The 65,207-nt window shown below is 35.8% G+C and overlaps 2 protein-coding genes across 6 annotated transcripts; one reads left to right on the top strand and one right to left on the bottom strand.

Annotated features, from left to right (window-relative positions):
- Window positions 1-5,232: 5,232 nt before the first annotated feature.
- LOC126696710 (ribose-phosphate pyrophosphokinase 4) lies at window positions 5,233-13,441 on the top strand. The gene is made up of 7 exons (XM_050393401.1): window positions 5,233-5,477; window positions 9,572-9,887; window positions 11,820-11,915; window positions 12,028-12,096; window positions 12,191-12,319; window positions 12,956-13,052; window positions 13,135-13,441. The coding sequence occupies exons 1-7, from the start codon at window positions 5,347-5,349 to the stop codon at window positions 13,266-13,268; spliced, it is 972 nt and encodes a 323-aa protein (XP_050249358.1). The 5' UTR covers window positions 5,233-5,346; the 3' UTR covers window positions 13,269-13,441.
- A 1,403-nt stretch (window positions 13,442-14,844) lies between these two features.
- On the bottom strand, window positions 14,845-24,589 carry LOC126696708 (protein MEI2-like 2). 5 transcript variants are annotated; one of them, XM_050393397.1, is made up of 14 exons: window positions 24,255-24,588; window positions 23,940-23,977; window positions 23,118-23,174; window positions 22,856-22,999; window positions 22,310-22,773; window positions 20,089-20,247; window positions 19,875-19,991; window positions 19,595-19,746; window positions 18,016-18,107; window positions 16,965-17,907; window positions 16,773-16,857; window positions 16,619-16,687; window positions 16,192-16,371; window positions 14,845-15,511 (listed from the first exon to the last, which is right to left on the bottom strand). In XM_050393397.1, the coding sequence occupies exons 3-14, from the start codon at window positions 23,158-23,160 to the stop codon at window positions 15,395-15,397; spliced, it is 2,565 nt and encodes an 854-aa protein (XP_050249354.1). In that variant the 5' UTR covers window positions 23,161-23,174; window positions 23,940-23,977; window positions 24,255-24,588; the 3' UTR covers window positions 14,845-15,394. The 5 variants fall into 5 exon arrangements, with proteins under 5 accessions (XP_050249354.1, XP_050249353.1, XP_050249355.1 ...); XM_050393396.1 differs by having other exon boundaries at window positions 23,118-23,171; XM_050393398.1 differs by lacking the exon at window positions 23,940-23,977.
- Between the last annotated feature and the right edge of the window lie 40,618 nt (window positions 24,590-65,207).

Below are 65,207 nucleotides of genomic sequence, written 5' to 3'. Positions count from 1 at the left end.
GGACACTCCAGGGTGGTTCGAACCGGGCTTGAGCAACGCATGGAAAAATCTATTCCCTATTACTCCTATCAGCATTAAAACAGGGAACCTTGCATTGGATCATCTGGCTTGGGCTCAAATGCCCAACCCATGGTGGAGGTTCATCATAGACACACCCCTTCTGTCTTAGGAGGAAGCAAAGACTTTGAGCAAGCAAAGGAAGTCGTTAGTCATGCCTTACTTCAACGAATCAGGGTGGCTCGTTCGGGAAATGAGGATTGTGGATTTTAGAGGGTTGGCCTTAGCACACATGGGGAACCATCCTATGTTGAAGCTGATCCAAATCCTAGTTCTGATCAAGAGATGTGATCTATTGCTTTGTTGTAGAGAGGACACAATGGGGATTCTCAAGTATATGATGATATGGAAACTGGACTAGACAACATCCAAGGATCTTCTGAGGAGGCTAGGTTGGAGTATGGTGGATGCGGCATTGATGAATCCTAATCAGATCGAATATTCTTTGGGTTAGTTTGCTCAAATGAATGTCTTAATGTGGAATTGCATGGGTGCGTTAAACCCTGATTTTAAGAGAAGGATTTTTGAGATGGTTGTGAATCATAATCCGGTGATCATGATGATTATGGAGACTAGAGTGGGTGAAGATAGGGCTGAGAGGATCATTGCTGACTTGCCTTTTAATGGTTTTATCACAACTAAGAAAATTGGTTATGCAGGGGGACTTTGGGTGCTTTGGAAGAAGGATGAAGCTGAAATTGATTTACTTGCTGCCACGGAAAAAGAAATTCATGCCATTGTTAAGGTACGCTCTTCTGGCCTTTCCTGGTTCATTTCAACTATTTATGCTAGTCCACGATTGGCTGAGAGAAGAATTGTCTAGGCCAATTTGTCGGAAATTACTAAACTCCATAACCACCCCTGGTTGATACTTGGTGATTTTAATGAGGTTTTGAGCAGTGAGGATAAATTTGGAGGGAATCAGATAAATTTAAATAGGGCTTTGGAATTTAAGGCTTGTTTAGATAACTGTAGTTTTTTGGATTTGGGTTTTGCTGGCCCAAAGTTTACTTGGACTAATAAAAGGCTAATCACGAGTCTTATTCTTGAAAGACTAGATAGATGCTTTGCTAACCCGAATTGGAGGCTTTTATACCCTGAAGCATTGGTAACCCATCTTTTCTAATCATTGCCCTGTTTTAATTGAGCTTATGGGAAAAAGGCCCAATTGCACTAATAAACTAACATATTTTGATCACTTTAATGAAAATATTGAACATCATGACCTGAGAACCACAAGAATTTAGGTTCAACAAAAGTAAGAGTAATACTACATTCATAACATTAATTTCACAATAATTTCACAACAAATCTTATATGATAAGCTATTATTGCTTCTAATTTTAGCACCAATAATAGCTTATCACATAAGATTTGTTATGAAAATTTTGTGAATGTAGCATTATTCCAAAAATAATTATAGCTCCCGAAACATAATTCTTAACCCCTTAAACCAGAGAAAAAAAAATTTAATAAAAATTAGCAATAACAACAAAAATAACCTAAACAAAAAGAAAGCTAGATCAAACAACAACAAGTGAACAAATTATTCAACAAAAAGCCTATTCAAAAACAAAAATATATATCCCTAATAATTAAAATTTGTAATTCATTCAACCCATTACATAAAAATAATTATAAATATGATTTCTAATTCATTTTTCCATTAAAAAAAATGATATCAAGAAAAATACCGTGGTCTTGAGTTCTCCTTAGCAGTGCTAGTAGTTATGCTCTTTTTAGATTTGCAGTCGCAACAATTTTGCTTTCCTTAGCAGTTCGGCTTACAACTGTAGCAAACATCTCTCTCTCTCTCTCTCTCTCTCTCTCTCTCATTTCAGACTTTTTCTCACATTATTATTATCATCTTAGCATTTTCAATTTTCACTTTATAATATTTTATATATTTACGTATTTTTTTTAGCACTAAAATTTATTCAAGTTATATTTTTATTAAATTTCGTATAATTTAAATTTCTCAGTGATCATCCTAAAAATATTCTTAAAGACGTCATTGCAGTATTACTAGTTTTGTTGGGCATGGGGTGCCACACTGATAGTTGGTCGTTGGGGTTGTTTGGTATATATCATATATAATTAAAAATAGAAATATAGATAAATCAAAAAAATTACATCGCTTTGTTTTTGTACCGTGTGTGTATATATTTATATATATATTACGACTCTTTGTGCTTGGCCAAGGAAATAGGTCTTTCACGCAAGGCAGAGGCAAATTTTGGGTCTTGAACCGAAGATCTATACTCCTGAGTCCTAATCAGCACTTTCAACTTTGTTATAACTTCGACAAAGGGATAAAAACACTTGACTTTTACAAATTACAAGTTTTCAATTTGAAATGAAGGAAACAATAACCAAAATATAAAAAATAAGAAGAAAAATTCTTTTTTCCAGTTTGGAAGAACCTTCCAACAGTTGGACCAACCCTGGATGCATAATTTTTCAAAGGTCATGGTCCTTAGCTCACTAAACAAGCAAAAGACGGAGAAAAAAAGACAAAATTTGGATGGACATAGTCACATAGTTTATACCTTCATGATCACGATTATCTATACATAAATAATTTTTTTTTTTTTTTTTTAAAAAAACAGACATTTCACGCAGATCAATTGTCTTATAGTCTAGTTTATTTCTCCTTTATCAATTATCTTTAATTATTTGGTTCATGGAAAGAAAGGAAGAGAAAAGACAATTTTAGTTAGATATACCTTTAATGTGTGTGGTTGTAAATAAAGACTTACGATGATATTTAAGAAATTCCAAATTCAAACCCAACCATTCTCTCCCATCTCCGTCCAATTTGGCAAAGTAGGGTTTGTTTGGTTTTGTTCATTATAAAAAGTTAAAACCAAAATGTGGTGGGGTCTATTAAAAAAAATCTTCTTTTTTTTTGAGAATCAATAAAAATAAAATCTTGTGACGGTGAAGTGTTTTCAAAAAGTTGAAATAGAGACACATTTGCCAAACAGATTAATCTGTTTCTTTATTGTTTTTGAAAAGTACAAAAAGGAAATGACATCTTTCTAAAATTCTATTCCTCTCTATTAGGGCCTGTTTGGATTGAGAGTGGAGGCATGAGGAGTGGAGAGAAGTAAAATAGAGTTTGTCAAAAATTAGCTTATTTTCAACCAATTCTACTTTACTCCCCTCTAACTAACATGATACAAGGGATAAACAATGAGAGTTTTGACATGGAGTTGGACTGCATTCTACTTAAACGAAACCTCTATTTATACTTGCATTCTAATGGTCATTGTCCTACTAGACACCTATCTTCTCAATCTTGATCCCTAGTAAAACTTTCATGATCCAATATTGAGCTCTCCTTGATTTTTGGGATGATTGCTTAATTGGATTCAGATTTTAAAATATTATAACTAATTTCTCAATTAATGTTTGATTGTCGCATAATAAGTACATGTAATATAAATTTTGCTACAAAAAAATTCTAGGACCACAACTAAGTTCAAAACTTTTGACATAACTCACCACATGGCGAGTTGTAGCAAAAGTTGTATAAATAGTTATGGTCCTAGCATTGCTCTTTTTACTACTTAACTACTGAACATGTGTCTCCTTTATAGTGCTCTTCCTTTTTCTTTTATTTTTTGCTACTTGTCATGTATTGGTTGATGTTAAGAGTGTACATTCAACCAACCAATCCAATAAACACGATCTAATCAAACCCAACCTCACGCTATAGATTAGTTTTTCATGAGTTGATTGGTTGGGTTTGGCTTCTTTTTCTTTTCTTTTTTTTTTGTTTAAATTGAGTTGGGTCAAATTCAGGTTGGAAAAATGGTCAACATAAATAACCTTACCTAACTCATGTTGGTAATACTTTAAAAAAAAAAATACGTAATTAAAATGTATTGGTTCAATTTAATCTGAATTTTGGGAATTAGTTTAAATTTATTAATTTGCTCCTCTATTTTTTTAAATGAAATTGAAAATATTATATGCAAGTTTGTAAATTGTAAATATTTTTTGAATAATGAATGCAAATATAGTTGAATGGAAAGCCAAAATTTTTTGTTAAAGTTGATAAATTTCATTAAAAAAAAAAAAAAAAAAAAAAAAAAAAAAAGCTCCAACCCAACCCAATATGATTCTTATGAGTTGGGTTGGGTTCAATTCAAGAACATCGAAGTGGGTTTAAAAAAATATTAGGAAAAAAAAAAAAAAAAAAACCTCAAATTCAATCTAATACAAACCATACACATCCCTAATTACTAGTAATTTAATATTAATATGAACACGATGTAAATGGAAACTTTAAATTTATGAGATAGGAATTGTTCTAAGGTTCTAGCTTCTACCCACTACCTCATTTAAAAAAATAAAAATAAAATCTACCCACTTAATTTTTTTTTTTTAAATCATATTATGTAATAAGACCCACCACGAATATCTCAAAATAATAATAATAATAATAAATAAGACCTTCCAAGAAAAAGACTAGTACTTTATTCCAAAAGATTGAAAGGCATTAAAACTAAGAAGAGGCATGTCCCATGAGGCCATGACCCACTAGCTTTAAAAAAAAAGTCGGGTCCAACGGCAAAAATAATGCCACAAGATTTTATCAGAGATTCCGTCCTCGAGTGCCTCTCCATTGTATTTATGGAATTTCATTTTTTTTTCAAAGCTATGTTTCGTAAGTAAAAAGTACATAATAGATCGCACACCCAACTCACCTCACTTTTTATATTCCATCCCTGTGGTACGTGATATATTATGTGTTCGAATTTTTTTTTTTTTTATCATTAAATTAAGATATTATTTAATTTTTTTTAGAATATTTTAATCTATGACGTCCGCTTCTAATGATAACTCTTTATTATTTAACTATAATACCAATTGAACTCAAATCTCTTATTCAACTATCAAAAATTTTACCAATTAAACCAACTGAAACTCATTCCCAAATCTTTTGTATAAAAGATAAGCAAAGTAAAAAATATACATGGTATGGTACGAAAAAGAGGATTTGTAAGTTGAAAAACGTTCAAACACTTGAACCAACACGTACATATCATGCGGAGTTTGGACTTTGGACTCTGGACTTTGGACTTTGAATGTTGCCGTTTGGCTTTGGCAACGGGCAAGTAGAAGCAGAACAATCACTTTTCGTTGCCCTATAAATATGTTATTCAAGTAACCAAACACCACTCGCGAATCTCTCTGTTTCTCTCTAAACGCTAAAACCCTGTCTCTCTTTCTCTGTCTCTCTTTCACTCTCTAATAGCAAAGGGGTTTGGGGGGACTGCAATGGCTTTGTCTGAGTCTCAGTCTAATAAGCAAAAGCACGTGCACCTCTTCTACTACCCTGAATGCGAGGACCTTGCTCGCAACGTTGCTGCTCAGTCCAGCAATATCACTCTCCAAACCATCAAATGGAGGTCTTTTTTTCCTTCTTTTCTACTATGTACACTGAATAATCTTCATGTTTTCCATTTTCTTTTACTTGTTTCTGTGCTTTATCTTGCTCTTCTGCTATAAAAATGAAATGGGTAGTTTTTATTTTTTGATTTTTTCGCTTGTTGGTTATCTACTTTTCTGAATTTAGCAATACAATGAATTAGATAAACGAATAAGGTAAAGAAAAGAACGGTTTTTAATTTTAATGTCATTCTAGTTAAAAGAAATTGAAACCCAGTTTGAATTAAGAAAAATTGAAAGCCGAATTATTGTGGGTATGAATGTTGACATAGTTATGCAAATTTAATAAATTGTAGCTAAAGACTTAAGTAAAACAAAGGTAAGAAGGAGGGCTAACTGAGAAAGATTTTTTTTTTTTTTTTTTTTTTTTTACATTTGTAATGTTAAGTTTGAATCCGTTTTCCTAGTTTGCTTTTCCATATGTATGCCTTGTTATTAACATGATCTTTGTGCTTGGCACAACAGTTTAAGTCACCAGTCTAAGAAATTACAGAAGTCTTGGCATGATGTTAGGATTTTTGTGGTGTTATGCATGCCTTGTTATTAACATGATCTTTGTATTTGGCACAACAATATTAGTTACCAGTATAAAGTAATTTCACCAGTCTTGGCATGATGACATGGCCATATGCATGTCAAATGCACTAAATGGAGCATGTGTTTGTGTTTGTGTGTGCGTGTGTCTGCATAAGAGACAAGCACAGGTGTCATTTAAAATATCACATTGTAATTAATCTTGTCCGTAGGTTTTGACTCTAGTTGCAAAATTGGAGAATAATGCACCATCCTATACTCAAATCACATAATGCAGACTAATAATAAGGAAAGGATAATACATATGGGAAAAATATAGAATATTTTTACTCCTGGATTTTATGTGTAACAGAAATGTGCAATTTATCTTTCTGACTTTTCAATTTTTTTATAAGTAAATATTATTTTATTCAACAGAGGGACTAATAAAATGAATACAATAGATGCTGAAAGTTGCATTTACAAGTTTTTTTATTGGTAAGTTACACACACCCAGTGGGTATTGTACCCATGACCTCACCCTCCACTTAACACTTATAAGGGGAGGATATGCTAGTTGAGCTAGAGCTCGTTGGCCTGAGATAGAACATGAGGGAGCATTTCCTAACACCATCATCCAATTATACAACCATTATATCATTAATTGTTAGATCATGTGGATTGGCCATTCAGTCGCACCAAATATTTACTATTTTGGTTATGCCAAAACATCCACAAGAGGCACAAAAAACTGCATTCCAAGCTTTAAAATCGTTGTAGTGCTGAAAGCTCCCTCTCCATACATTTGGAGCCATCATCTTCGGCATAACCCAGGATACCCATACAAAGTTCACACAAATGACCAAATACAATGAAGTAGAAGGTGCTCCACTGATTTCCCATACTCTTACACACACAATAAAAATTGATAATCATATTACACCTCCGAAGAATATCAACTGTTAAAGTTCTATGTAAAGTTTCTGTCCAAGAAAAAAGGCAATCTTTCTTGGCACTTAACACCCCAGATACTTTTCCATAGGAAATTAGCCCCTATAGCACACTGCACACTTCAAAACTTCATAATAAGAGCAAACTTCAAACTTTCCTGCTTTTACAGGTTTTCATACTATTTAATGATTTGATCCTCCTCTAGTCTAGAAAGAATGTTTGATCTAATATTGCATTTGAACTTAATGGTGAGCAATTTAAGCTACCAAAGGTTTAAAGAAACTCAATTAATCAGCAAGCAGATTTTGGTGCTAGGCCTAGCTCCCTAGAGGTGAACTGAACCAGTTCATTACTAGATTTCACATTTTACCTAGTCTTGAAATCTAAAGAAAAGAAAAAGAATCTCAGTAAAGTTTCCTTAAGTACCTCAGAATTGTTCTTGTTAGAAACTTCTCCTAGCTAAGCTTCTTTCATTCTTTGTTTGTTCTTGTCAATACCAAATAATGGTTTGCACTTTACAAGAGCTTATGAAAGTTGAAACACACATCCTCAACCTTTTTCAGTTTCTTTTATTCCATTAAGTGCCTTGAATTGTGTGTAACTGGGATTGGTTAAAGATAAAATTTATAGGTTCAGTTTGATTATACATATGAATAGGAGTGCCAGGATGAGCATTTCAGGAATCCCTTCTATTGAAAGTTCAACATTTCTCTACTATTCATGCCCTTTGTTTGTTATTACCCACTAAATTATCACAACACTACTCACTTATCAAAAAAAAAAATATCACTACACTACTCAAATACTATTCTTACTCTACTTACCAAAGCATGCAATTTTTTTTTTTCTCCTTTTAATAAGGATCATAAATTTTTTGTTTCATAAACATCTATGTGCTTTTCTCCATGCAGCACTTGTATCTGTATTTCTAACTGTGTAGAATTTTTTAATTGTTATTTAGCTTTCTGTATTCTGATTTTTGAAATTCACATATTTTTGTTTTCTGCGTGAGTTGGGTGGTTTAGGAATTCGGAAGTTGATGCCTTTTAATCAGGCCCTATTAGGGAAATGGCTTTGGAGGTATGGCCATGAAACCTCGCATCTATGGCAAAGGGTCATTGCCATGAAATATGGGGAAAGAAAAGGAGGTTGGTGCACTAGAGCTTGTAGTAGGGCTCATGGTTGTGGGTTATGGCAGAGTATTAGTGAAGGGTGGGAAACTTTCGCTAAGCATTTCTCTTTTGTGGTGGGAGATGGTTCTCGTATTCTTTTTTGGCATGATAAGTGGACTGGTGATGTTCCCCTCAAAATTCTTTATCCTCAGTTATTTTTGTGTTCAGCTAATAAGGAGGCTTGTATTTCTGAGGTGTTAAGCCCTCCTGTGGGTGATAATGATAGAGTGTGGAGTTTTAGTTTTCACAGGGACTTCAATGATTGGGAGTTGGCGGCTTCCTACTCCTTTCTTCATTTCATCCATACCCGAATTCTTAGGGGAGGAGGGTGTGATAGGCTTTGTTGGGATCTTAATGGCAGTGGGAAGTTTGATACTCGGTCCTTTTATCATAAGATTCGAAACGTAGCTCCTTCCACTTTCCCTTGGAAAGGAATTTGGAAAGTTAAGGTTCCTAAAAGGAAGGCTTTTTTTATGTGGACAGCAGCCTGTGGTCAGATTCTAACTTTGGATAACCTTATGCTTCGTGGTCACCCTTTGGCGAATCGTTGTTGTTTGTGTTGTTGTAATGCGGAATCTATGAATCACCTGTTACTTTTTTGTCCGATAGCTCATTCTTTGTGGATGTATATGCTTCCGTTGTTTGGGTTGGAATGGGTCATGCCAGGTTCAGTTGTGGACTTATTATTTTGCTGGTATCATTGGCTTGGGAAGCATAGCTCAGATATTTCGGATTTGGTTCCAGGATGTTTAATGTGGACTATTTGGACTGAACAGAATTGTCGGTCTTTTGAGGATGAGGAGAAAACGGTGGTTCAGTTATTAGAGCATTGCTAGCGGACCCTCTTCGATTGGTCTCGTTGTTGGGGCTATTCAGATTGTTCTAACCTTTTGGATTTTCTTTCCTCTATTAGTATAGATTAATGGCTGCTTCTGTCTTTTTGTTTCTTTCTTCCTTTGTTCACTACCGTGAACTTTGTGTGCTTTTCTTGCTATTCTTTTATTAATAATATTCTCTTTTTACTTATCAAAAAAAAAAAGAAAGAAATTCACATAAACTGAGATTGATCTCTTAATTTGAGATTGAACCTATGCGTAATGTAGAATTGGGTGTACAAAAGTGGGCCTGCAAGAATAGTTATAAAGAATAATTGCAACTTAAGTTTTGTTTTCCCTTGACCAAGAGATGAACAAACAGTCAGTGGTTCTCCTAAATTAGAAATTATCACACAGCCATTAAATGCAAAGCCTTTCTCACATATATGTGGTACCGACACCTGTTAAAACTCTTTGCAGTAAGAGGGGCATTGCATCTAACAGTTACATTAGTCTAGTATAATGAGATATCACCTCATAGGAATAAATCTTGTTTCCCAAAAGGATGAATTGGAGAACTGATTATTTTCTATGCATGTACAGAAATTTCGATGATGGATTTCCAAACATTTATATTAACAATGCCCAAGATCTGCGAGGCCAACATGTTGCCTTTCTTGCATCCTTTAGCTCCACAGGAGTTATCTTTGAGCAGCTCTCAGTCATATATTTACTCCCACGTCTGTTTGTTGCTTCCTTCACATTGGTCTTGCCTTTCTTTCCAACGGGCTCCTTTGAGCGAATGGAAGATGAAGGGGATGTAGCAACTGCATTTACCTTATCAAGGATGTTGACTAATATACCTATATCAAGAGGTGGTCCTACTAGTTTAGTCATCTATGATATTCATGCTTTGCAGGTTTGTTCTATTTATTCTGGAAGTGACTATATTTACTTCTTTTGTACTGATACTTCAATTTTTTCAACATTAAATTGGTCCTTAAAAAAATTCTAGTTAGTCAGTATATTTGTCAAACTTTATAAATCAGTGTGAATATGATGTTGATGAGAAGATTCTGGTTGTTTGTCTTACTTCAATTAATGATGTTTAGATGTTTATGATTATATCTACTCTTTATCTATTGGGGTGTGCAGAGCTGTGTGGTTAAAAGATTTTCCACTATTTCATCTAATAGGTGAAAGTGAAACATCTAACAGAGATATTAGTTGTTTTTCCTTTTTCTAGGTTAAGAATTAGATACTTAACTGCATTTCTATATGGTTTAGGATTGTATTGAAACGAACTTTTAGTACGAGTCTTTGCTGAATTTCCTTTTGTTTAAAGCTTGTACTGTTGGAGATCAATAATTTCCTTCTTCTTGCCAAGAGCCTTGTAGTTCAACAGGTACTTCTTGGTGTTTCCAATGGAGACATCCAAAGTTCAAATCCCCCCTCCCCCTTGTTGTAACTATGAAAAATAATTTCCTTCTTCTTCTTCTTCTTCTATTAATTTCACCTTTGTTCACTGTGGTCTGAATATTCGAGCTGTCTTCTGGCACATATGAATTTGGTTTCCTGTGTTTTGGGCATAACTTAGAAGCACTCTTTTCTTTGGGCTTGAGGGTTAAGGAGGTTGGAAGTGGATCATAGGCCTCTAGCTTGACAGTTGAAACCTAGAGAAAAAGAGCAAGCATTGGAGTGGTGTGGTGATATCTATTTTAGTATTACTTAGACGTGCATGTTTGATACTTTGCATATGTTTCTTACACGAGTACAATTATATGTTTTTGTGTGCATCATATGTGTGTGTTCTTTGACATTTAGCTCAAGTTTAGCAAACTATATTTTTCACATACAGTAGCCCAGTGTAAAATCAATTTAGCTCAAGTTGTAGGCAAACTTTATAGAAGTAATTGCTCAATGAAAAGAAACTTCAAAGCTTCTGAAGAATGTGTAAATGTCAAATACACAAGGGAATCTTGTGGAGATAATTGTTTTTCACTCAAAAGCTTCTTCCATTCTCCATCAAGTAACAATATTTACATTGTTTACATCTTACCTTTGAACAAGGTGTTGCCAGAGCAATTTCAAGTTCTTGCTAATCCTCAACTCATTGTCCTTTTCATTATTAGTATAAATTTGAACCTCAAATTATGGAGATATATTAATTGATTGAAGACTTGAAGCAAAATAGATTTTGATTAGTATGCATTTAATCTTCTTCCCTGCATAAAATAAGCTATATTAAATAAAAGACAAGCTGCAAATATAAGAATTTTCTTCCTGGGAAAAATCATTAAAAAGCCATTAGCGTTTTACCTAGATGGTCACTTTTAGCCAGGTCTGTTCTACAATTGTGGGGATGACATTATGGGGGACCAACTAATGAGAATCCACTGGGATTGGTGGGCTGGCACTATGGAATGCATTCCATCAACCAATTAATCTGCATGCATATTTTCTGGAAAATAGTATACTGAAATCCATTGTAGGCCATCCTATGCTTTTGTCCATTTGTTTATTTTCTATCCTGATATTGTGATTCTTTTCCTATTAGCTCACAAGCTATTGGAATATAAGCTCAGATTTCTTTTCATATAAAGAAATGCTCTCCATATAGGCCTGATTATTTAACCTAAGAGGTCTGAGTCAATTAACAAAGACTGTTAGCTGATAATGTCCATAATCCGGCAGTAACTAATGGTTCTAAAACCGGTGGTAGCTAGGGTTCTGCTATTTATGTAACTTTTATTTTTTAATTTTCTTTTCTTATCTTTTTAAATAAAGAATGTACTCTGGCTAACATTGCATTGCATGCATTCTCATTCTTTTACTTTTCAATTTTATGCAGGAAAGATTTTATTTTGGGGACCATGTTTTGCCTTTGTTTGAGACTGGTATTCCTCTCCTAAAACAGCGTCTGCACCAGCTTCCTGACGCTGACAATGTGAGTGATGATTAATATTTCTTGATTTGTTATCAACTCTAGGAATATATTCTAGCCCATTGAATTTTCTCTATCCTTGATCTCTCCATTCTAATCGTTGTTTCTCTTCTAGATTGTTATTGCATTCCCAGATGATGGAGCTTGGAAGCGATTCCACAAGCTGTTGGATCATTTTCCCACGGTTTTTTTTTTCCCTCAAATAGATTTGAGTTTTAAGTTTAAAATCTGTTGTTTGTGTTATATGATATCTACCGTTTTATTTTATTGAATGGCAGGTGGTGTGTAATAAAGTTCGTGAAGGTGATAAGAGGATAGTCCGGCTCAAGGAAGGAAATCCTGCTGGTTGTCATGTAGTCATTGTTGATGATTTAGTCCAATCTGGAGGCACCCTGATTGAGTGCCAGGTATCTTCAAATATATTGACTTTTTTCTTATTTGAATTATTTTGTCTTCTGAAGTCATGTGCTTCAGAGGTCATGTTCATTAAGATTCTCTCTCTCTCTCCACTATTCTTCTAATACAATGTCATTTACATTAAACATCAAAATCTTTTGTGATGTCCCCAACCTGAATTTTTTATTTACCATGTGTAGCCCATGTAATTCCAAGTTTGTAGGGGGATAGGGAAATGACACAATATGGATACATAAATATGGTGAATCAGTGAAATATTGGATAATGAGTGGAGTTGGATTATGTGTTTATCTATGTAAATATGGAATCTCTGTTTTTTCCTTTAAAAGAAATAGATGATTCAATTATATTGTACTTAATGTTGTATCATGACATTCAAGATGCATTTGGTATGTCTTTCCTTACGACAATACTACATTTCCTACAGAAGTATCAAAGTCTTTTCCTCTAAAAAAAGTAATAAATCTTTAGTTTTTAATCTTTTAGTCTTTAAAATTTATATATGTTCAATGTGGATGTGTATCATGTAGTATGATGGAAACGGGCATTTGATATGTGTAAGACATACACATATTAACATAACATCTGCCTTTCTCTCTTACTCTTTTCCTCTTTGATTCTGCCAGAAAGTTTTGGGAGCTCATGGTGCAGCGAAGGTGAGTGCTTATGTCACCCATGGGGTGTTTCCTAAGCGCTCATGGGAACGGTTCACTCACAAGGATGGTAAGTACTTGCATATTGCTATCCCTGCCCCTATCTTTTGAACTTATATTGATTTTTATTGCCTTCTTAATTTCAATTTCAGAAAGCTCGGAAAAGGCATTCTCCTACTTTTGGATAACAGATTCTTGCCCACTGACTGTCAAAGCCATAGCAAATAAAGCCCCTTTTGAAGTGTTGAGTCTTGCAGGATCAATCGCTGATGGTCTACAAATTTGAAAAGATGGTGTGGGAAGAAATGCATGTAGTGTTATGTTTTAGGCAAGGCTGTATTCAAGAAGCATATTTCCTGATTTTTATTGTTTCAATCGGTAAGTTACGCACACTGAGCGGGTTTTGAACTCGCAACCTCACCAATAAATCATTTTGATGGAAGTAACATTTAAGTCAAATTTCATTGGTTTATTTCATGATTTTAATGTTACCAACTCAACCAAAAAAAAAAAAAAAACCTTAAAAGAGTACTGGTTTGAACCTAGATCATGGTTTGACTTTTTTAGACTAAAAAATTAAACACCTTGCGGACATGCTTAAGTACTGTTTTGCAACTAGATCATGGTGTTCAATCTATTTTGGACTAAAAATGTTAAACGCTGCTGACATGCTTGCAAATTTCATTGATTGTTTTGTCATTTGGGCTCACCATGCCTGAGCATGGAGTAAATACGACAAAAAAATCATGTTTTTTTTTTTTTTTTGGCTTGGAAATCCCTATGAAAATGATAAACAAAGAAGATAGGCTTCACATTCCTATATAGGTGATACATTGTTTTCTACGTTGCTCTTCAAAAGCTAGTTCATCTTACAAATATTCGGGTGAGTTAACTAGATGTTTGACAGCAAGAAACATTTGCTTGGATAAAGAGTTCGTGATGTTGCCTGAGAGTTGAATAATAAAAGTTTTATGCACATTGTGAGAGAGATTGTGAAAGAAGCTTAGTTACAAACACTGTATGTCTGTATTCAAGGAAAGACGAAAATTGCACAAAAACTAAGAGCAAGGTCCTACCAAAAATATTCATATCCAGAACCATTTGGTTCTTGTAGAAAATTGCACAAAAACTAAGAGCAAGGTCCTACCAAAAATATTCATATCCAGAACCATTTGGTTCTTGTAGTATTAAGCCCATAAGAGTTATCTCAAAGATAGCAATGCTTAATCATTTGACTAGTGATTAGTCTGAAGAACAGCTGCAGTATTGAAACTTGTTTTAGACACCAAATTAAAACACTTCTTGAGAGATGGTAAACATCTGCAGGATTCTACGTCAAGGAAAAAGACGGGTTACCTACACTATGGTGTCTTTGCAAGGCAGTGAAGTCATTACTATCATGATATATTTCATAATAAACAAAGTGACTTTTTTGTGTGTTGGGGGTTTACTCAAACCAAATATCATTATGGAAAGGCAGATGCCCACTAATTCATGGCTACAGGTCTCAAAACTTATAGCCTAATTTAATTGTTAAAAAAGAAATTAGAGGAAGTGCCCATAACTCAGTTTTCTAGTGGGATTTTTTTTCCCGTCAAATCTATTGTACTTTTATAACAGATCAATGTATCATGGAAAAGTCAACAATTATTGCCGAAAATACCCTTCTTTCATTTATGCCAATTTCTCAATAATTACATGCAAACAATGTATTAAGCCTAAGAGATGAAATGAATACATTGATCCACACTCAATTCAAATTAAGTTTTACAGATATCAAACTGAAAACATTTCATTTACGATTTTGAAGAAAAAAATCTGTTAAGAGAGAGAGAGAGAGAGAGAGAGAGTAACAAGACATCTATACAACCATATATTTCCTCAGATACACATTTTCTAAGTCACACAATAACACTGTAAGTCTGTAACACATGAACATGATGGTTCTGTTTGTCCCCTTTCTGTACACAATCTTTTTACAACCCCCAAACCTGATAAACATCTAACCATACACATGTAATGATATTAGCAAATTGACTTGAAAGACCCAGAAAAAAAAACTGAGATGATAAAAAGCAAACCCGAAAGGAGAGATCATGCACAAGCCGGTGAGCAATGCATATGGCTGGAGAGAGACTTCACAGTTCAGCAATATGCTTCCCTTATTCCCCTGGTTAAATAACAATTTGTACCTCTACATATAAACAAAATGCTCTCTGCCACTTTTCCATGGATACTTCCTCATGAAATATTTTCAAGTATCCATCACTCAAAGGTGGAGGTAGCCAATAAGACAGCAATTATACGCCCGTTACTTGGTTCTCTTTCAACTTTATACACTTGAACATCTATGCAACAGTTAGCAGCTCCTAGTTGCCAATCCTTAAGGCTAAGAGTAGTTTTCATACGTTATTAAATTTTCTCTGGCCTCTCATCCAGAATTTCCTTTGGGCTCTCCAATGAATCCCCTGAGTAAGACCCATCTGGTTGTCGAATACATATGTTCAAATTGCTGGAAAGGAAAGGTTCCTGGAGGACACACACAAAAATAGTCAGAAAATAAACATGGTTTCTCCAAGACAACTTCAAGAAACCATGACTTCTAATAAATTATGGATACATTAATCTTTGTTTTGTAAATTCTAAAACAGGATTAAACTCTCTCTTCTATTTCTTTATCAAGATCAATTTGATAACCTGATCAAAGATGTCAAGGGAACCACAGAAACTAGAAATGGACCCTTGGTCTAGCTATTTCAACCATAAGCATCAGCCCCCTCTTTCACTCTTCGCACTCCACTCAAAACAAAGGAAAATTCTTGTATACAAATTGTATGAGAATTTTTTCTGTTTCACAATATCCTCTCCAACAGTTAAATTCTCCTTTGTGTTCCTCTAAATGCCTCATTATGTAAGGTGTGAGCTACTAACAAAAAATTAAGGATGAATATAATGTACTCCAACAAAGAAGCTGCTTCCAGACAGACCCTAATTAAAGCTCAAAAATAGCATGAAATATATAACAAACATAAATGAATACTAAGCAGTTATCAACATATTATTTATATGGAATCAGCAATAAATATCTTCAGGCAGTTAAAGTTAGAGGACGCTGGCATGGTGACATTATTTAGAGTTAGAAGAACTAGCAAGAACGCTCCAAGTAGTTGAGGATATTTCTAGTTTGTTATGATCAATAAACATGTAACCTGATCAACAATCTCTTGACCCTCTGAGTGAAAGAGAATTGGCCGGCATCGCTTATCTTCATTCATTAGGCTTGAATTCTGAAAGTGTGTCACAAGGGCAGCCTTGCCCTGAATTCGCGCATATGCCAGTGAAGCAACTTTTTCACTATTGAACTTCTCCCACTTCTTTCCATTAAATGCCTGCATAAATTTCCATGGTATAAGTTCTGGAAAATTTGAAGGATTTCCATGACTCCAATTCAGCAGATAAATCTTCTTGAATTGTCAGCCAGATATAAATGCAAAGAATTTCCTATTTAAACAAAAAATTAGTTTTTATGAAAACATGAGCATATAAGTTTACTTTTACAACATTGACAAAGAAGAATGTCTAAAGTTTATAATGTATTGCTACTCCTGGAGCCTCAAGCAAAGGAAAAAGCTGAACCTGATAGAAGGGGATAATGTGTGAAGGAGACACCATATTAATGAAAGCATAACCCACATTGCATTTATTCTGCAACAGACAACTTTAACATCAGTCGCAATTCAACTATAGGAGATTGAAGAATATGGTATCTTATAGTCCCACAATGGCATACCTTAAAATCAATTGGCAAGTAGAGAAAATCATAAGTACCCCGGTGATTTTCATCAATGGCAGCCAGCAGCATCTTTGAAGTGTACCTGGTAGGAAGATAATAGAAGCAGAAATCATCAACAAATTGACCACCTCATTCAAAAACTAGGAAATTTGTAATGATTTCAAAACGTTGACCATATATTGTTCTTACTTATTAGGAATGTTTTTAATCATTAAAGTAGTCCTAGTATCTTCCCCACTGATAATTTTATCCAGATCAAGCTGGTACTGCTTCTTGCTATCTGTCTGGGTTACACTATTCTCAACTCGCCTACTTCGGCCACGGTCACCTAATCCCTCATTGCCAGTTGCTCCAGGTCCCAAATAAGAACCATTGCCAAGGAACAAGGGAGCATGCCTTGGCAGTGACATCATTCTGAAACTAGGAGAACCATTTTCTGTTACATTTCCTGAAAGACCGACACCAGCACTCATAGCTGTACGGGCACCAATGTTCATCACATTGCTGCGACTTAAACCCATGCCTGGAAATGCAACTGGATTCATGAACGATGTGTCCGGTGACTCTGGGAAGAAGCCAAACTGCCTTTCAAGAGGAACACCAGAAGGAGCAGATCCAACATGATGTTGGTGATGTGAGCCTACAAAAGAACCTTGACGGCCAGCATATGGAAAACCTTGACCCTGTCCACTGGATGCAAATGGGTACCCAACAGATGATGTCTGCCACGCAGAAGAATTGGCATGCTCAGAGTAAGGACCTGGACTTCCCCAGAGAAACTGAGGACCAGATAATGTTCCGATGCTAGATGAATTCAGATTTGATTCACCAAAAGGAGACAGGGGTCCTGGACTTGTGCTGAATTTCTGCTCAGAAAGGGAATGGGAATGCTGATAGGCAGCACCTTGCGTCAATCCCGTGTTGGGGAATATCTGATTAACATGGTTAACCCTTCCAGTGTCCTTACCAATTGGTGCAATTTTTGGGGAGGTAGATACATGATGTGGCAGAATTGAAGCTAACCCAGTCAAATGGTTGCTGCTTATAGGGCTGAGATTTCCTGGACCTGGGGACTTGCTAAAAGAATGCAAAGGATTATGATCACCTGGGCTGCCAAATTGGGGCCAGCTACCTGTCATAGAAGTGCCAGTAATCTTATAACTGAATGACTTTCCAATAAGAATAAGCATACAGATACTTAGTTGTAAGATATATGTGAGTTATTTAGAGATAAAAGTACCAGGGGGAGAATTGGTCACTGGTGAACCAACATGCGGTCGGAAGCTTCGGATTTCATCCTGTTCCAACTCTTGACTTAATTGTTGCATCAAGCTATAGATCAAAGGTACAAACAGGTTAATTTCTTCACAGCTTAATGGATTAATAACAATATGTAGCAAGATATCAGTCAAAATGGGAACCAAGGAAGGGGGCTGTTAGTTAGCTTTGTTTTAAGATATTCTTTATAACCAAAAAAAAGAAGAGGGGTGGCAAGAAAGTAAAACATTGCATATGATGAGCCTAATTCAAACAACACGCAAATAAATATAGAGAGATCCTTTAAAAGATCCATATGAAGAAGTATTAAGGGCTAAAAAAATGTAGAGTTAAAAGATAGAAGAAAATAGACAGTTTACTATGAAGACATGTTGCAGATGCTCACAGGCTCCATGAAATAGGAGCCAGAAATTACATATAGCTTTACAAGTTTTTGATAAACAAGCTGTTCATGAAACAAAAACAATTTTTTACATCCTGCAGGAACCAGAAGCTTACGTTTTTCTATCATCATCACTAGAAGTCCACCGATTCAAGTGTATCAACTTTACTTCCTATTTTCCTTTATTCATGGGTCCCAAATGTCTATTTGTTTTCATGAATTTTTTTAATTTTTTAGGGCTTTCCTTTGTATACTTCCATTTCCCTTTGTAAAGTAAACAATCATCAATGAATTTTAGCAGAGTTCCTACAACATGCCCATGAATATTATTTTGGACAGGTTGGTTTTAGTTATATAAAAAGCTTTTTTTTTTCGCACCTAGAGTTGTACAAAGCATACATACAATACCTACAGGAACAACAACTTTGACGTGCAGTAGCTTTGTTGGTTGTAGTATGATATTCAAGGTTTTGGAACTTGGGCTCAAGGGTCCACCATAACAAGCTTTGAGTTGTTTTTCTTTAGTACACAATATTACTACCAACAAAAGTATCAAGAAGGAGCCATGGATCAATTGGTCATACCACACCATGATATTATGAGCTGCTGAACATTGATTTGAAACCCCACCCCAGCAGCTCTTTGTTGATAATTTTTCCATACAGCCCAACCCATCACACTTTTTTGACCCACGTCCTGGTCAACAGTCTTAGTTATTGATCCAGTGGGTCAACAGGTTTGAATATTTATTTGTTGAAAATGGATCTTACAGGGTGACCAGCCCGTTTATAGACACAATTCCTGGGACAATTCGTCTGACTGTGCAGTCCAGTCCAGGTCTTAAAACATTGAGGAGAATCATATGTTAAACCATAATGCTTATTGTTTGATGTCACTTTCATACAGCCATTTCTCTGAGTAAAATAAAATGAAAAAGAGTTGCAGCAGATGAAGGCTTTGGGATGAAAAGTTGATATTAACAATAAAAAGTTCTTTTTTCTTACTGCTTGTACAAGAATTTAGATGTTGGCTGGGGTGGCAAAAGGGATGATAGGCCTTAGATTCAAGTCTTCCTCTAAGAAAGAGAGAATTAAAAGGAGCAAGAATTCATGCCAACGACAATGCGTTAGCTCTGTTATGACAGAAACTAAATACTTACTTTCGACGTGCTCCACCAGGGCGGCTAGGTTCAAGCTTTATGCGTTTCCCAGCTATGTCACTCCTATTTAATGCTCTAAGAGCTGCCTCTGCAGCTCTAACATCATAAAATTCTATGAATTTATGGTGTCTCTTGTGTGGTGTTTCCCTGATCTGCATTTCATTCACAAGGTTATATAAAGATTAAAGAGCTAAGCATAATAGTGCATAAAGTATACATACAAGGATGAGTGAATGAATACAAAACAACATGTAAAAGAAACACATCCAAAAGGTAGCACCTCTTTGACTTCCCCATAAGCCCCAAATATTTGACGAAGGTCATCATTTGATACCGATGGATCCAAATTGAACACCACAAGAGTTCCTTGGTTAATATCCTTTTCTGATGGGTTATCCTGGAATAAAGTAGAGAAGGAATGATGCATGACATAGAAATGGATTGAAATCAACAGTACCAAACAAAATCATAAAAACAAGCATCCTGTTTCAAACCTTGGGAATTGAAAAATGAATGTCAAGTTTTCTTCGTCTCAAAGGCTTATTTTGTAATGCACGCATTGCAGTACGAGCAGCTCGGATATCATAATAAGATATCATCACAAAGCCCCTATGCTTGCATGCGGTGTATAAAGTTCTGATATCCCCATATTGCTACCAAAATAAATAAATAAATAAAAAGAAGTTTCATAATCAATAAGTGTTAAGAGTAACAAAATATAGATGAAACACTGTTTTACCATATATGTAATATAGAAAAGGAAAAAAAAATCACAGAACTCAAACCACCCCGCGCCCCCCAACACAAACACAAATTACATAACGTTATTTATTTATTTTGGGTAAGTATAAAATCTGAAATAACTGTGTGACACTAATCATATGAACCTTTTGTTATGTTTCTCATTTACAAGTTACAACTATTATGTTCTGCAATACTAAATACATTAGTTTCCACTGTAAAACCCACATCAACTATGTTTCCAAGATTAAAATAAGGTCATTTTGCAGACAATGATATGTAGAATGCATTTTCCAAGATTAAAATAAGATGAGGGAAACGGAGGGAAGTGCAAAAGATCACCTCTCCCTCAGAGTCCCTATTTTGCTTCACCACAATTGGGAGGAAAGGAAGGAATGAAAGAGTTGCATGGGTGTAGTATACATTTTAAATATTTTTTATCCATGAAGGATCCACTATGTGTTTTACTTTCCTTCTGTTCTTCTTGACAACCAAACTGCCTAAGAGACTTGAAGATTCACCTTTTTTTCATTTTCTTCACTACACTCTGATTGTAGGGAAGATAATGAAGCAAGGTGGAGCCAAGGATCCCATTCCCTATCCTATCCTTGAATGTTAAATTATCCCTTGCTCCATCCCCGCTTTGGGGATAACTGGGAATCCCCCACCACACAATGTCCTACATTACTTATTTTCATGGCGAACAATTAAAAAAAAAAACATATATGTATGCATATAGTAAAAGTTATTTACACAAATATAGCAAATAAAAGGAAATTACAAATTCTTTCTAAAGATAATGTAATACATATTAATGTAAGAGGAGTTATATAATTGAAAATATATAAGGGTACTTATATGACAATTATAAGTGGATACTGGAAAAGGGTGGCTCAAGTCTCACCCCTTAGTGGGAACAAAATTGATCCTCATCCCTGTCCCTGTGGTTTCTTGTGGAATCCCCACCCCATACAGGGCACAGTACAGCAGATCCCAACTTAATAGGGCTAAACTGCCATCCCTATTATATTATTTCCTTTTCCTTCCTTCTCTAATGGAAACAAAAAGAGCATAAATGCCCATTACACATCAAATTAAGCTGAATACTTACAAGCAACCATCCCAAGACTTAACTCAATTTTTTTGTCTTCTTTCCTTCTGTCACAATGCTTGGGAGTTCACAAAGATATGGAATAAAAAGGAATGAGATTTTTTTCTTGTGTGGTTGGGAATTTAAAAAGAATAAATGTATTTTTGCCTCAATTAATGAGGGAGAATGGAACATTCAGCCCATGGATTGTTCATTAAAATGGAATGGAAACCATCTCTATCCCTCTTTTTAAAATTCCAACCAAGAAACTGTTCCCTTCCATTCCTTTCCTTTCTACAGTGCATCCAAAGTCTAAACAGTTAACACACTGGGAAGCTCTACCTCAAGTGACCCCCTTGCCCTTGTTTCCTTCAGAAGAATGTTGGAACAGGCTGAATACTATCTCAAATGAGCATCCAGGAGTACAATACTACAAATTGTATTAGAAGAGCTGGGCAACACCATGTACTCTTTTGAGCATCTTAATTTTGTTGGCAACTTAAAGACCAGAAATGGACTTTTTCTAGGAACAAAAACACATAAAAATGCAAAACCAAGGGGGGGAATTTCAACACAAGCAGAAAGGTTATACAAGAGAGTCACTCCAAGAGGAGAAGAAAAAAGGAAACTAGTGAAAAGGTTCTATCAGACAGCAGTCAACAAGACCTAGGCTTCCCCTGCATCTAACATGGAATTGGTAATTTGCGAACAAAATTTATTTGATAAGATTTATCCGTACATTTTTCCAGATTACCAAGGAGATGATAGTTGCAGGATTTAAATTTGCCAAGTGATAGCATAATATAAGCCAAAATTTCAACTTTCATAAGCAAGACAAAGCAGATATAGGCAGTCAGAATTTTGATGAAACTAGTGAAAAGTACCTCAAAGAGAGATCTCAATTCAGAGTCCTCAACATTACTATTGATATTTCTGACAAACAGTGTCCTTGATGGATGCTCCCCATAGGGATGTTCCCCAGCAACTGTCCCCACACCATTTGGAAGCGCATAGTGAGCAATGCCATTCGAAGTAACACCATCAGATATGCTTACCTTTGACAAACCAATACCAAGGCTCTCTGAGGACTCATAATCCAATTCCATACCCCCTCCACTACCAAATAAATCATCTTCTAAATCCTCCAGCTGATTAGGCAAATCACTTAGGTCAAAATCCTCCATTATGCCAGCCAAAAGCTCATCATCATCAGGAAGCATGTTTCCTATTGTATTTTCTTCAATGTCTTCAAGCAGATCCTTCCCCTCAGTATCTTGGTCAAGTTTATCTAAATTAGGCGAGTTATCCTCAACAGATTGACCACCATGATCCAATGCAGTAAAGTTCACTGCAAATTGTCAAAAATAAGTCTTGCTAATCAGTGTAAGCAGTAGGTATATACAATATCTTGTGACAAGCTCAAAACATACACTTTTCATGTGAAAGGACAGGCAATGAGCTAGAAAACAAGCTTGCATCACTTGATGAATGATATGCATCAATTCCACGTGGGATCCCCCACACACTACTTCCCACTTTTCCAGGAACGTTAACTGATGGAATCTTGAATTGACCTACAAAAACATTTATGAATGCTAATCAATAAGTATGACACATACATACACAGGCAAATACAAATAACATGAGAACATATATGTTATCAGCTTTGATCAGCGGATGAAAGAGGGTGACCTTCAGAATGACCCGAGGTAGAACCCTTTAGATATTGCTCCATCTAGTCAATTTCTGCTAACAGCAAGAAAAATTGAGGTTAAGCTATTATAATTATCAACTATAAGGAACTTTTTAGAGGCTATCAAAAAGATACAAAGATACAGATACATGCAACAATGAATATGCACTTATTATGCAGCAATCACTATGGAGAAAAGGAATTAATAAAAAAGCAATCATTATTGTTCAACTTTTTTGAACTCGAGTGCAAGCACTAATTCTTCAAAACGGTTTGTGTAATTGCACCTAGGTAAAATCAGTCCAAAAGCACAACTGTGTGGCCCACTAATTCTTCAACTATAAATGTGACATTTCACATATCCATACGCCTCTATACCAATTAGTTACCCAAAAAAAATGTATAGTAACCAATGATTAATCATCAATTATCTTCCGGATATGCGACATTGATCATGAAGAATCATAAGTTTCAACCAGTTTGGTCCATTGGAGTTGAGAACAAGCAACATTTTCTCCTTCTTACATATCCAAGGTCCACTATTAAATGTCAGATAGAATTGATCAATTCAACACCTAAACTCCTGAAAATTGATTAATGCACAATTATAACTGCAAAATGGGACCAATAGCACCGGCACATCAAAACCCCCGACTAGTTTAAGATTCAATTAAAGTTAAGAAATTTTTTGACGAAATAGTTCATAAGCTAAGTGTTGAAGCTAAATCATGCAAAGCTCCATATGACATGTAAAGTGAAATTAAATAAAAACCACCCAAAAAAAAAAAAGCAAGACCAACTTAGCAGCTCTTAAAATTCACCTGAGGCAGACCCTACACAGTTCCAAGCTCAAATTTTACTACATAAACCAGAACCAAGATAGTAATTTTAGCAGAGCAAGAAATACCCACCAAGCCCAAACCCATATACAGTTTCATCATCATTCACTGTTTTCCATCAACAAGAAATTAAATTTCACCAAAACATGAAATACCCACATGCTATTTCACCCAATCACATCCAAAAACATAAAAATCAAACACAAACAAAAAATTCTCCAAAAAAAATCAGAATTACCACTAGGAATTCAGAAGCACACACAGAGAAAGAGAGAGTAGAGAAAGAGACAAAAGTACCTTATAGAGAGAGAACAAGAACACACACACAGAGACAGAGACAGCGACAGAGAGAGAAGTTAAAGAGAACCCATTTCTTGAAGATGGGTACAAACTATTTGGCAGATAGAAAAACAAAGCTTTGTCCTTGATCAAAGAAAATTAAACACCAAGAGAGAAAGAGAAAGAGAGAGCGAGAGTTCCGTAGAAGCAGAGAAATTTCTTTCTTATACTCCTCTACTTCCTTCTCTCTCGCCGGGAAACCAGAGAGAAAAACTGTAAGAAAATCAGAGAGAGAGAGAGTAAGAGTGAGAAAGTAAAACAGAGGAAAATGATTGGAGGGAAGGAGTGCAAGTACAGGGAAATTTATTATTTCACACACTATTAAATATTAATAACACACCAACCCAAACACCCCCCCCCCCCCCCCCCAAAAAAAAAAAAAGGAAAAAAACTTCAGCTATTGCTTTGCTTTGCTAGATTTTTTTTTTTTTTTTTTTTTAGTAATAATATTTTTGATAGATACATAGTATTTTAAATCAATTCATGATTATTGATAAGTGAAGATACCAATTGATTTTTTTTGACCTAGCGGGAATTGTACTCTAGGTCCTTTATTCAATGACAAGTCGGAGACTTTATCAATTTGAGCTAATTGGAACTCAAACAAAAAATACTAGTAACCCTCTATATGCGTGTGACTAAAAAATTAGGCCATATTTGAATCCTATTTGGCGTCCGTTGACACATATGCACATTAGCAATTTAGCACAGACATGCTTGTCCGTTTCTCCAACCATTGGCATGGCAACCCAAAAATATTTAAAAAATTAAAAAACAATACTAGGTTGCAATAGTGGCACTCTCTTCACACCCTGCTTTTATGCTTTTATGCTATTCTAAAATCCGATGGAATTTTGACCCAATCCTTAAAAATAATAATAACGATGGGATTCATTATAGGTTGCATCATGGAAGGGAAAATAAGGAACCAAAAGTTGTTGTTATGAAAATAACAGGACCATTTGGTTTGAATTTTTTTTTAGAAATTAAAAAAAAAAAAAAAGTCTATTACGGTGATATTCTATAAAATCATGTGATGCAATTTTCATTCATGATAGAGTTTTTCTCTAATTTGGTTTGGAAAAATTTCTTCCAACCCATTACATTTATTATTTAAAGAAATTTTAAATATAAGTCACATAACTCATTAAATATGTTATGTAATCAATTATCACATAGTGTCCTTCTCAAAAAAAAAAATTATCACACAGTGGATTAAAAAATATTTTCTTTAAACCGGTTTGGAGGTAATTTTTTTCTTTCATTAATGAATATATATATATATATATATATACTTTTTTTATATTCTCATGAAGTAAACAAGAAAGTGTGCGTTGATTCAATGGTAAATACCCTTTGCTTAAGTGAAAATGATATGTTGTAAGTTCAAGTAAGGAAATTTATCTTTATGAAAATTTGAGATAAAATTATCTACCAACCATTATTTCAAATTATATATAATAAAATTGAGTGTGTTGTAAGCGGAGCAGGACAATTAAGTAAAAATTAATTCTTGAAAAAAAAATCATAATCTTTTAGATAATTTTAAAGGAAATTCTAGGTTTTCTTTAATATAGTATGTTAAAAGAGTGCCCTTTTAATACAATTTGTTAAGGAGAATAAAATAGGCCCACGCCCGCCTCTATTGGAAAACAGCAAAAGTAACAAAAGTGTTTTTTTTTTTTTCAAAAATAAATAGTAAAAAGTTGAATTTTTTTTTTATTGAAAATCCTTTGATTAGCTAGATAATCTTAATGGACTATATTGGAGATTCCAGCTTAACAATTATCGCTATAAACAAAACCTTTCATTTAATTATTACTAAATATTAGTAATGATTCATAGGATCATTAGTCTTTTGTGGGGCCTATGAGGTTGTCTTGTTCTGAGTGTGTTGTTGAGCAATTGGTTGAAAATTTGGGAAGGCACGAAGCTTAGGTGAGATTGACTGTAGATTGTTAATTCCACTACCTTTATTCTAGTGGGTCTACTGACGTGGTCTTGCGTCAGCTTAGAGGTTCGGCTTTTGCTGTTTTTATGAGTAATGGTAGGGCCACCAAATTGGCACAATTTTGTGTTAAGAATTCGTTATATGGTGAGTTATGATACGAAATTGTGCCGATTTTAGCGGTCCTAGCATTACTAGCTTTTCTATGAAAAATATTTAAGAGGAATAATCCTTTCGAATTGCATGTTGCTATTTGCAATAAATTTCTAGAAAATCAGTTATTTTCTAAAAAATGTTTTTCATAAATTTTTTTTTTTTTAGGTTTGGTAACTACTTTAAATGAGTTAAAAAATAATGTTTTAACTTTTTTTTTTATTTAGCTTGTTGTGAAATAGAGTTTTTTTTTTCTTTTTTTAAATTAATGGAAAACAATTTCTAAAAATAGGTCATATTTTTTTCTTTTGATCAAAGATAATTTTCTTTTAACTCATTTTTTCTAATATTATCAAATCTTAAAAAATACAGAAAACTATCTTTTATACAAGATTATAATATGTGATTTTTTATTTTTTATTTTTTTGGTTATCGGCTATTAGAGGATTTATGTATTTCCACAAACCAAATTTATTTATTTATTTGAACCCGTTCAGATTGTAATCATGAAAATAAAAGTCTGATAAATTTAGAAAAGATAGAAAGAGATGGTTTTATGATACAACTCTAAAGCTCTTCCTATTTTTAGGTTTATCTAGTACTACAAATATTGCACACGCAATCATTGTAGAACTAATTGCGGAATGATTTTATAATCAAAATTAAATTAAATGAAAATTTTTTTGTTGCACTATAATGATCATAAGTTGACTACTTTTTGGCTTTGTTGTGTGTGATAATTGGAAAGCTCCAGCTGCTCTACCAATTTTAATCAAGGTGAGGCTTTGCAACAGGAAAGTTGACTCTTTTTTCATATATGAAAAGGTTTTATTTTTTGGTCAGATTTTCTAATAGTTAGTATGTATCCTCAAAACTTTTCTATATTGTTTTTTATCAATAAAACTTTTTTTATAATTAAGAGGAGAAAGTTGTGATAAAATTATGGATACGTTCTTGAGATAGTTTTGTTTTCTTTTTTGAGAAAATCTCTTTAAACTTTAAATATTTATTTAAAAGCTTTAAACCTTTTATTGCATTATCATTATAAAACTTCGTAATTAGTATCCTAATGACACTTCATTAAGTCAACTAGCAATTGGCATCTCTTGTTTCTGTTAAGAGAAGCAAGCTTAAGCTTTAAAAATATCATTAAATACCCAGCTAACTTACAGGCCTGGTTAGGGATAAGGAAGGAAATGCACTTAAAATAAGTTTTTGGGTTTGATTTTTAAATGCACTAAAATAATTGGGTACTAAACACTGAAATAGGCCTGGTTACTACTCGAAGGTCCCTCTCCCTATAAAAATATAAACCAGAGCATTTAAGATAACAATATATGTTTACCTTTGGTGGAGAAGCGAATATGTTTACCTTTTTTTTCTTTTTTCTTTTTTCCTTTTTTTTTAATAAAGGGAATGGTTCATAGCTAATCTCAGCATGACCTTTTTTTATTCTAAGGGATCAAATATATCACTTATAAATAAATGAGTTCTTAATAATTTCATATCCATGAATGAGTTATGGCCAAATTGACATTCCATCTTTAATGATGACGTGTGATCAAGGGTTCAATCCCATACTTTATTAAAGAAAAGAAAACAAAAATCATGTGCAACGTCTATTTTTTTCATTGTTCAAGGTATATTTTTTATTTTTCTCACATTGATGAATATGCATTTTATCTATATTTTTTATTAGAGCATCATCTTTGATGATGCCAAAAATCGTTAGTGAGTTGTGTAGTACTCACATGCTCTATACAAAACTTGCGAAACAAAAATAAAGAAGATCTTGCAGAGAGTACTGGTGTGGTACCGGCCAAATACCCTCTGAAGGTTAAGTTAGAGAGAATTTCTACAACTCTAGAGTGTCAAAACTAAGAGAATTACGCATACCTTGGTTTGTGAGGGATTGGGGGTTTTTATAGTGGTATAGAGCTGACATCCATTTCTTGATAGATAAGGTATTTCCTTGTAGAGAAGATCCTCTTTAATGCCCATATATCGTGGGATTATTTCCTTGTAAGGATTCTGGGCGTGAGATGCAAGACATTTCCATATTAGGTTTCTTGGAGACCACTTAGGCCACGTGGGTGCCACGTGGCTTCATTAACCGTCTCCCTTGCGTCCATCTGTCTCATTGGAATCCGTTCTCTACAAAGAATCCGCTTGTCTTACTTAAGTCCATCTACTTTGAAGGGTCCATCCATTTTTCTTCCTTTCTATCTAACATATGATCCCCTCTACCAATTCTTTGATTGTTAGGCCATGTAAACCGTCTCCTTTGTCAACATCGTCGCTTATGACTAACTCTGTTAATTGGATCCGTTTGCCTTGGGATTTATCCCTATCAGCTGCCCCCTCACTCTATAGGTCTGTCACCTAGTATCCTAGACGGACACGTGGAGTGATGGTCTCACCTAGTTTCTAGGGAGTCGTGTTTTGAATGACAAGCCAATTAAGAGTCATAAATGCTAGGGGGACATGTGGCATGATTTTAGTGGTTGGTTATTCGGACCAAAGCGTCTCTTCGTCTTCCGCACCATTTCCTCTATATATATATATATATATATATATTGCTTCTCCCTTTCATTTGTATTTTTCACAACCATTTTCCAGTGTCAGAAAGCCACCGTCACCTACAAGAATATGTTACTCCGTCACTTCGGCACGTCCGTTCACCATGCTGTTTCTATCCCCTTTCTGCATCGTACACCTGTAAGTGCTCTTCGTCTTATACACATATTTTTCTTTTCTTTGTTTTTTTAAGTACTATATGTCCGTCGCATATGCAAACCTATAAAGTCTTAGGAGTTTATCCGTCACGTGTAGGTGTAATAAATGTCTAGTGAAGCGTCAAGTAAGCAATCGTGTGTCCACGAAGGAGAGAGCTACAATGAGGTGTACCCGTCAGGTCAAGACAACCCCAACGCCTGTTATACTAAAAAGGTTTCATTTGCCAACTCACCTTCCGAGGAAGAGGATGAGAATTTGGATGTGGACGGGTCAGAGAGTGATATAAGTGGAGACTCAAACAGCGAGGAGAACATTGAGAACGTTGAATCTCCTATTAGATCTGTTGTTAGCCCTGACGGCCTTAGGAAGTCCATTCTTCCCCTTATGTGGACAGTCAACGATTTTAATTTGACCATTAGAAGAAAACACTTCGACACCTTAGTGGAGAGATATCAAATTCCCATCGACATCCCCATCCGTCTACCTTTTAAGTTTGAGAATTGTTATTACCGAGGTGTTGATTACGTCAGGGTGTATAAGCAAATGTTCAAGGCGGGATTCAAACTGCCTTTGAATGCTCTCCACCGTCGCTTACTCCAGTACTTAGGACTAGCCGTCACCTAGATTGCTCTGAATGCTTGGAGAATCTTCTTTGGTGCAAAGGTGTTGTACGAGGTTCTAAGCAAAGGGAGACGTCAGCTAACTGTGGAGGAGTTCTTCCATTGTTACTGTCCCTCTAAGATCGTCAAGTCTAGGGGGATCTATAGCTTCCTGCCAAGGAAACCAGCGCTCAGGCTAGTGTATGAGACCCCTAATTCTAACTGGAACTGGAAGAACCAATATTTCTTTACCTAGGGAGACAACTGGGTGTGCCACCCTGATGAACGGGAGAACATGTCCCTTGTTGATAGAACTTGGGGCATAATGCCTCCATCTGGTAGGCGTCCATTTGCTTAAATTTGCTCGTTTATTTATTTTGTCTGTTTTCCTTGTTAGTCTAACCATCTCTTATTGCAACTTAGGACCGTCTAGAGGTTAACCTTGAGCAATGGAGCTTTTTGGAGAAGATCTTCAAAATTTTGTTAAAAAAGAGGACATCGTAACTCTGACGGTTTCCTTACTGAGCTTGGCAGTTGCTATGCTGACGGCTTTAATGAGTGCATTCGTCAAGTCAAGGCCCTTTTTCTCGACTTAGACATGTCTCAAGTCTCCTTGGATGACATGGCTCAGACCCCAGCCAAATCCGTCGAGCCTAAAGGCACCGTCGAGCTATTCTAGGATGATCCTACTCCCGACGCTCAAGGTGACGAAGGAGCTGCTCCCCAGGATGGACAAGCCAAATTTGTCGACGACGAGAACTATCTAGTTGAGGAGGCTAAGCTAGCTAAGAAAGTAGTGGATGAGGAGGCCCCTGTTGACCAGCCCTAGTTTTTGCAGACTTTACATATTTTATTCTATTGTGGAAATTATTTTGAGAACAACGGTTGTGTAATCTTAACATTGCCCACAAATTTTTGGGTTTTTAATTATAAGTTTATTTGCTTCCGCTCTAATTTAAAAGATTGTAATCTGTTGGCTTTGTAGATTTTAGATCACTCGCTTTAGATTCAAACCTTGGGAATGATCCGTCTCTTTTATAAGTGAGATGTACCTGTCCATATGAGGACTTATATAAAATTTCAAGGTACCCTTTGGGATTCCTTGCATCCGTCCACTCCTAGACTCATAAATTTCAAGGTATCCCTTGAGATGGACATTAATAAACTTCAATGTATCCCTTGGGACATATCCGTCCACTAATGGACTAATAAATTTTAAGGCATCCCTTGGAATGCATCCGTCCACTTAAGGACTTAAATAAATTTCAAGGTATTCCCTGGAATGCATCCGTCCACTTAAGGACTACAAATTTAAGGCATCCCTTGGGATGCGTCCGTCCACTTAAGGACTTAAATAAAGTTCAAGGTATCCCTAGGATGCATCTGTCCATTTAAGGACTAATAAATTTCACAGCATCCCCTGGGATGGATCCGTCCCCTTTAATAGCTTTCAAGTCATCGTTGGGACATATCCGTCCACTTAAGGACTAACAAATTTAAGGCATCCCTTGGGATGCGTCCGTCCACTTAAGGACTTAAATAATTTTCAAGGCATCCCTTAAGATGCCTCCGTCTGCTTAAGGACTTAAATAAATTTCACAGCATCCCTTAGGATGCCTCCGTTTGCTTAAGGACTTAAATAAATTTCACAGCATCCCTTAGGATGCATTCGTTCAATTAAGGACTTAGTCGTAGACGCAGTTTTGTAGACATATATATACGCGTATGGTATATTTGAATAACTCCTCTTATTATGATAAATACGTGCATAAGTCAAAAAACTGTTCTTGAAAAAATGAAAAGTTGCACTTTGGGCTTAAAAGGTACTGTAGATAATAAAAATTAACTAAAGAGAAATAAACTGGAAATGAGGAGTGGTGCTCTGCATGTCATCGTCTACTGGTAGTATTTCTTCAAGTGCTTGGTGTTTCATGAATTGTGCAACTTCTGTCCTTTTAGCGTCTCTATGTGGTAAGTGTCTTTCCTCTACCACGAAGTGATTCTGTAAGATCCTTCCCAATTAGGTCCCAGCTTTCCCTTGGAAGAATCTCTTGTGGGGCCCGTCACCTTTCTTAGGACAAGGTCTCCAACTTAGAAATCTCTGTGTCTGATTCTGGAGTTGTAGTGCTTGGCCATGAGGTCCTGGTATTATGCTAACCTTTGTTCAGCTATTGCTTTGACCTCATCCACTAGGTCATGATGTGGGCGCATGGATTCATCATTCCTACACTTATCATGGTTCTTCACTCTGTAGCTTGTGAATCAGACCTTAGCTAGGATAATGGCTTCACTCCTATATGCTAGTCAAAACGGTCTCTCTCCTGTAGATGTTCTAGCCATTGTCTTGTACACTCATAGTACACTTGGCAGCTCGTCTGACCATATACCCTTTACCCCCTTGGGTCGAGTCTTGATGATTTTGAGCAAAGATCGGTTCGTGTCCTCAACTTGTTCGTTAGCCTGAGGGTGAGTGAGCGAGGAGTAGTGGTTCTTGATCCCCAACTGTGAGCAAAAATCTCTAAATGACACGTTGTCGAATTGTTTTCCGTTGTCCGAGACCAAGACTTTAGGGATCCTGTATTTGTAGACAATGTTTCTCTAGACGAAGTTTCGTATATTTTTCTCCGTGATAGTGACCAGCGCTTCAGCTTCTACCCATTTAGTAAAGTAATCTACTAGGAACTTCAGTTGTCTTGCCGCAATTGGGGATGGGCCCATGATGTCTAACCCTTATTGGGTGAAAGGCCATAGAGCCGTCATCGGGGTGAGCTCTTTTGCGGGCTGTCTGATAGATGAACCTCTGACATTTGTCGCAAGTTTTGACATAGGCTTGGCCATCCTTTGGCATGGGAAGCCAATGGTATCCTACCCGAATCAACTTGTGCGCTAGTGATCGTGACCCCGAATAGTTCCCGCAGATCCCTTCGTGAACTTCCCTTATGACATAATCTGCTTCCTCAGGATTTAGGCATCTTAGGTACGGTCGGGAGAAACCTCTTTTGTACAAGACATCCTTTATCAGGACAAATTGTGTCTCCTGAACCTTCAGCTTCCTTGTGGCCTTCTTATTGTCAGGTAATGTGCTATCTTTCAAGTAGAAGGCTATCAGTGTGGTCCAGTTGCTTTCGAAGCCTATTTCCTACACACCGACACCATCTATCACAGGTGAAAGCTGAACAAAAGAAAGTACCTTACTGGAGATGAGCATGTGTTTTGTTGATGAGGCCTTGGCAAGACAGTCAGCTTGCTCGTTCTCGTCCCTTGGGATTTGAACAAACTTGGCTTGAAAGTCGCCCACCTGTTTCCTTACTTGCACCAGGTACTTCTTCATCCGTTCAAATTTGCATTCATAATCACTGTTCACCTAACTTGTGACCACTTGAGAATTGCAATAAACAACCACACTTATGGCCCCTACTATTTTGGCGAAATCCAGTCCTACCACTAGAGCTTCGTATTCCGCCTCATTGTTGGTCGTAGGGAAGTCGAGACGAACCATGCACTCGATCTCATCCCCTACTAGGGAGTGGAGTACTATACCTGCTCTACCAGCCTACCTGTTAAATGATCTGTCCAAATGGATACTCCGTTAAAGGTGCTCTTCTACCCTCTGGCCTTCCATATTGGTGAACTCAGCAATAAAGTCAGTAACCACCTATCCCTTTATGGCAATGCATAGGCGGTATTGTACGTCAAATTTTCTCAACTCAATTGCCCATAGCACCATCCGTCCAGCGGCTTCAGGATTACTCATTGCTCTTCATAAAGGCTTGTATGTCATAACAACCACCATGTGGGCTTCGAAATATGGTTTGAGCTTGCGAGCTACGGTCACTAAGGCGAAGGCTAGCTTCTCCATCGAGGGGTACCTCTCCTCTGCACCTTAAAGCGCTCGGCTAATGTAGTATACGGGCTTCTACACCCTGTCTTCTTCTCTGACTAAGGCTGCGCTGACAATAGCTAAGGAGACGACTAGGTAGAGAAATAGCACTTCCCTAGTTTTGGAAGGACTTAGCAATGGTGGAAAGGAGAGGTATGCCTTTAGGTCCTCGAATGCTTCTTGACACTCGACCATCCACTCAAAGGACTTCTTTAATGTATGAAAGAAAGGCAGGCATTTGTTTGCTGCTTTTGACACAAATCTATTCAGCGCCGCTACCTTACCGTTGAGGCTTTGCACTTCTTTTATGTTCCTAGGTGGTGCCATCTCCATTATGGACTGGATCTTGTCTAGGTTAACTTCAACACCCCTCTAAGACACCATGAACCCTAGGAATTTTCTAGTCATTACCCCAAATGCACATCTACTTAAATTGAGCTTCATGTTATAAGAGCGGAGGGTATCAACGGTCGTCCAAATGGTCGTCTTCCCATCGACTTTTCACTAGCATGTCGTCTACATAGACTTGGACATTTCTCCCAATCTGATGTGCAAACATTTTGTTCATTAGCCTCTAATACGTTACGTCCGCGTTCTTGAGACTGAATGGCATCACTTTGTAGCAGAAGAGGCCTTGGCTGGTGACGAATGAAATCTTCTCCTGATCAGTCTCATCCAGCTTAATCTAGTTGTAACCAGAAAACACATCCACGAAGCTCAATAACTGGTGTCTCGCTGTCGAATCTATCAGGACGTCGATATGCGGGAGTGGGTAGCTATCTTTGGAGCATACCTTATTTAAGTCCCTAAAGTCTACACACATCCTCCACTTTTTGTTGGCTTTTTGGACCATCACTACATTGGTCAACCAATCGGGATAGTATACTTCTCTTATGAATTCTGCCTCTTATTACTTGCGAACTTCTTCCGCTATAGCCCTGTCTCGCTCTTGGGCAAACACTCTCTTCTTCTACCGCATGGGAGGAATGAGGGTGAGACGTTCAATCTATGAACCATGATTGAAGGGTCGATCTCGAGCATGTCTTCGTGGCTCCAGGCAAAAACATCCTGGTTCTCTCTCAGGAATATCGTGAGCGCTTGACGAACTGGTGGGCTAGCAAGGGTGCCGATCCTACTCGTTCGCTCAATTCTGGAGTTATCGAGGAGTATCTCTTCCAACCCTTTAACAGTCTCTACAACTGTCCATTGTTCTTATATGCTCATGGTCTGTAAGTGGTCGTCTATCTCCAACATTGTTATGTAGCACTCGCGTGCTGTCACTTGGTCTCCACGTACCTCTCCTACTCTGTACTCAATGAGAAACTTGATTATTAGCTGATAGGTCGAAGTTACGGCCTTCTATGAATTGAGGGTAGGCCAGCCCAGTATGGCATTGTACGTAGACGAATAGTCGATGACAAGGAATGTAACATTCTTAGTAATTTGTTGAGGGTAATCACCAATCGACACAGGCAATGTGACCGCACTAAAGGGGTATACTCCCGTTCCTCTGAACCCAACAAACGATGCATTGGTCGGTACGAGCTGTTCTCTCTCGATCTTTATCTACTAGAACGCTGAGTAATAGAGGATATCAACAGAGCTTTCATTATCAACTAAAACTCGGTAAGTGTTATAGTCCCCTACCCGTCTGTTAACAATGAGCGCATCGTCGTGGGAGTGGTGAAGACGTCGAGCATCTTCCTCCGAGAACGTAATTATGGGGTTGTTGACCCGTGCCATCTTTGGAATGAAACCTGTCAACTGGCTAAAAGTCTTACGTGCTTTCCTAGACGAACCAGATGCTGTAATGCCCCCTACAATCTCCTTATGTCCCTTAAAGGTAGCCTGAGGCACTCACCATCCCCCCTGGCAGCCTGTTCCTACGGTGGGTATGCCCTTTCTTTGCTGACAAATCATTGTAGTTTCCCTTGTCTAATAAGGGCTTCGATCTATTACTTCAAGTCATGGCATTCAGATGTGTCGTGACCGTGATCCCGATGAAAATGACAATACTTGTCTCTGGACCTCTTGTTGGGATCTCCCTTCAACTTGTCAGGCCACGTCAAGGTTGTATCATCCTTGATATGCATCAACACCTGATCACTCAGGACAGTTAACGGGGTGAAGTTGGTGAACCTTCTAGTGGGGGGTTTAGAGCGCTTATCCTCCCGCCGGTCTCCGATTCTATTCATCTTCCATCCCTTGTCCTGCCGTGCATCTTCTTGCCTTTCCTTCTTCTTGGGTTTCTCTTTTCAAGCCAGTAGCACGTTCTCTACGTTCATGTACTTAGTGGCTTGATAAATCACATCTGACATGGTCTTTGGGTCGTTCTTGTATAAGGAGAACAAAAACTTCCCCTTCCGTAGACCATTGGTGAATGTAGTAACAAGTATCTTGTCATCAAATTCATCTATCGAAAGAGTTTCTTTGTTGAAACGTGCTATGTAGGACCTCAGCATCTCGTCTTCTCGTTGCTTGATGCTCACCAGGCACACAGTGGATTTCTTGTACCTATGCCCCACTATGAAGTGTGATGCAAACTGCGTATTTAGCTCTTTGAATATACTGATGGAGTTAGGTGTCAATCTACTAAACCATATCTTGGCGAGACCTTTCAATGTAGTTGGGAAAGCTCGACATATGATTTCGTCCGGAACACCTTGTAAGTGCATAAGGGTTTTCAACAACTCTAAGTGATCCAAGGGATTCTTTGACCGGTCATAGGCTTCTACTTGTGGCATACAAAACTTTATTAGAAGGGGGAATGAAGTGACGGGTGCTGTAAATAGCGAGTCCGTCCAGTGGACTAGCTTGACAAGGTCATTTAACACCCGCCCCTCGAAAGCGTTCATCATAAAGTCCATCCTCTCCTTCATCATCTGCATTTGCAACCATATGCGGTGGTGCCGTATCTATGAAGAATGAATGGCTGGTGTCTTGTCGCTTTTGTTTGCTCGGGGCATTACTACCTTCTGGTCCTTATCCTTCCTTTCGACGTTGGTGCTCTCTTGCTCCTCTCCATGACTGTTAGGCCCAGTATCCCTTTGGCGCAACTATTCCTCCAACTCGTGGTTTTGCATAGTAAGGCATTCCACAACCGCAGCTAGAGTCTGTACCTGTCTTTCGAGGGCAGTAGTGCGTGGTTCTATAGACACTCAATTTTGCACCCATTACATGCATTAATTCATTAATTGCATATCATAAAAATGATCTTGAGATTCTAATAATCGCGACAGTATGTTCGGTTTCCAAATTGGACGGTCAAATCGAAATATATCACATGATCAAGTTTGTATGGTCAACATGCATGGTGTCTAGGTAGAATTGACCACGCATGATTAATTTGAATTAATTCTGATTGGTTAAACAATTAAAATTAGTTAAATAATTTTGTGGTTGGTTGATAATTAGTGTTTAAAATAAGATTGCTTGCATAGGAATAAAGGGGATAATTGGATAACAATAAAATTGTGGATTATCTGGACTTTATCAAGATTTATTTTAGAGTATTTATTTACAAGATAATTGTTCCCGAAAAGACCTGAATTATCTAGAAAATAGATAATAATCTTAGAATACAAATTGAAAACACGTCAAAGTATAAGGACCGGCTCAAGGAAACCTAAAAAAGGAGTTCAAAACGCACCCGTTTCTTGCGATCAGCATCCAAGAGTACCATTCGGCACTTTAAAAGTGCCGAATGGTACTCTTTTGGGCTTTGGCCCAGTTCTCTTCAGGTGTCGATAAGGTACATCCTTTTCGATTTTTTTGCAAAAAGACGCATCCCGATTCGCATTCTACTCGTGGGTGCTTATTTTTTAAGCATTCCAATCTCTATAAATAGGGACTGAATCCCAAAATTCAGCACATTCTTTTACGCTCTAGGAGAGACACCTTTTCACACTCTCAAATTTCTCATCCCTCTTTTTTGGTATTCTCTCTTAAACCAGGGTTTTTAGGTTTCGAAGATAATTGAATAAATTTCTTTGAACCCTAAAACATCCTCTTAAGAAGAAGTGTTCCATGCAAGAGGTTGTTTCTGATCACCCTTTTCTTTTCTTAATGCTTCACTTATTGTGATGATGTATGTTTGTTTTTTTTTAGTTTAGTTGTTTAAAGTATTCATATCATGAATTATTGATTTATTTTGTCAAAACATGTTCTTAATTCTTTTATTATTGTTGTGATCTCTTTTTTATTTTTATTTTTCTTGACTCAAAAACGAATCTACATCTTCATTGGAGGTAGATCTGAATTTTTCTTAAGAACAAAAACGGATCTACATCTTCATTAGAGGTAGATCTGAATTTTTCTTAAGATAAAAAATGGGTCTACATCTTCATTAGATGTAGATCTAAATTTTTCTTAAAATAAAAATAGATCAACATCTTCATTAGAAGTAAATTTGAATTTTTCTTAAATCAAAAACTGATTTGCATCTTCTTTTGATACAGATCTAATTTTTTTAACACAGCAGATTTTGAAATAAATAAAAAGATCATGAATGGTTGCATTTGTTGTGTTTGTTTTATTCAATATATGTAGCATAAATTTATTTAATGAATGAAATACTCTTCTCAAGCAATCTTTTTCATATTTTCTTTGAACATATGAAAACAGATTTGATCTTTTGTAAACCAAAATCATTTTTTTTTTAAGTTCTTAAAAACAGATCTGAATTTTCTCCCTAAAAGCCACCTTTTTCTTACACAACAAAAACAAATCTGATTTTTTTTATAAACCAAAATTTAATTTTTTACTCACAATAAAAGATCTGAATTTTTTTAAAACAAAGAAGATGATGCATTCATAAATAAATTTGTGTGATTTAGTTTTATTCACATGGACAACATATCAATCATAGCATGCATAAAAGGGGTACATTGGTCACAATAGTCTAGAAGACCAGACTCTATTTGGGCGGAATGGGTGCCTAACACCTTCCCATTCCGTAACCTAACCTCCGAATTTAGGTCTTTTGGATAGGTAGATCTAGCCTTATCTTTGTTTTATTTTGGGTAGATTGTAACTAGAACAAAAAACCATGTAATTATTTGATAGTTTGTAACTAGGACCCAAAGCCATGTAATTTTCAATTTCTCAAACATGTATTTTTTTTATTCAATCAATGAGAATGGTACAATTTAGTTATGTATTTTTTGTATTTAGTTTTTCTTTTCTTTTTTTGTATAAAAAATAAGTGGCGACTCCACACTATTTACCCAAAATTAGAGGTGCCCTAAAAAGTATCCAAAATTTTTTTTTAAGAGCACCCAGGTTAATTTAGACAAAATCAAGGTCATTTTAGAGATGAAACCTCTAAGAACTGAAAAGGAGATCCAAGGATTTCTGAGAAGGATACAATACATCAGTAGATTCATAGCCTAGCTCATAATGACATGTGAACTAATTTTCCGATTGCTCAAGAAAGAAGCTCCTACAATGTGGAATGAACAATGCCAAGAAACCTTTGAAAAGATCAAGAATTATCTAATGAAATCACCAATACTTGTTCCATCGGTACCTAAAAAATCATTATTGTTGTGTCTCACCACTACAGATACCGTAATGGGGGCTCTACTTGCTCAATACTCAAAGGAGACTTGAAAGGAGAATGCAATATACTACATCAGCAAGAAGATGTTGCCTTATAAAGAAAAGTATTCACCATTAGAGAAGACATGCGTAGCACTTGTTTGGGCAACCCGCAAACTTAGACATTATATGATTGTCTACAAGGTTTTGTTGATTGCAAGAATGAATCCTTTGAAGTACTTAATGGAAAAACCTGTGCAAGATGGGAAGATAGCTAAATGGGTGTTGCTTCTGTCAGAATTTAACATTAAATATGTGACTCGGAAATCTGTGAAGGGTAGAGCAATTACTGACCATTTAGCCCACTGTTCACCAAAAGAAGCTGAAGAAATCCAATGAGACTTTCCAGATGAAGTTATCATGAGGATTGAAGTAGAATCATGGAAGATGTACTTTGATGGAGCAATAAATCAAAACGGAAGTGGAATCAGAGTTCTCTTAATCTCTCCAAAAGGGACACACGCCCCATTTTCTGGCAAACTTAACTTTCCTGCCACGAACAATGCCACTGAATATGAAGCTTGCATCATAGGTTTACAAGCAGTCCTAGGCCTAGGGGTGAAAGAGTTGAAGGTGTATGGAGACTCAGCCTTGATAATCTCCCAGATTCAGAATAAATGGAAATTCAAAGAAGAAAGGTTGATACCTTATCATGAATGTCTTTAGACATGGGCATCAAAATTCAATAAGATCCAATATCAATATGTGCCAAGGATGCAAAATCAAATTGCCGATACTTTAGCAACCATGGCATCCATGATGGATGGGCCAAAAGAAGATGAAGCCAGACTAATAGTGTTGGAACAAAAAGAAGAACTAGCCTACTGCATGACAATAGAAAAGGATAAGGGAAAGAATGGGGAAGTGAATGGTATTTAGACATCCTACAATACCTCAAGGACAGAACATACCCGAAGTCTACAAACAAGAATGATCAATTTACCATCTGGAGGTTGTCTACTAATTACATTATTTATGGTGAAAAGCTTTACAAAAGATCATATGATGGAATTCATCTCCTTTGTGTAACCGCCAAGGAAGCACAACAAATAATTGAAGTGGTTCATGAGTCAAGTTATGGCCACATATGAATGCACACATGTTGTTAAGGAAGATAGTGAGACAAGGCTATTACTGGACTACTATGGAAGCCGACTGTGCGGCTCATGTTCGAAAATACCATCAATGCCAAGTCCAAGGAGATTTGAAGCACATGCCACCCATGCCATTACATACCATGACATCGCCTTGGCCATTCTCTATATGGGGGATAGACATTATTAGGAAAATTCACCCAATAGCATCCAATGGCCATGAATTTGTACTTTTAGCCATTGATTACTTCACTAAATGGATAGAAGCCGCCTCATACAAGGTTCTGAATTCAAAGAAAGTTGCTCAATTCATTCAGACCAATATCATCTGCAGATATGGGGTACCACATGAAATTGTCTTAGACAATGGGCAGCATTTCAAGGGAGAAACAGAGAAGCTGCTACAACAGTTCAATATTCAACATCACAAGTCTTCACCTTATTGTCCTCAAACCAATGAGCAATTGAGGCTACTAATAAAAATATAGGACGAATCTTGAAGAAGAGCACAAAGAACTACAAGGGCTAGCACCTACAGTTGCCCTATGCACTCTGGGGGTACAGAACATCAATTCGATCTTCCACAGGAGTCACTCCTTATTCATTGGTGCATGGGACGGAAGCAATTCTTCCCATTGAAATGGGTGTCCGTTCACAAAGGATAGTATTGGAAAGTGATTTCCTTAAAGCAGATTGGTTGCAAAGTAGGTATGACCAATTATACATGCTGGATGAAAAGAGACTCAAAGTCTTGTATCATATTCAAGGTTACCAAAGGAGGCTTAGGAAAGCTTTTGACAAGAAAGTAAGAACCAGAGATTTGAAGTTAGGGGATTTAGTGTTGAAAGAAATCCGAGCCCTGGTTCAAGATGCAAATGGGAAGTTCAAGTAAAATTGGGCAGGCCCATACATTATCAAGCAAATATTCTCTAGGGGAGCAGTAAAGTTGATGGACTTAGATGCAAACCCTTTCATTGAACCAACCAACATGGATCAATTGCAGAAATACCACGTCTGAGGTGGTAGTCAGAAAGCACCATGTCTGAAGTGATTGTAAATTATGTTATTTCCCTTCCTAGGCTTGACGCACAAAAAAAAAAAAAATGAGGTTGGTTGAAAACCCGAAAGGACGATCTATGCAAAAGGAGAGTAAAAAAAAAGTGAGAGGGTCTGCTAGGTTGAAAACCCAAAGCCTAGGCAAAAATTAAGGCAAACAAAAAAAATCAGTGAACTACATGATGACTTGATCCTTCTACAAAGGGGGTACGTAGGCAACCATGTATTGGTCTTGTCACAATTTCCCAAAACCACCATTTGCCCATTAAACAAAATTTTCCAAAACTCAACCATTCCATTAAACCATGTCATTACACAAAATCAAAAAAACTAAACCTTAAAAAGCCAAACCTGAAACCGAACCAAACCTCAAGAACCCAAACCCTAAACCAAACCATAAAATAAAATAAATAAATAAATAAACCAAACCCCAAAAGCCTACGGTTTAAACAGAATCCCTAACATGCAAATCCTAAATAATTCCTAAATATAAGAGTTTTTACATCAACTTTTAAATAAACATGTTCAAAGCCAAAGAATAAGAAGGTCACTTTGTCTTTAGTCTTTTCTCTTTTTGTTAATCATTGATTTCTTCTATATTAGGTACTTCATCATTCTTATCCCTTCTTTGAATTCATAGTTGTCTTGATCGTGTCTATCCCGGTTATCTCTGAGAAACTACTTTCTCATAGCAACCATCTCAGCTTTCTTGTTAACAATCTTGTTCACGAACCAGTTAAAGTATTCTGTAGTCATCCAATGAAAGTGAACATTGACAAAAGACTAGTCCACTCGGTCAGCCATCTCCAAGCCCCACAACATGTTCCTTATAGAAGTAGGATTTGTGTCCACAGGAGTGAAAGATCTTCTTTTTCCATCGTGCATTCCTTGCTCATATTGGAATTGCCTCAAGAGTTTGTCAGCTTTGTAGAAAGTCGTTTTCCTTAACCCAACTAGGAAAATATGATCTGATCCTGGATACCGCACAAGAGGGGGTGGGCACTTCCACCAATAACAATTCCATTGAATTGAGGTACTGAATTTCTTGTTCAAGAATTTCACCTAGTCACTCTCAGTTTGGCACTCAGTTTTAATTACAGTCATGCTAAGAAAACTGCTAGGCCCATAGTTGCCAATTGTAGGCTTGGCTATCATATTCAGTTGCTCCATTAGCCATATCTGCAAAGTCAAGGGGCTCCCTAGGAAGTTTTGAGATTCTCCACCATTAAATACAACATCCAATCCTAGAAGAGTTTCTACCAAGATCAAAGAAACAAGATTGTCACCATCCTTAATTTGACTCACAACACTTATGGCTCGAGTATCCACAAAAACGTGCCTTCCAGAGCACAGCAAAAAATCTCCCATGAAGCATAGGGCCAAGCCAAAGTTTTCATGCATATTGTTGGTCACTCCATAAGTGCATTTATTAATCAGCCTGGAAACAATTGCAAGAAGATTCACCATATGTCCTTCAATCATACTACCAGTATTTTCTACTTGGATCATAGCCCAAGATAGCAGAAAATTCTTCTATTGTAGGATAAAGTTCAACAGTTTTAAAACGGAACACATGATCTTCGGGATCTCAGAATTTCACAGTAGCACGAAGGAAGTTCCACTTGATTTTGACATTCCTCAGAGCTTTAACTCCCTCTAGTTTGTAGGCTGTAAAATTGGTCTTGGCACTATAATCAAAGCTATGAACTCATCTGATGATATCATGAATTGTTGAATGAGAAAAATTATGATTGCAAGCCATGGATGACTTTTGCTTATGATTATTGTGTTTTGCTAACCTTGATGCAGAGATTTGTCGCAGGAGAAATCATTTATATGAGCTACATCAGTTCTTAATCAAGTTTGAAATAGGTTTCAGAGAGTTTTTAGTTGAGTAGGAGAGTGTTTCATGATCACAAACGAAGAAAATATTTTTCAAAAAACACAAAAACGTGAAACACGCATTGGAAAAGCATGAGGAGTCGACCTACCACGACATAAGCGTCATGGTGTGACCAAGTGGCATTCGACACTCTAAAAGTGCAAAATGGCACTCCTCATGTGCCAAGTGGCACGCAACCCCTCCATCATACTTCCATGCAATTTTGCGTTCACAGACATTTTGTTTAAAATCATTTAACACTCAAAAAGATTTTTTAGGTCAAACTGGGGCATTCCGACGTGCCTAACTAATTGGTTTCAAAAATCATCACTTGTATCATTGTTTTCAAAAACTGATCAAATCAAATTTTTTCCAAGACTCATGAATTCATGTTTCCAAACTAGGGGCATTCGCCCATGTCTTATTCATTTTCAAAAGAGACCACCATCATCATTTTTTCAAAAAAAAAATTCATCATCAAGATTTCCAAAAAATCATGCATTCATTTTAAACTAGGTGCATTCGGCTTCACCTCATTCAAGTAAGTGTAGATTCCAACAGAGCCAATCAGGATAAATTTAAATTGGTACTACAAGACCTCATTAGGTGAATTCTGAACTTGTCTTAGTTAAAGTTTCTACATGATCCAAGGCGAAAGAGCTAAACACGGAATGTAGTACAAGATTGTTTAAGGAACACTTACTTTTGTTTTGTAGGAAAAATTAAAAATACAAGTCAAACATTATTGGGACTCCAGGTTTGCCTGCGTGAAGATCTCCTTGACCTACCTATAGAGGAGCTGCCTTTAATATTTCCCTCTTGACTTGTGAAGAATCGAGGATCATACAAATGGTTCTTAAGTTCAAGGCTCCTGATCCTTTCCTCTAAAGTTCTTCTGGTGGAATTAGCAGATTCCATTTGATGTGCCTAAAAAGTCAGTAAAATCAAGTGTTAATTTCATCATCAAGAAAAGTCTAAGCCAAAGACACTAAAAAAACATCATTGCATACCCAACTCGCCTCATTGAGCACATATTGGGAGGACTGAGTACGAGCCAACGATTGCAAGCCTCCAATCATTTGCATACTTTCCTCCACAAGATCAACATCAACCTGAAGCACAAATCTACCAGATCATGAGCCATTCAATAAGCCAAACAAGAATAAGGACAAAGAAATAAAAATGCAAGAACATACTAGATCGGGCCAAGGAACATTCGGTGTGTGTTCTGGCCTATTTAAAGGCATGGAACTATACATTCCATCATGATTCATCACATCATATTGCCATGTTGGAAAATGAGGATAAGTCTCCATGAAAGAACTAGAAGAGCTACCAACGTGGTAAGGAAAGGGAATCTCTTCCTCTTCCTCTCCCCCTTCCTCTTCTTCACAAGATGGAGGCTAAAAATCCAACATGCAAATGTTATTACCAAGCAGAAATATGGAAAAGGAACATGCAAAATGAAAATTTGACTTCAGAAGGGAAGAGAAGTATCGTTATGCTAGCCAAGCAACCTTGTAGATGAGTTTGAATGAATTCAAAACAATCCCCTTCTACTCCTGCAACGATATAGCCATCACGGGCTCAAGCAATCTCTTCATCAGCCAGAAAGTCACCAACTGAATGGAGGAATTGGAATTTTTGTAGGATGTTGAACTTGGGGCAACACTCAATCATCAAGATACCAATACCTTCCATGCCCACATTCAAACAATACCTGACGACCATTCATCTCAATGCCCACTCATACTCTACATACCCCTCACATCCAGCCCAAGGATTTAAAGACATCTAAAAAATCACAAAGGAACCCAAAATGAGAAAACACCAAGCCATAACCAAGTACCAAAGATTCAAAAAAATAAAGAAGGGGGGAAGGGACTCACATCATTAGCAATCAAATTGTAAATCACCAAGCGCCAAATTTCCAAAGAATGCTTGGAGGGCATTGACAAACGGTGCTTGGGCAACCAACAAAGAAATTTGGGAAAAATGCCAACAACCTCCTCCCAGATTTCAGGACCAACTTCAAAGTATTCATACATCCAAACCTGAAAAATTCACGACACCATTACCACAAATAGCCAAGATAACCTTCCATTACAATCTAGCCAAAAAAAAAAAATTCAAAACCAACACGTAGCCAAAAATTTTAAACCTCACCTGCCATACAAATGGAGCCTCACCCAAGCTTGAAAGGCTTCGCCTGAAAAGTTGAGTCATGAAATGTAACAGAATAGCATAAGCCATATCGCCCTAGTCATAATTCCGGATTTGCTCAATTTTTCTCAAACTCCACAAGTAACGCAGATTCACTGTACTGCCTAAATCCAGACACAAGAAAGTCCCAATAAAAAGAAGCATGAACATGCGAGCACCCTTTGCTACAATATCACATTGGGGAATATTCTCACATAGCCAAGACAAAGGAATATTTTTACTCTTCATTCTGGAAGACACTACACCTAGAAGTTTCTTGATTTCAGTTGAAGTAAGGGAGTCATTGACATGGATTCTCTCACCACCTAACCTTAGACCAGTGATAACAGAAAAGTCATAAGGTGTCAACATTACCTCACCAATGCCTGGAATATGGAAGGTACATGTAGTGTCCCAGAAGCACTCTGCTAAGGCAAGGAGTAACTAAAGATCCTTGTATTCATATGTCTCTTGATTTAACGGAGCTTCAAAGAAAGTACCAAAGCCCGCTTCATTGATGATGTTTTTGATGTTAGGAGACAATGCTTCCTACATGTTCTTCAACACATGAAGACTACCTCGACTCTTGAGGCTCTACAACAAAAAAAATTAGCTCATCATTCCATGACAAATCACATGCCAAAAAAAAAAATTCCTGAGCAACAAAAAAAAAAAAAAAAAAACTCACATGTTAAAGAAAAATTCCTAAGCCGCAACCCACGTGTCTAAAAATTCCATACAAAAAAAACCAAAACCCACATGACCAAAAATTGTTCACAACCAAAAATCATGTGCCCAAAAAGGTCAATGCCCCACCACAACAACCAAAAAAAAAAAAAAAAAGACCCAATGCCCCACCCGAAATTTCACCACAATCAAAAGTTTTCACATGTCCATACACAACTACTGAATCTTTTTTCCATAACCATGCACAAAATTTTCCCCAAAACCATACATAACCAAAAAATTTCCTACATGTCCATGCACAACAAGAAAACTCTCACATAGCCAAAATCATAACCACAAAAATTTTCCATGAACCAACATTACGTACCTAACAAAATTTGTCCATAAGTCAAAATTTCATACCCACAAAATTTTTCCATGTTCATAAAACAAAATTTACACATGCCAACAAACTTTTCCACATATATCATGAGCATATTCATACAAGCCCACAACACAAATTTTTCACAATGCCAATACTCCCAAAATCCAAGCCAAAATTCATCTAACAACATCACAAACTACCAACTTTGTCAAAATTCCATAAGCCATCAACATTGTCCAAGTTACACCATGATAAAAAATAAACACTTCAAAAATGCTCCAAAGCTAACATTACAACATGATCAATCATACAATGCCCCAAATTTCAACAAGAACACACAACAAAATGACAATGGCTCACCATCAAACTTTCAATGAAGCATGAAACAACATTTTTCCAAGCAAAGAAATCAAAGAAAAACTCACATTGATGTCCATATGAGAATATGGAGCATGGGTCCTGGGGTCTTAAAGGAGCCCCTCCTAATCATGCTAATTAAATGTTGGATCATATTTCTTACCATGAAAAGTAAGAAAAGAGGATCCATTGGAAGAAGAAGACATTTTGATTCAATGAAAAATGGGTTTGAAAATGGGTTCCACCCAAGGTTGTCAAAATCGGGATCCTACGTAGGATTGTGGGAGGTAGGTAGGATCGTCGATTGTAGGATCAGATCGTGGATCATAAAATCCTACCTATTTTCAAATTTTAAGCAAAAACCTATTGATAGTGACTTTGTATGTTATATAATCACTTAAAATATGAATCCATCCTTTCAAAAAAAATTGCATCATAAAATGTAATTTGCACGCATTACATCATTCTTATGTCATTCTAACGAAACAAAATATATTTAACTTTTGACATAATGTATCTAAAAAGTTCAGTACATGTTTAATTAGCAACTAAATACCAAAATATTATCTACACATATGGAAAACGTTTTCCAAATTCTAAGTTCCAAATCCAAAATAAGTTAGGCTAGTTAGCATATAAAAACTAGCTAACTACAAATTTACAATATTTAATCCAAAAGAGAATTCTCAATCTAAGATAAACTAGCTAATTACAAATATGAAATCCAAAAGAGAATTCCCATTCTAAGGTTCTTCTAATCTAATCACTGTCATTGTCATATCTCATTTCATCATCTAAATATTTTAGGTTTTGTTTTTGAAAACGTTAAACTTAAGTACTATAGGTTTTTTCTTGAGATTTTATGCTGACATAGGGGTAAATTTGGGAGTTCAATTCATTATTGGGCTTTTGATAACCCGTTGGGCTTGTGGGTTTAGGTGGATTATTTTACCCAAATGAATCCCACTTAAAAAATAATAAATAAATAAAAAATCAAGCCAAATGGTAGGATCGGTAGGATCCCATACGATCCTACGATCCTATGCGATCCTACTATTTTTGTGATCTTGCTACAATTTTAAACTTTTTGGTGAGGTGGGATCGTAAAATCGTGCGATTTTACGATCCAGATCGCGATTTTAACAACCATGGTTCCACCAATAATGGTTGTGTGGCAAAAGTGCTAAAAAATACAAGGATCTAAAAAAATATTGAGGGAAATGGATGAAGGAAGGTTGAAAAGTTTAGAAAAGTTTTTTTTTTTTTTTTTTTTTTTTTTTTTTTAATAGAAGAAACGGTGAGATGAAGAAGAAAAATCAAGTGGAAGAAGAAGATGAATAGTGTCAATGGTAGAAGAGAAGGTGATGAAGGAAGAAGCAAAAAGATGAAAAGGGAGATAAGATGAATGGGGGGCCAAAATTCGGCCCCCACATAAAAAACCAGCTGAGTTGTTGAGTCAACTCAATCAAACTGAGTTGACTTAGTCAACTCCCCAAAAAAAAAATTCTTTTTATTTCCTTTTCTTTTCCATTCCTATGGGGAAAAAAATCAAAATCACATCATGGAAAGAGAAAGATCAAAAAATCAAATTTTCAAAAAAAAGAAGGATGAAAATTTTTTGGAATGAATTAAGTTCAAATTTTCAAGTTTTTTTAGAACTCCAAATCCCAAATTTTCAATTCAAAATTTTCATTCCCAAGTTTAAATTTTTCACATTCTAAATGCCCAATTTTTGAATTCAAAATCCCCAAAATTTCAAGTTGCAAAAATTTCAAATCACAAACTCCCAAAATTCCAAGTTTCAACTTTTCAAAATTTCAAGTTTCGAAGCCCAATCCTTAAGTCTCAAAATTTTAAATTTCAAAAATTTCAAAATCTCAAGTTTAAAATTTCAAAATCTCAAGGTTTCAAATTCCAAATCTTAAGTCTCCAAATTTTCAAATTTTAATTTCAAAATTTCCAGTGTCCAATTTCAAGCTTCAAAAATTAAATCTTTTTTAAAGTAACAAAAAAAAAAAAAAAGTTTTTCAAAGAACTATCAAGAACCAATCAAGGTTTTCTTGATGAAAATGAAAAAAGTTCAAATAAAGAAGAGACAAATGAAAATCACACATTTCAAAAAAAAAAAAGAAAAAGAAAAAGAAAAAAGCAAGGGAACAATAAAACACTCATCAGTCCAGATCAAGATCCTTTGGTCGCAGACATTTCCTTTGTCCAGATCGAGGTCGCAGACATTTCTTTGTCCAGATCAAGGTTGCAGACAATTGCTTCGTCCAAATCGAGATCGCTGACATTTCTTTGTCTAAATCGAGGTTGTAGACATTTCCTTCATCCAAATCGAGGTCACAGGCATTTCTTTATCCAGATCAAGGTCGCAGACAGTTCCTTCATCCAGATCGAGGTCATAGACATTTCTTTGTCCAAATCGAGGTCGCAGACAATTCCTTCATCCAGATCGAGGTCGCAGACATTTCTTTGTCCAGATTGAGGTTGCAGACATTTCATTTGTCCAAATCATGGTCGCAGACATTTCTTTGTCTAGATTGAGGTTGTAGACATTTCCTTCGTCCAGATCGAGGTCGCAGACATTTCCTTTGTCTAAATCGAGGTCGTAGACAGTTCCTTCGTCTGAATTGAATTCACAGACAATTCCTTCGTCCAGATCGAGGTCGCAGACAGTTTCTTTGTCCAGATTGAGGTCGTAGACATTTCCTTCATCAGGATCAGGGTCGCTAACATTTCCTTCTTCCAGATCGAGGTCACAGACAATTTTGTTTGTCCAGATCAAGGTCGTAGACAGTTTCTTTGTCCAGATCGAGGTCGCAGATAATCACCTATCGTCAAGATCGAGGTTGAAAAGCCCCTTGGTCGCAAACAACTCCATTATTAAGATCAGGATGGAAAAGCCTCTTGGTCACATCAATTGTCAAGAATCATTTCCAAAATTCGTTAGCTATCGGTTAGGTCAAGTATTTTCATTTTTGTCAAAAAGGTAAGACACTAGTTCTATGTTCCGAAGTTTTAGATTCAAGGGCTAGGTAATCTTTGAAAATTCAGCCTCAATTAAATCATGGCCACTAAAATCAGTGTCTTGTTTTACATTGACATTCATTTTCCAAGCTTTGTCAATGAGGGGCATTCTATAGACACTCGATTTTGCACTCATGATTTAATCAAGGAAGATAACTAGAGTGACCATCCATGTACCCCAAAATTCATGATTGCATTACATATATTAATTCATTCATTACATATCATAAAAATGATCTTGAGATTCTAATGGTCGCGACGGTATGTCCGGTTTCCAAATTGGATCGTCGGATCAAAAGATATCACATGATCAAGTTTGCACGGTTAGCATGCATTGTGTCTAGGTAAAGTCGACCACACATGATTAATTTAAATTAATTTTGATTGATCAAACAATTAAAATTAGTTAAATAATTTTGTGGTTGGTTGATAATTAGTGTCTAAAATAGAACTGTTTGCATAGGATTAAAGGGGATAATTAGATAATAATAAAATTGTGGATAATCTGGACTTTATCAAGATTTATTTTAGAGTATTTATCTACAAAATAATTATTCCTAAAAATACCTAAATTATCCATAAAAGACCTAAATTATCCAAAAAAGAGATAAAATCTTAGAATATAGAATGAAAACACGTCTAAGTGCAAGGACCGGCTCAAGGAAACCTAAAAAAGGAGTCCAAAACGCACCCGAACACGAAAGTGCAATCAACACCCAAGAGTACCATTCGGCACTTTTGGAGTGTTGATCGACACTTTAAAAGTGCCAAATTGCACTCTTTTGGGCTTTGGCCCAAGTCTTTTCAGGTGTCGATAAGGCACACCCTTTTTGACTTTTTCAAAAAAGGCACGTCCCGATTCGCATTTTACCCGTGATTGCTTATTTTTTAAGCATTCCAGTCTCTATAAATAGGGACTGGATCCAAAAATTCAGCATATTCTTTTACGCTCTAAGAGAGAAACCTTTTCACACTCTCAAATTTCTCATCCCTTTTTTCTGGTATTCTCTCTTAAACTAGGGTTTTTAGTTTTCAAAGATAATTGAATAAATTTCTTTGAACCCTAAAACATCCTTAAGAAGAAGATGTGCTCCATGCAAGAATTTGTTTCTGATTACCCTTTTATTTTCTTAATGCTTCTCTTATTGTGATGATGTATGTTAGTTTTTTTTTTTTTTTAGTTTAGTTGTTTAAAGTATTCATATTATGAATTATTGATTTATTTTGTCAAAACAGGTTCTTAATTCTTTTATTATTGTTGTGGTCTCTTTTTTATTTTCAAAAATCTACATGTAAACAATTCTTTTTCTTGACTCAAAAACGGATTTACATTTTCATTAAAGGTAAATTTGAATTTTTGTTAAGATCAGAAACGGATCTACATCTTCATTAGATGTAGATCTGAATTTTCCTTAAAATAAAAATGGATCTACATCTTCATTAGAGGTAGATTTGAATTTTTCTTAAGATAAAAAACGGATCTACATCTTCATTAGATGTAGATCTAAATTTTCTTTAAGATCAAAAATGGATCTACATCTTCATTAGATGTAGATCTGAATTTTTCTTAAAATAAAAACAATTCTACATCTTCATTAGATGCAGATTTGAATTTTTCTTAAATTAAAAACTGATTTGTATCTTCCTTAGATACAGATCTGATTTTTTTAACATAGCAGATTTTGAAATAAAGAAAAAGATCATGAATGGTTGTGTTTATTGTGTTTGTTTTATTCAATATATGTAGCATAAATTTATTCCATGAATGAAATACACTACTCAAGCAATCTTTTTCATATTTTCTTCGAACATATAAAAATAGATTTGATCTTTTGTAAACCAAAATCATTTTTTTTTAAAGTTCTTAAAAACATATCTAAATTTTCTCCCTAAAAAAGACCTTTTTCTTACACAACAAAAACAAATCTATTTTTTTTTTTAAACCAAAATTTAATTTTTTACTCACAACAACAGATCTAAATTTTTTTAAAACAAAGAAGAGGATGCATTCATAAATAAATTTGTGTGATTTAGTTTTATTCACATGTATAACATATCATTCATAGCATGCATAAAAGGGGTACATTAGTCACAAGAGTTTAGAAGACCAGACTCTGTCTGGGCGTAATGGGTGCCTAACACCTTCCTATTTCGTAACCTAGCCTCCAAATCTAAGTATTTTGGATAGGTAGATCTAGTCTTATCTTTGTTTTATTTTGGGTAGATTGTAACTAAGGCAAAAAGCCATTTAATTATTTGGTAGTTTGTAACTAGGACCCAAAACCATGTAATTTTCAATTTCTCCAACATGTATTTTTTTGTTCAATCAATGAGAATGGTACAATTCAATCATGTATTTTTTGTATTTAGTTTTTCTTATTTTCTTGTATAAAAAATAAGTGGCGACTCCACACCACTTACCTAAAAAGAGAGGTGCCCTAAAAAGTATCCAAATCTTTTTTTTAAGAGCACCCAGGTTTTACGGTCTCTCACAGGTTCATCTCCGTGATTGTTGCCATCGAGCAAGTGAGTACTATACAACTTTTTGTCTAGGAAGTGGTAATATGGCTGCTATTATTTTGTTTTTCACAAACGGCGCCAACTGATGATGCCAAAAATCGTCAGTGAGTTGCGCGGTGCTCATATGCTTTAGACGAACTACGAAACAGAAACAAAGAAGACCTTGCAGAAAGTACCAGTGTTGTACCGGCCAAATACCCTTCGAAGGTTAAGTTAGAGAGAATTTCTACAACTCTAAAGTGCCAGAGTTGGGAAAATTACGTGTACCTTGGTTTGTAAGGGATTTGAGGTTTTTATAGTAGTATAAAGTTGACCTCTGTTTCTTGATGTAAGGGATTTGAGGTTTTTATAGTAGTGTAAAGTTGACCTCTGTTTCTTGATGGAGAAGGTATTTCCTTGTAGAGAGTACCCTCTTTAATGCCCATATATCGTGGGATTATTTCCTTGTAGGAATTTTGAGCTTGGGATGCAAGACATTTCCATATTAGGTTTCTTGGAGACCACTTAGGCCACTTGGGTGCCACGTGGCTTCACTATCTGTCTCCCTTGCGTCCATCCATCTCATTGGAATCCGTTCTCTACAAAGAATCCGCCTGTCTTACTTAAGTCCGTCTACTTCGAAGGGTCCGTCCGTTTTTCTTCCTTTCTATCTGACATACGATCCCCTCTACTAGTTCTTTGATTGTTAGGCCATCTAGACCGTCTCCTTTGGCAACACCATCACTTATGACTAACTCTGTTAATTGGATCTGTTTGCCTTGGGATTTATCCCTATCAATCTTTATCTCCCGGGCTTTCAAAGTGAAAAAAAGGTTGGAACTTAAAGGAAAATAATGCACGCAAGCTCAAGGAAGTCAGGCTAATTTATTAAAACTTTAAAGCAAAGAGTTTGGGATTCTCATGTTACGTGATTTGACCATTTAGGATATTAATTGTTAATTTTTAGAATGGGAGAAATTTAGTGGTACATTTAACAAAATTATGATTTTCATGAAAATCTCAATTTCCACATGAAATATGATAATTTTAACTCACTTTTAAGTAGAAAATGTAAACTCTCACATATCTTATAAATGGAAGAATTATTAGCCTTAGGTCTATTATAAGTTAGCTGGGCCTTCATGACATTTTCAAAGCTTGAGCTTGCTTTTAAGTAGAAAATGTAAACTCTCACATATCTTATAAATGGAAGAATTATTAGCCTTAGGTCTATTATAAGTTAGCTGGGCCTTCATGACATTTTCAAAGCTTGAGCTTGCTTCTCTTAAAGAAACAAGAGATGCCAGTTGACTAAATGAAGTGTCAATAGCCTTCACACTCCCCATAAGAGTTACCGGCTTTTGTGTGGGGTGAGTTGGTAAATATTGAACCTGGTCTTCCCGCTCCCCGTGTGTGTGCGTTATATTAACTAAGTACTTCTCAAAAGAAAAGGTTTGTGGGACAATCCCACATTGGTTAGTTGCGAGTCACCCAATAGGTTTAAAGCCTTCACACTCCCCATAAGAGTTACCGGCTTTTGTGTGGGGTGAGTTGGTAAATATTGAACCTGGTCTTCCCGCTCCCCGTGTGTGTGCGTTATATTAACTAAGTACTTCTCAAAAAAAAAAAAAAATGAAGTGTCAATAGGATACTAATTACGAAGTTATATAATGATAATGCCATAGAGGTTTAAGCCTTTAAAATAAAATATTTAAGTTTTAAAGAAATTTTCTAAAAAAAACTAAAGTAAACTATCTGGAGAATATCCATAATTTATCACAACTTTCTCCTCTTAAATATTTAAAAAAAAATGATATAAATATATATATATAAATATATATATATATATATAAATATATATATATATATAAATATATATATATATATATAAGTTTCAAGGATATGTACTCCCTAATTATTAGAAACTCTGACAAAAAAAAAAAAAAAAAAACTTTTCATTTATGAAAAAAGGAGTAAACTTTCCTGTTGCTAAGCCTCACCTCACCTTGATTAAATTTTAGTAAAATTATCCTAAAATGATTTATTAGCCATCAATGTATAGGGACACTTGTACAAAAAACATTTTTTTTTAGGCTTCCCCTGGCCCTAGTATGGGGTAACATCCCCTCACCTAACTTTTGGTGATGGTAAGGTAAGGGTAACATTAACCTATTTTTTAAACTTCAATAACTAAATTGAAATAATTCATGCTTTCCTTTAAATAAAAAATAAAAAATTATGAGACAGTTCATTAGGTAGGAGTTGTACGTTAGTTTTAGAAGTGCTTAAGTTATCCCGGGAGTTTTTGCTTCTTCTTTATTTAGAAATTAGAAACAAGTTATCTTGGGAGTTTAGTTCTCTTTTTGGGTGGGTTTTGGGCTTGTGTTTATGAGGTCTTCATCTACTCCTCTCATTCTCTCTCTTCTTCTATTTCTTTTATAAATTAAATATATTCCCTATATTTAAGAGTCATGTTAAAAGGTGCCTTAAGAGCATTGGTTTAAAAAGTATTTTTAGAAATTTTTTATGGAAAAAAAAAACAATTAATTGTTTTGAGACTTTTTATATTTTCTATGAAAATGATATTAAAACTTTTATAAAATGGTTTACTAACAATTGTTCTAAGAGCACCCATTAACATAATCCTTAAAGGAAAGATGGTTTTGGGAAGAAAAGGAAGGCTAAGACATAATCTTGAGAACAAAATCATATTTTGACAAAAAGAGATTATATGCAGAGAAATTGCTTGAGCTGAGATTGGGATGTGCCCATGTGGATTTCGAATTTAATAGAGTTGGGCCTTGTTTGGATTGTCAAGAATAATCAATTGGACTTTTTATTGGGCCTAATCTGTGAAATGGGGTTGATGCATGGGCATAGCCATCTATGACTAAGAATAACGGGTATTGGGGATGGGCAGCATAGGCTTAATTAATTACATGTCAAAATCACCCAAATGCATGACTCAATCTGAGCCATTACATGTCAGAAAGATTGTGTTTTGTTTCGGATGTAGCTCTTGTTTTCTTTCTAAAAAAAAATAAATCTGAGCCATTTTCGTGCATGAAATCAGACTACGCTTTTTCTCCAAACAATCGAGTCCCCTTCGCTTTCTGACCCCCAAAAAAAAATTTTGAAAAAAAAATGAAAAGTATTTGCTTACATAAGAAACCAAATGAAATACCGAACTGTGTGCATGCGCCTTTAAAAATAAGGAATTAATACAAGATGTCCTTTTCTTTGTTGTTGTATGTTACCATCATGCCTTTCTCAACCAAAAAATGGGTTTACCGTCATGCCAAAACTACAGCAAATAGTTTTTTATTTTATTTTTTGGCACATGAAAGTTAACTAATTAAGTTAATCTAAGCCCTTTTGAGACATGAAATGAGTTTCTAATTGGAAAGGAAAAATTATTGTTCTTTTTTTTTTCCCCTTTGCCTGAATAAAATGTGAAGGTACAAAACCAGAAATTTGAAAGTATTTATGAGTTTTAGTTTAAATTTCATTTCGATCTTATCATCTTATAATGCTTTAAGGTATATATTGTTTACTAATTTTTTTAAGTTGATGATTCAACTCTTAAATAATTCAAGAATAATTATAAAAAAAAAATTGATGAGCTTTCCGGCCAATTCTTTTAAATATCAAGACAAGAAGAAATGTATACTTTAAACTAGTAGTTGTATCCGAATCTATCTAATATATAATGGGATATAGCGGTATTCTTTAATTATATTAGCTTAACAGCTTATAATCATGCATATGCAGGGGTGCAAAACAAACAAAAACACACACACATATATAACATTTTTACATAATACATAATAAGTAATAAACTATACACATTCATAGTATTACATAAATTTATTTATAATAAATTCAAAATGAGGCTTTTTCATATTTTCCAAATTTAGATACATGAATTTGCATGTAAACATAATTGAAATACAATTAAAGTATAATTGGAATGATACTTGGCAATTGGCATAAAATTGAAGTGTATTTAAAATATAGAGACACTTTTTTTTAGAAGAAAATATAAAGACACTTGGTATCAAATAAAGGGAAAATTATTAGATACTCCCGAAGTACCATAAAAGTGTAGTCTCCTCTTTCACAGGAATGGTGGGTCTCACTATGAATTTAATTAGTGAAACTCATTATTTATGTGAGAGAAGGGAGTATGCATTTATGGTATTCCAAAAGTACACAATAATTTCCCCAAATAATAGACAATTAGAATGACACTTAGCACAAAATTAAAGTTTAAAAATCTAATTTGAGATTCTTGATTGAACTTTTTTTCAACTTCCACTTTAATATATTATATATTATGTGTTTGTTTGTGGGTGTAGTCATATTTTATGGCTTTTAACAATATTGTCATTAATCTTTTAAACTAAAAGTTTATTCCTTTTAGAAACAAACTAAAAGTTAGTAAAATAAGTAATTGAAATATTTAATTATATATTAATTAAGTAAAGTGTTTATACTATATTGTATATTAGATTTTCAAGAATTAGTGTATCCATGTATTTATATAATGCCATATGCATATACTCCATATATCTGTCGATTTTTATAGATTTAAACAATTGCAATTTTTTTTTTTAATAATTTAATAGTTACAATGAAAAAGGGATTTAAATTCTAGACATTTTTTATTGGAAACATATGGAGGATATTTTGGTGAAGGAAAAACCTATAGAAACCTTAAGTATAGGAGCATGTTGAGGAACATGTGTACCCATACTTCGGGCATACACACATATTTAGGGTTTCAGAATGATCTGTAGGAAAAGTCCATAGCAGCCTCATATGAGCACGCAGTCAAAGCCCCTGGCATACACGCATGCATGCTGCCTTGGCCATGGCAGCCTAGCGTGGGTACGTGGCTAAGGCTATGGCATGCCTTGTGTCTTGACAAACAATAGCAAGTATAATGAATTATGCAAAAATATAAATAAATTATTGTTATTTATTACTTCCCCCAAAGAAAAACGCTAACCTTATTGACCTAAAGCTCATTTTTTCTAGCCTGTTTCTAGTGTGAAAAGGGTAGTAATATAAGTTGTCCTTTCGTGTGCGGCAATAGAAACCTGTCAATTACTTGAAAAACAATGAATCTTCCGTTACCTTTAACCCCTTTTTAACTTTTAAGTCAATATCAACACAAAAGAAGGGATGTACGATTTTAGTATTGCGGTTGCATAGAAAATTAGGTTAAAACATAAAGATAAACAAAATTCATTTATAAACCTAAATCAATTTTAAATAACTTCACTCCATCTAAAAATTGCAAGAGACATCAATATAAATGTTATGAAAATAACATCATTATTTAAAAAAAAATTATTGATCAATTAGGAGGAGTTTTTTGTGCATCCTATCAATAGGAATATGAAACTTGTAATTGTTATTAAGAGTTGATGTTGGTAAAAAAATTACCAAATGTTTCTTTTGATCTACCAAGCCAAAGTGGAGCTGAAATTTCATTTTCAAATGCTTTTTGGCTTTTGTTTTTATTGTAAACTCATATTCGCAAGCTCTTATAGTATATGCTTTGAACAATCCATGTGGCCCTTGGGAGATTGCCACCATTATGGAGGACACTTTTAGTTATTTCAATACCAATCAGTCAATTCATTTTTCATAATATAAAAGTTAACACTGCCTAAGCTCTAAAAAAAAAAGTTAACACTGCCTCATAGCGTGCTATATCTCTTTTTCAAACAAAGAAATCCACTTCCTTTCATCAAAAAGAAAAAAAAAAAAAAAAAAAAAATCTCCTTCCAAGTTTGTGTGATTCTACTTCTCTGACTTTGAAATTTGAATAGCATATTACTTTTAGTCAGACATCTAAGTATCTAGGCCCTCCTATTTTGTTTTTTCAAATGTTGTGTACCTTATTTTTCCCCTTACTTTTCCTGTCTCATCATTTGTTACGTTTTACTATCAGAATTCAGACATATCACAGAAAAATTCCTGACTATATGAACTGGCCTCTAATTTCTTTAATACCCAACTTTTGTGGTCCCTAATTAATTAATCTATCTTTCAATGCTTTCATTATTGGATATTGACCCATTGGCTTACGCAATACCACTTACAAGCTTGTCATAACAATTATTGCTTGGTACAAGTGACCAATCCTGTCTCGGAGTTCTCTCAATATCAAGCTGCTTTTGTATCTAGTTCAAGATCGACTAATAATGTTACCATTTAGTCAAGAAATAGTCCATCATTTTCTTAAATGAAGACCCGTGAAGTTTTATGAATTTGAAGGTTTTGACGGTGACCTTAAAAGAGTTTTTATGGTAGTTAGAATGTGAATTCATTGATGAAGTTCTTTGTTTCTATTATTTTCCTCCCTAACTTTTTTTTTTTTTTTTTTTGGATAATGGAGCTCATTTTTACATCATCCATATCTTTTTGTTTAATGGCAGGCAATTCCCTCCTTTTCCTTTGCAAAAAAATCCCTTGTTTTTCTCGGTTGATTTTTGTCCACAGGCTTCCTCATAGATTTGCAAGATCTCATTGAGTTTTTCAGTTTTCTTTTGGAGATTCTTGGCAGAACACGAAACTGTCATCTAAAATATATATAAATAAATAAATATACAACCCTTCACTGGAGATGGCAATTTGGTCCTGCCCTGTTTGGCCCACCTCTCTTTGCTTCATCCGGGGCGGGTTTTTTCGGCTCCACAAAGGTGGTAAAGTAGGGATGGGTTTAGACTTTTTAGATTCACTATGCCTCGTCCCCGCCCACCCCATGCTAATGAATATTATAATTGTAAATTTTTCATACCCTAAAACCCAACTATTTAGACAAACATATCAATATTAACTTATTTTATACTATGATATTTTTATTTTTGTTGTGATATCGTCTTGTTAAACACTTGGATAATATTATTATGTTTTTGCTAAAAATTAGTTTGATTTGATAAGATAAATTTAGTTGTAATTTCAAGTATATTTTTTATTAATAAAAATTTAATAGTTGTGGGAAAAATTTATAAAAAAGTAAAGTTTAAAGGGGTGGGGCATGGCTTTGCGGGGCCCCGACCCCAATGGTTGGGGATGAGGCAAGAAAATTTTTCCCTTCATGCAGGGCAAGGAAGGGTTAAGACAAAACCATGTGAGGTGAGGGCGAAGACCCCATCCTTTGGCCTACCCCGACCCATTACCATCCCTACCCTTTGAAAGTTCAATTAATGTATAAAACACTATGAACATTTAGACTCTCAATTAACAAAATACCAATTCAAGCTTAATATCAAATAATTAATGTGCGGAATATGAACATAAACTTAATACAAAATTAATAAACAATCTAAACCAAATAAAATCACATTCACAGCAGAAATTAAATGACAAAAATTAAAGGAAAAGAAATGCAAACACAAGGACAATACAACGATGTGTTATCGAAGAGGAAACCGAAACCCTCGGCGTAAAACCTCTCCGCCGCCCTCCAAACTATAAATAATCCACTAAAGAATGTAGTTGGGATACATGAACAGCAGAAGACCCCCCCCAAGTCTAATCTACCCAGTGTACCTAAGCCCTCCAAGCTCCTACTCCAACGAGGTTACGCCGAACCTATTTCTTCTTTAACTTACCGGATTCCGCTATAACCCATAGCATCAACCAATATGAAATTGGTCCCTTCTTAACTGTTTCCCAAGCACTAAATGACCTTCTCACAGATGTGGGTATAATGAGAAAATGTTTTGGTAATGTACCTCTCAAGAATGTAACAATGGAGAGGGTGAGAGTAGAGGAATTTGAAGAGTCTCTATATGAAGATTGGGGATGAGTCAATCTTATTTTTCTCTAGGGTTTCTCTCTCAATATTCTCTTTAGAAGCTTTCTACATTTCGTGGGTATAAGGGGTATATATACTAGGGTGAGAGTGGAATGCGAAGAGTCAGTTTTTCAAAACAGAGCTGGCTGGCGGCTTGGCCTCATAACTTTACTGAGCTGCGAGTTCCAGCCGCGAGGTAACTGAATGGCCAATCTGTACTTTTTGTCCTGTAGTTCTCCAGCTGGCATGATGTTTTAACTTCTAGCATGCTTGGCACGTGTGCAACTTCTGGCGGCTTGTAAGCCGCGAGCCACTTGCGAGATTCAGTCGTGAGTCCCTGCTACTTTGCACAATCTTGAGCATTTCTTCACACTCTCTCACACGCTACCCTTACATGATTTCTACCTAAATACAGAGCTACTAATTGCTAAAATACAAGCAAATTTGGCACAGAATAAAGCCAACAAGATGGTTGATAAAATTCAACCTTACAATCTCCCATTTTGGCTACTTAACATGTGAGTTAGGAACAGTTGAACTAAACTCACTCACACCTAACTCTAGAATTTGTGAAGCTCTTGAATCATAAGAACAAGAATCTCTTGAAACACAAGAACACAATATGATCATTGTATGTAGAAAAACTTGTAATGCATATAAGGCAAACACAATGCAATCAAGCAAAGTGGAATTAAATAATAAACCATGGCTTGACCATACAAGCAATCACTCTAAAATAGTGACCACAATGCTCATTCACACTTGGAATGAACATCCGGACATACAAGCTAATAAGCTCAATGCAAATCACTTGCATGTCCAACACTTAATCAATGTACAATACAGAAAGTATATGCATCTAGGAACAAGATTCTACTAGAGCACAAGAGTGAGAGTACTTAAAGGAAATGCATAACATTTAGCTAGAAGTACTAGACAACAAAGCATAAAGGCTGCATAAGCATGGTACAAACCATAAAAGCCGACAAACCACATGGAAACAAACTCTAAAAGCTTACAAGAGCAACATGGGTACAAAACTAAAAACATTTCAAATAGCTAAGCATAATCATGAACTATGAGTAAAGCAAAAACATAGTTAATATAACACAAATCTTTTTCGCTCTTTCTCCCCCTATCATGAATCATAGGAGCTGTGATGAACTTGGAACATTTATACCTGTAACCTGAAACACTTGCACAAAACACATTAGACCCTCAAGGTATAGCAAGTAATAAAAGGACAAGTATAATGAATTTCTCCCTTTACAAATGTGCACAAGAAATAGAATTTCTCCCCCCTACAAATGTGCACAAGAAATAGTATACTCTCCCCCTTTTTAACATGAATAGACAAAGAGGCCAATGAGAAAAGAGGGCAAGAGATGAAGGTATGAACAATGATAATGATGCATGAGGGAAAAATGAAAAATTTTTGAAAACGACCTTGAAAATAGCTCTCAATATACAAAACATACGATTTTCGCAACTGAACCAAGTCGCGTTCAAGTCTCCAAAACAAGCCGTGAGAAACCTAGAAACCAAAAATTTGAAAATTTTTCTAAGTGTTTTTCGCAACTGGAAAGTCTACCCGCGAGAGAGTTGCGAGGTAAGCCTCAAAAATCTCTGTATACCCCTCGCGACTGGACCTTCCACCCACAAACAAGTTGCCATACTGAGCCGCGAGAAACATAAAACCTAAATTTTTGAAAAATATTCTAAGTATTTTTCTCGACTGGGACATTGACCCGCCAGTGAGTCGCGAAAAATCTCTGTGTGAGCTCGCGACTAGGGCATGCGACTGGACCAACTCGCGACTGAGTTGCTAGAATAGGGCAACACTGTTTTTGAAGATTTTGACATTTTTTGCAAAAACAAAATACTTTCCAAAAACTTCTAAAACACTCAAAAAAAAATTTGTGTTTGGTCAACAAAGATTTAGCATGTAAAAACACATTTAATCAAATACAATCATACCAATGAATATGACATTCATTGAATATAGACTTGTGTGATGTGTGTGGATATCATTAATGAGATAGTCCTTAGTCTAATGTGAAGTTTCAATGATCAATTCAACCAAGACATACACAATTAGTACTAGATAATGTGACCCATCTCAATTATAGAAATATGCATATATAACCTCCCACAAAATTTGATAACATAACTTTGAAGCTTTTCATTTGGCTTCATATACATCATATCATTTGATCTTTTTGAATCAATACATCTCATTGTGAGATCGATGCTTGAAAATTTTTATATTTCAATTTGATGAGTTAGCCTTTGGCTCTTTGGGCATCATATAATTTTCATAAACGTCACTTTCTCTTTTTCCTAGTCAAATACTAGTATGTACGACAGGCTTTTGCAGCTCAATATCTCTTTTCATTTGGAGATTTACATTTGGTGAGCTCTTTTAAGCAAAGACAATAAAATAAATGAATGGGAAGATATATAGGCACAAGTCTATGCATGTCTCAAGATCAATAAAACCATTCACTAATCAGCCATGACAAGTTTAAAGATCTATTTACAACAATTACATAGATATCAAGATTTCTTTCACAATGATATAAGTGCGCAGGGAACAAGCTACGCTCGTAAATGCACAAGGCCATTAGTACAAAGGTACAAGGCAAAACATGTTTTGAGACAAAACTCAATAATGTCGATCAAACTTTTTGATTTTCTATTTTTTATGTGTTTTTGGATTTTTGACACAAAAACTAGAAAATATTGATAAAAAACAATGTAAAAACATTCAAAGTAAAAGGCAAACAAGCACAATTTTCAACACATACTGAAACGATAACAGAAAGCACTCAACCAATCGAAGTCACAAAGCATAGAAAGTAATGCATGGACATGTTGTAATGCTTATGAATGAGTAACCTTCTTCACCCACACGGCACGTGCGTTTGGGGTGATATCCCTAGAGGATTGGGTATGAGTGTTTTGGCTTCCAAACCTTTTGTTGAAGCTTGCCAAACAGGTGGTGAATGCATCAATCATCCTCATCACATCCCTCATTCCAGGATCACCATTTCGACCTCTTAATGACTCAACAGCCCAAGTCCTCGTGTCATTTCTTGGTCCTCTTGACCTTTGATCAGTTACATTCTTCAATGCTCTAAGCTTATGACAATTAGGTCGGGTGTGTCCTTGAAGTCCATAGTGATGGAAAACATAGTTCGTTCTAGGACCTCTTTGTGATCTTGGAAGAGATGTCCCTCTAGCTTCAGACCTGACCACAGATTGGTTTTGGGGCTTATTCAACACCCTTTGGTTAGCCACAATTTTCTTCTTTTCAACCTTTGCCTTCTCCACAGTAGGGGCAACTACAACCGGTTCTTTGGCCTTCATAAACTTCACTTCTTTGGAGATATTCACAGCTGAACTACTTTCTCCAGTATATCCCAATCTGTTTCTATTGGAGAACAATTTTTGTTGGGAAAGGACTTCATCAAGCTTCTTAGTGGAGACCCTCTCTATCTTGACATTTGCTTGAACCACTTCAAGCTTAAGAAATTTGACCTTTGTGTAAGCTTCAGTCAGCTCACCATTCAGTGTCTCTATCTCACACTTGGCCTTCTTATAACGCACTAGAAGACTTTTTTAGTCCTCTTCTACCTTCTTCATCTTTTTCACGACTATCATGACCACCCTTGCATACTCTCCCGACTTCTCAAGGAGTGAGTTGGAGTTCTCTTGAAGACCGGATGTGCTTTCATCTTCTTCAGCATCTGATTCTTCAACAACTTCCATTGATTCTTCATCACTATGCTCCCAAGCTCTTGCACAAGCAAATTCAAGTCCTCCGAAGACTCAACATGAGCAATGGTCATGAGTGCAGAGTAGTTTCCCTTTCTAAGATGGAGACCTCCATCTAAAGATCCAATGATGTTACTGCTCGGATGGTTTTTGATCACTCTTGATGATGGCTTCTTTGAGGTAAACACTTCATCATTCCGAGAGATGGGAGAATGAACTTCCAAAGGAATGATAGGACTTGACATCCTAGACATTGATCTTGTTTCCATTTTTGAGTTCACAGGAATTGATTCCTTTCCTGGTGTAGGTTCTTTAACTTCAATATCTTGGGGTTTGCCCTTAGTTATGAGTTCTTTTGAGCTTGGCCCTTCTCCATCATCAACCATCTCTACCTTTGTTATAGCATCATCAACTTCCACATTAATGAACGCCATTACCGTCTTTGTTCTCTTGTTGAATACTCTATATGCTCGATTATTAGTAGAATACTCAAGGAAGATGCCTTCATCACTTTTCGCATCAAACTTCCCAAGGTTCTCATGATCATTGAGAATGTAACACTTTCTTCCGAATACTCAGAAGTACTTCACTTTTGGCTTCTTTTCATTCCAAATTTCATATGCGGTCTTCTTTGTTCTAGCTCGAAAATATATTCTATTGCCAATGTGACATGAGGTGTTTATTGCTTCTCCCCAAAACTTTTGAAGAATTTGCTTGTTGAATAGCATAACTCTCGCCATTTCTTGAATCACCAAATTCTTCCTCTCAACCACCCCATTTTGTTAAGGAGTTTTGGAAGCTGGAAATTCCTTTTTGACTCCATTCTTCTCACAAAACGACTCAAATCTTACATTCTCAAACTCCTTGCCATGATCACTCCTTATCTTGACAATAGGAACCCCTTTCTCCTTTTGTAGTCTCTTGCAAAGAATTTTCAATTTCTCACACGTTTCTGATTTTTCTCTAAGAAATTCAACCTAAGTGTATCTTGAGAAATAATCAACAATGACCAAAATGTACCTTTTTCCTCCTAGACTTTCAGTTCTTGTGGGCCCCATTAGATCAACATGAAGTAGCTCTAAGCATCGTGAAGTGGCGATCACATTCACCTTGTGGTGACTTGCCTTTGTTTGCTTCCCTATTTGGCATACACCACAAAAAGTCTTCCCCACCTTTCCAAATTTTGGAAGTCCCTCAACAACTTCAAATTTGGAGACTTTAGCCACTTGTTTGAAG

Source organism: Quercus robur, chromosome 8 (assembly GCF_932294415.1).
Source record: "Quercus robur chromosome 8, dhQueRobu3.1, whole genome shotgun sequence".
NCBI lineage: Eukaryota > Viridiplantae > Streptophyta > Magnoliopsida > Fagales > Fagaceae > Quercus > Quercus robur.
Note: the sequence above shows the minus strand (reverse complement) of the source record. Positions and strands in the feature narration are given on the sequence as shown.

Bases quoted from the DNA above. Each gene is read 5' to 3' on its own strand.
- LOC126696710 (XM_050393401.1), top strand. From the start codon at position 5,347: ATGGCTTTGTCTGAGTCTCAGTCTAATAAGCAAAAGCACGTGCACCTC. The intron at 11,916-12,027 runs GTGAGTGATGAT...TTTCTCTTCTAG, and splicing joins AGCTTCCTGACGCTGACAAT to ATTGTTATTGCATTCCCAGA. The intron at 12,097-12,190 runs GTTTTTTTTTTC...ATTGAATGGCAG, and splicing joins TGTTGGATCATTTTCCCACG to GTGGTGTGTAATAAAGTTCG.
- LOC126696708 (XM_050393397.1), bottom strand. From the start codon at position 23,160: ATGGAGCAATATCTAAAGGGTTCTACCTCGGGTCATTCTGAAG. The intron at 23,000-23,117 runs GTCACCCTCTTT...ATGTTTTTGTAG, and splicing joins TACCTCGGGTCATTCTGAAG to GTCAATTCAAGATTCCATCA. The intron at 16,372-16,618 runs GTTCAGCTTTTT...AAATTTATGCAG, and splicing joins ACATTATCCCCTTCTATCAG to GCATTTAATGGAAAGAAGTG.